Genomic DNA, 52,668 nt, shown 5'->3' with positions numbered 1-52,668 from the left:
CAATAACCTTTCGTTGAATATATATCTTGTTCTTTTTGAAGAACGTCCATTAAACTCAATTTTTTCAGATCGACATATCAAAATTTTCAGCTCCCGCTTCGCGCTCGCATCTTTTGTTCTTTTATATACCCATTTTAATCAGTACAAAAAAGTTTAGAATATCAGGCTTTCATGTCAGAATAAAAAGACATTTCAGCTCGCTTTCGGCACTCGCATTATCTGTGTAGTGCGATATGTATCTTCCACATGAGGTATCTCAAACAGTCCTAAACAGGTATCTTTTTCCTGTTTTCATGTCAATATAATACTAAAAAAATTCAGCTCGCGCTTCGCGTTCGCATAAATTTGTTGGTGAGATATGTATCTCCTCATGAGGCATATATATATATATATATATGGGTGTGTGTGTGTGTGTGTTGGGGGTGAGTTTGTTTGTTTTGTGTGATCGAGTGCCTTTGCAATCTTAATTCGTGATTTTGCCCCCCCCCCATCTGAAAAATGGATCGACGCCCCTGGCATGTAGAGGCTTAGCTGTTTGTTTTCCAAATCATAAACAATATGATAAGAAGAAAATAATACACAGAAAAACAAACATCAGCGAAAGTTATAATTAGAGTTGACACATACATCATGTACATAGTTGTAACAATGGCATGAATGGGGTTTATTGAAATGCCCCTGCGTAAACTAAAGAGCCATGGTATGACGTATTACTCAGAATATCAATAATGCTATTTCGTCACGTTTGGGGTTCGCATTGTCAAATTATCATGACGTTAAGTTTATGAATCATAACTAATCTACACAAAGCCAGAATTTTATTGATTACTTCTGTAAATACAAAATGGCTGTTATCGGACAGGTAAGTGTGATTTATGATCAGAAATATAAATATATTACGTCTTGTTATATTGATATAAGATTTGCTGACATAACATTTTCCATTACGGCCTCGGCTGTGATATTACTCGTTGTATGCCTATATGATATATCAAACTTGTTTAAAATATCGTCCACTTTGACTAAGCGCTATATGATCCTCAGGCACAACTTTGTCAGAAAATTGAAGGAAAATTTTAAGAAAGAAAATTGAAGGTACTAATAATCCATAACCAAGTGACCCTAAATAAATACTTTAGGATAAGATAGGAAATGAATATATCACCGTATTTTCCCTGCACAAGAGGGGCAATTTTAACCTTGACCAAACTAACTAGTATGACTTAAATGTAGAAAGAAATGTGGATAAACACTAAATTCGTTAAGTGTCTGAGGGCTATCCAATGTCAAATATTTACTCGGATTTTACACGGAGCGGGAAGCATACATTCTATCCATGTGTTATTTAACAAGTGCCAACTGGAAAATAGTGTGTTGTTCCGGGGGAAGTCGAATGAGTTTTTCATTGAAAAAAACATGTGATACAGGACCCGCGTTTCACAACTGGTCAATCACACACCTACACGATGTGGACACCCACCTATGAGCCCATATCACACAACAGGTCATGCGCGTAATTCCAGATTCCAGATTTGAACGTAAAATATTTAATTACCTTCATTTTCTAAATATTCATTACACGAAAATCTTTTTTAAAAAAATCCATATTCATTACAATTCAGCATAATCTATTAAAAAAAGTATGATTTGGAATAAAATTATACATAAAGAAGCAAGAACAAATCACAACATCGATGGAGTAATAAACAACAGAAGTAATAGCAAAATTAGAGTTTGTACATAGTCATGAAATCAAAAATAGGGATTGAAATAAATTAATGTAAATGACGACAAAAGGAGCACAGGATCAGGATGCCTTATTCGAACATTAAAGTAAATAATGACATTTCGTCACATTTGGGGTTCGCATTTATTATGCCGTTGACGGAGTTGATAAATACTACACACGAAGCAAAAATTTTATTGGTTACTTCGGTAAATTACAAAAGGTCACTATCAGGCAAATATGTGTGATTAATGACGACAAAATGAAGATATACGGCGTCTTGTAATATTGAGATAGGATATCCTGACACGTTTTTGCATTCAAGGGAGCCTTGGTTTTGATATTGCTTGTTATTCGCCTTACTAATATGAATTTTATATTTCAAGATTGATTGATTTAAAAAATTCACGTGCCCAACCATGACAAAGCACTTTATGATTCTCAGCCTGACCGTTAAAATTATGATACATTGTAGACATGGTAGATGTAAATATATCAGAGCCAAAGAATCCGAAAATGATCATTTAAATAAAGAGAGGAAATGGACATGTTGAAGTATTTTCACTGCATAAAATTGACATTAATAGATGATCTGAGGGTTTTCTTTGGCCAAATATTCGCTGGATTTCTACAAAAATTTATACATTTGCCCATGTAACATCAAGCAAGTGTTTCGAAAGCTGAAAAAGTTCTTCTGTGGAAAGGAATATACCACTATGTTTTGACAAAGTTTTCAGCTATAAATCAGCTTTCATTGGCTGCATTATTTTTAGCGTTACATTTTTTTTAAACCCATTAAAAATTATTTTAGAACATGGCCAAACGAGATGATTATTAAATAATTGCAATACTGTTCATGTATGCGTGCAGTAAAGAGATTTTATTCACTAAATTGATACTATGCGATGATAATAATAATAATAATAACACTAATAGTTGAATATAAAACTATCAGATCTATTCTACAAAGTTATTACCGCTGAAGTATTGCCTGTCAATTGATCTTCATGTAAACAAGCGTTTCAGTGAATATTCGGGTATGATGTTAAAACTACACGCAAATACATAAAAATTGGATATTCATTTTGGGTGTCTGGTGCACAACTAGTATAAGGAAATATCGTCAAGCACGGGTACACTGTAAAAACTGTTGTGTGAAAACTGACACCAATTGGTGTTAATAGAGGACCACACCCTGAGGTGTTAAAATTACACCCTAGAGATTGAACATATCACCAAAGAGTGTAAATGTAACAACCAAATGTGTTGTAATAACACCAATAGGTGTAAAACAACACCAGCAATTTAACACCGGTGTAACATAACTGGTGTGGTCCTCTATGTACACCGGTTAACACCACAGTTTTTGCTGTGTTATTTCTACCAATCCAATACGTTTGGTATGGGTTCCTCCAAGGAATGGATTTCATCTGGTACGTGTAGGATTGATGTTTGATCAAATGCCACCGCCAAATATGACAAAGGATCCTTCTTTGATGAATACAAACATTCAGAACTCATGGTAAGCGTGACTACCTAAAAAGAAAAGTGCATGTTAAGTTAAACATGGAAAAATAATGAGCAGGCACGGAATACTAAGACATAACAAATGAAGCAAGGAACACAAAGAAACTGTATTTCTCTGATATATAAATAGCAAAATTCAGCAAGACCAAAATTTAACTTCGAAAATAATGATGATATTTACTAAGAAACACACACACACACCCGCACAAACACACCAAAAACAAGCTTTAAAACATGTTGTAGGCCTTCAAATTTGTCTTACTGAGACACTGTTTACCTATTCAATGCAGTAGCCAAAACAAGAACATATGATGAAATCATTCATAGTGTATACTTCGCAAACTATTTTGAATACGAAAAGCTAATTCTGTGATAGATCTTGATTGTTACGATAATGCAACAAATAACAATAAAAATATTTAGATTTTGATTTCCTTTTTTTTCATTACAGGAAATACAAGTAGATTAACCAACAAAATTAAAACAAAATATATCACATCAATCCCTTGAAGTATCCGAAGTACAATCCAGGGTTATAATCCAAAGTTATAATCCCCCCCAAAAAATACAAGTTGGCTGGCTAAAATTCCTTAAATTAAAGTTCACAATGATGGCGATGATGAAACTGATATTGAAGCACGATGAATAGCAAGAGTCAGTGTAATGAGTTGAAATGTCCGTGAAGACGATGTCAATTTCAGCAATCCACGGGTTGAAAAGTGTTCATTAAAACAGGTTGATGATCTCGATGAGAACTGAGAATTCCTCTCTCAAAGTAACTGCAAACAGTTCATTGATGGCGGGTAAATAATTCCACAGAAGATAAATACTCCGGGTGGAAATAAAGTCTGCTCTGACATAAAGCCTGGCGTGAAACTCTTAGATCTGATCTGATGTGATGATGTGATCTGATCTGATATGACGAAGTCCTCGTTAAAACTGCAAGCTTATATACAAATTATTCACTATTATGGAAGGTTCTAGTATTGTCTTCATTAACAAAATTCTCCTACTTTCTGGAGCATTCAAATTCTAAAACATTCTTGAATGACCTCAGTGAAATTAACATGTCAACAACATAGCTAGTCCTACTGTTCATTTCCACTACCAATGGAATCCTATTGTTCTTTTCCACTGCCTGAGGAATCTATTGTGTAGCAATCTATGGTTTAGCAGTCTGTTCAGAAATAACGATATTCCTAGTTGGCCTTTAAACAGACACTCTGGAATGTTCTTTAACATTATATGCTATGAATATCCTTAAAAAGAAAATAACTAAATAAATGAATGGAATTGCTCTTACAATTCTACTTATATACAACATGACGATCTATTAAAACAATGATGTATCACTTTCCCCCTTCCCGTTTCCCTTGTGCAACAAAATTAAATATTATCATTTTATTATTGTCCAGCTTACGCAGACCTAAAAAGAGTAACAATATTTTCCGTGAGCTCACAATAATAATGATAATAAAAAAAAGAGTGTGAACAAAGAATAAATTTCATCATTTCACATTTTGATATACAGATATTAATTAAAACTAGATAACTTATAATGTACAGTTAAATCATGTGATCCTTACTTCTGCCTATCAGAAATGCATCGCGCACTGATAAATTACCCGTGTGTGCCCTATATACACGGAGGTGGCCAGTTGAATAACGCCATCTTCGACAACATGGATGCAGATTGGTATTAAAGTGAAAACCAAGTTAGATGGATCAGTTATGCATGTGATGTATCGTGATTATGATGACAATGATAGAAATGATGATCAGAATGATAATGTCGACAATTATGATACAAGTATTAAAGTGATTGTTTAACATTGGTGTGACTTTTAAAAAATCTGAGCTAGAAGGTTACACTTGTCACCTGTGTCTGTGATATGTTCCGAAAATGAAGCCTCGAAAAAATTGCGTTCGAAAATGATTATTTAGTGCTTCAAAAATTGAAATATAAAGTGACCGGAAATACCATCTTAATTTCATCCCATACACTTATGTGTACTATTTAGGTGTCTATAAGACGCCTATTTACAAAATAGTGGTTTGCCTTGTAGTTTTAGCTTTTCATTCTCAATAATGGTTGTTTTCAGGGTTTATTAGTTCTAATACATGCACTTGCACACATGTTTCATCTTGGTTTGAGAATTTTTTTAAATCGGCTGCTCACAAAGTTAAACAATACCTTTAATATTCATGATGACATATTATAATATTGACAATAGCAAAAATCATAGTAATGAAAATAATGAGAGCTTCACAAAAACGCAGCATAACCTCTGTTTCATAGAAATTTCCAAGAATTGAATCTAATTACTAAATTAGTAATTAGATTCGATTCTTGGAAATTTTTATGAAACAGAGGTAATTATGCTGCGTTTTTGTGGAGCTCTCATTATATATACCTTTCAGAAGACACCTATTCGAAAGGATTTTTTAGGTATGACCTTCAACTGTTTATGATAATGATTATAGTGCTCAATTGAAAATTTGCTGAAGTAGAAAACCTATATAACAGATACTTGAATACACGGCAATCTTGACGTTTTAAACTCCATTAATTCGTTGAAATCATCTCATCAACTAGCTTATCACAATTTGCGTGGATTTCATCTGCTCATTTTCAAACATCCGCTATTTTCTAATTTTCTGTCCAATTTAATTCCTTCAAACTTTTCGCAATCATACCTCATATATTAAATTATGAGGCCCAATACATCTTGGAGCTAAATCGGTATCATTGGCTTTCACACAAATAATTTCATGCCCAAAGCTGGACGTTCTTTACTTTAAAGAGTTGCCTCATGCGCCTATAGCTTCAAAAGGTATCATCCAGTTATATCTCGAGGTAAAGGTCGCTTACACCTCAATTCGAAACCCAAAGGAATATTGCAGATGACAAGAATAATGGGATATGCAAAATATTCCACGGGATGTTTTGAGAGAAACCAAATAACAGATGTACAAAAAGGGCATTTCATGAGAGAGTATACAGTTTCTCGAAAGGAAAGGATGATATCATATATCATCATTTCAACACCCTTTCATGACATCCCTCAAAAATGTTTGATACGGTTCATAACTTCAGCTATGGCTAAGAAATATCCCACCACTCGTACAACACGTAGCCTCTTCATGACACCCCAGATACATATTCCTTGCTCTTTTGTATTCTAAATTTGTTCTGTTATCCACTAAATCCTTTAACTCAGTCTGCGTTTTTGTCAATTACTTTCTTTTTTTTAACTTGACTGATAAGAATGCATAAATTGTTATCATATAGTAAGCAATCTTAGAACTGTGCAGTGCTTTAAAAATTATAACGCTTTAAAGAAAACCAAAACCTTAGAAGAGAAGTAATTTTACTGGAAAGATTAAAATGGGAGGAACAATTTAAAAAAAGTTTCATCAAAATCAGTTATGAAATAAGCAAGTTATGGACGATTAAAAAGTCTTGTTGTACTTACTATGTGGATCCTCAAATTGGCAAACGTGCTTTAAAATGGCTGATTTTGTGGACAACTCTCCATTTGTTTTGTACACAAATTTTCAGATTTTCCTCATCTTTCAAATTGCATCTTGCCTATTTCTGAGCACAACATATGTCATGGGAAAATATAATCCACACCATATATGTCAAGGTCAGGAGGAGATAATGTGAAATATGTAAAATAAAGGGGAAAATCTGAAAATATGTGTACAAAACAAATGGAGAATTGTCCACAAAATCAGGCATTTTGAAGCACGTTTGCTAATTTGAGGATCCACATAGTAAGTACAACAAGACTTTTTAATCGCCCATAACTTGCTTATTTCATAACCGATTTTGATGAAACTTTTTTTAAATTGTTCCTCTCATTTTACTCTTTCCAATAAGATTGTTTCTCTTCTTAGGTTTTGGTTTCCTTTAATGTGCCTTGATAATCCAAGCTGCATGGAGGAAGTTCCCGGTTAATGGAGAGGTTCGAGCCCTGGTCACGTATTTCGGATGGTGACGTTAAAGGTCGCCCCCATATTTATATGATCATATCTGATTGATACATGTACGTCTGCAAAACACCAACACTCACACATACACCCTCGCACACCCACCCTGACCGACGGCTTAAAGGGCCGGGAAGTTTTCTCTGACAAACAATTCATCAAAAGCCGAAAAAAAAAATGTTTGAGGATGTTGAAGGTTTGAGGAATGGACGCACACCACTAATAGGATCCGGCAATTTTGGGAATCCCCTTTAGACCCGTACCTAAAATGACGCAATGGTTGGAAAAATATTCATATAAAATCAACGGTGCATATCTCAGCAATTTTTTTCATATGGGCATAGAGAGGGATTACTACTGGATCTGTTCAGTCCCATGGGAGAGCAGTAATTTGTCAATGCTGGATTTTATGGGACCTTAATTAGTTGCCCAAGAAACCATGTGAGCACCGTGACTGCAACCAAGTTTGCATGTAGTCTTGGTTCGAGCCCATGCAGCGCGAAAAAATGTTGAAAAACACCTTTTCATATCTTTAGCGTTTGAAGGATATTGGATGAACTACCAAATGATGAAGGTGTGGATGATGTCGTTATCAAGACTGATTTTTGGCGATTTTTTCAAATCTCATTATTAACACATGAGTCTATGGGGAAATAGTTAGTGGTGTGTGCCCGAATATCCACCAAAGAAAAAAAAAGTTATTAGAATGTTTGATTTGTGACGTCATACTTGAGCAGCTTTCCTGCGTGTCGTATGAGAAAAAAAATGTTTAATTTTCTTAGATAATTGAATTTAAATAATTCTTAATATAGCTTCAGGATATCAATAAACAAATTATTTCACACCTGCTTCCACAATAAAAAAAATAAGTCATCATGAACCACAAAAAAGGAATAAATTTAAGCATTATATATTACATACCACATTGAGAAGCTGCTCGTTTAATTATGACGTTACACATGGATTTCCAATAACTTTCTTACTTTTAAAAGGGTTTTCTTCAACAGTGTAAATTCCACCAAACTACCCCTGAATATCTGAATTATTATTTTTTCCACCTATTTACGAGCCAAATCAGTGAATGAATATTAAAACTCTGACCCCCATTTTCCCAGAAAACAGTGCACCATAAAGCTACGAATCGCCGCAAAAGACACATTGTTTGGGCCCATTAATGTGAAGGATTAATATTAACGTCATATATCAACGACGGTCCTTCATTTTTATAGGGCTTAGTATAAATATTTCAAAGCGCACGTAGATATACCACAACCTTTGAACTAACCAGGGCAAGCTTTCACATAATTGACCACCTGACCATTATCACAATCGACAAACAATGGTTATTTTTCTGGTTAAAAATTCACTGGAAGAGTAACAAAACTGTTTCTCAATATTATCTTATCCGTTATTACCCCCCCCCCCCCCCGCATTTTCCGAGTTTAGAGGATAGAATCACATTCCTTGATTTATACCCAGTTTACCCCGCATCTGTCACGTAAATAGGAGCGCGTGATTGTTTCATGGGCAGTAGCAGTATAGTTCACATCAATGTTGTAATTGAAAATAAGCCCAGTGATTACGATGTACATGTATACACCAAAGAGATATCCTTGTTTCCTTAAACAGGAAGCTAGTTTACAGCATTTTTGTCTCTTAATGAACAAAAAAAAAAATCCTTTTTTTTTGGGGGGGGGGGCAAGATCTTTGGAAATACATTTCTTTCAACGCGAAGTTTTGTCCATAGTTGTGTCTTTATTTGATTTAACCGTACATAGGAATCCAAATATATTCAGACTTTCTATGATAATTGCTATGTTCAATCTCAGGAATTTGTAAGTTAAAATACTTTATATTGACAACATATTTTTATTAACAAACAACATATTGTTTTATAACAAAAGAATGCCAAACGAAGAAAGTAGTCTCACCAATTAACCTTCGTATGCAGTGAACATTTATATAAAAAGAACAGGAACAAAATTGGAGACAATATAAAACCCTGTGGTATAAGAAAACAACACTTCATATTCAAATATCTATTTATTCTTCGACCAGAAACATGTACCGGTAAGTATATCAGCAATCGTCATGATCTATTTGGTAAATTTTTATTTCACATTTATATGGCATAATTGATTAAAACTTCAATTTAAGATGATTTGCGGTTCGTCGTATGGAAATTCTTGATGACTATTTGGTTTGTGGATTGAAAAAGAAATGCAAAATGAAAAAGACAAGAGAGGTTTTCGTTTCGTCCTACAAACCCCGAATCCCAGTTCTGTCCAAATTTGGTGAACTCAAAACATTTTTCATCTTATCCGTTCCACAATAAGAGCTTTGAATATCATCCTTTAACTGAAGTCATAACCTTTTTGGGTATTTTCTTTGCATTCTTCGTATTTTTCAGACAACAGTTTTATCAAAACTAATGTATTACAGAATAACATGATCATAGAAAGATCAGAATTTAGTTTAGGTGTATAATATGGTAAAGTGCAAATTGAAATAGAAATGTACTTCGACAGGCATGGATTGAACACTCGTAATGCTAACTCCCTTAATGTCGTACCACCACAACCTAACATTCAACTCTTTTGTCAATCCTTTAAGTATGCCGGTGCCAAAGTATGGAATAAATTACCCACAAATTTCGTAAATGCTCAATCCTTAGATGTGTTTAAGTCTCTATACAAAAAATGTAAATCTAATACATGTATGTCATGATAATTCCCATCCCTGAACTTATATATTTTCAGTAATTTATATCACAATCTTATTCTGTCTATCATTATTCACCTTCAGCCCCTGCTTTTTTTGCAATTGTTTATATACTGTAGTTGATAAGGTTATACGTATACCTACCCTTGTTATTCATATAAGCCTATCTATTTTTTACCATTGATAATAAGATGATCAGTAATGATTTCATGTTAAATTTATATTGCGCTGATATTTTTATGTCTTACCCTGTTCTTTGATATAGGCCTATTATTGTAATTACTATTTTATCATGTTTTTTATACAACAGGACCAGATGCAAAATAGTAATTTTATCTCTGATCTTGTGAACCTGTTTAAATATGTGTGAATGAATAAAAAAAATTGAATTACAATATATTGACAGAGGATAGGCAGCACAGTTAAGTGGGGCACAGAAAATCCATGATTAATTCTTTAAAAAAAATCATAACATCATTAAAATAATCATCAGGCCTCTACTGTCGTAATGGTATTGATTACCCCCACCCACCCCCCCCCCAAAAAAAAAGAGACAGAGAGAGAGAGAAAGAGAATGTATCAATGACAACAGTATACATTATAAATATCCAAATTTTTAAGATTAATTTGCATGATCGTATCTCTTGCAATAGCTCGTTATTTTATTTAAATGCTTTGCTTTTGTGTACAAAAAGTCCCCTTTTCAATCAGTTTACTTGGTATACGGATCTGTATCATTATCTGTGATATGACCTCTTTAAGAATTGTATACCTTTTCTGCAGATCACAATCCGTGAATCCTGTCAGGTACCTAATTTAAATTTCATAAGTTCGTAAAGAGATTCATCTGATTTATATTTCATAAAGGTCACTGTTAGTTATAGTCATGTTTTCTCTCGCCGTATTACGTTTAACTCAGGCAACTTGTAATGTGACGTAATTCCGTTTTGTTTTGCACTGATCATGACCTCGGGAGATCAGACAGATGGTAATTGGCTCACTTTTCTTACCGTCGGAAAAATTAGCAACAAACATGAAAAAAAAGCAATCGTTCCCCGTGAAACAAAAAACACACCTAATTTCATCTTGACATGGTTTTATCAACCAAACTTACATTCAATACAGTTGTAAACGAATGTCACTGGCATTGGCGGCGGAAGCCAACAATTTTAGGAGGGGAAATTTTTGACAAGCAAAAAAAAAAAAATTTGGGGGGGGGACACGTCCCCCCCCCCCCCCGTCCCCCCCCCCCCGCTTCCGCCGCCTATGGTCACTGGATTTAAATTCCTCTCTGTCTGTATGTTAAAGTGCCTACACATGTAGTTGGAAATGACCCAAAGTACATGGCAGCACTGACTGTTTTCCATACAGGCATTTTGAGCAATGTTGGAAACAAAGAGGTGTGACGTCATTCACATTCGTGTTGCTTCGGCACTGAAAGGAATTCGTGGATTTCAATGAACTGAAATCCTGAAACCAGTAAATATTTAAATTTTCTGTTCGAATATGCAAGATAGAAAATGCTATTTCTGTTACATTAATTTAAAATTTGTAATGCTATTTTTCATAATTCACATCCCAGTAAAGATTTGATAAATGATATAGGCCCTATAGGCCTACTTCTTTTGAATAGGAGAGTGCAAATTCCGATTTTATCTGAAATTTTTAATTAAGTTATTGTTACTGTCAGAACAATTTGAACACAATTTTCATTTTAAACCGTTCTTAAACGTTATGCATGAAAACGAACATCTCTTATTTTTTTTCCTCTATTATTATCGCACATTTCATTTTCTATTCACTTGTAAACGAATGTGAATAAAAATAAGTTATCTTTTAAAATGACCGTAGCTCTATGATATAGCAGCATTTTTTTTCAGTCATAAATTTTGAGAGAATTGTCAACATGTCTGTTTAAAAAATCCCCTAAATTTTGAAACATAGAAAAAGTTATTTCACAGTATTGGAACATCTTTCATGTCTTTGATACCCGTACAGTAATACTGATATGACAAATTTATTCTGATTATCTAAAGAAATATGCATGTAGGCCAATCTAGGAATTAGATATCTTTATCCAGAATGCCTCTTGCTTAAAGTGCTAATTTTCAAAGATTTCATGCGAGAGTGATATTATTTCTTTAAAACTGAAATGTGTATCGAACTTGAAGAAAGTTCAAGTGACGGTTTTCCCCCATTTCATTCCCATCCTCCCTGAACTACCACCTGTAAAACGACCCCACACCTGTCATTGACACAATGACATCTTAATCCTTCCAGAGATTCATCGTTGATGTATTCTCGCCTAATATCAAAACAAACATGAAGGAATTATTGTCAACATATGATCTACCGGGGGGTCGGCCAGAAGACTCTCTCCCATGGAGGTGCTTCTCTCGGCTTCTCTGCTATTGACATTTCCCTGAGGTGCAGGAAAAGAAGACATGCTGAAGATCATCCCCCTTCTTCTGTCGGAAGGCAAAGCAAGTGACAGATAGCACGTAGGCAATGGAAGAGGGGATGTATGTGAAGGACTTTTGCGAAATGGATGCTTCGTCGAAACTTGAATTTCTAAACTACGTTAGGCAATGATATCGTGTTAATGATATTACTGATATTGCCGCGTCATTGTTTCCGAAATAAAACCTGAAAAAATATCCAAAGTAAATTTGTGGCAGGCCGCTAAGATGTGATGGGGCCCCAAATTTCCAAACGGCTTTACCGTTATTTTGAAGGAATCCGTTACATGAATGAGGCATTGATAATCAATATTTTCAATGAAAAATTACCTAAAATGTCTGATTTCTTAATATCAAAACAATCAATGTTTTCCATGATCCCAGGTTTAGAATGAATTTACCACATCAGGACTTAGGCCTAGCCCTTTTTGGTCATTATGGATTTCGACGTTTGGTCATCAGACAAATATGTCTTGGTGGTATACCAAAAAAAAAAAAAACAGGTTGAAGGCGGATTGGAAATGTTTTGTTGACAGTAAAAGGAATCATGAGTAAAACGCGGAAATGGGAATCCTCACACACTCAGATCCTTCTAGATACGTGCATTCGTGAAACAGGACCTATTTGTCACCCAAACGAAAGAGAGAGAAAGAGGGAGAGAGTGAGGAGAGGAAAAGTGAATATAGACAAACATTGGCTCAGTTATCCACAGTGAAAGCTATAAAAGTGATTGGTCCTTCATACATCCAATCAGTGTGAGGAACGGGACTTGCGTTACAAAAGCGAGCGAAGAGGATCGCTTATACTTATAACCCAAATTACATTTTGAGTCTACGATTTTTTAAGAGGTTTTAAGTAAATTAAAACCTGGGATATATTTGAAACAGATCTGATGTTCAGTTGATTGGTTTGATTATCTACTTTGACTTTGAATTCTTATTTTGTCGTCATTACTTCTTGTGAATTACTGTGGATATCACAACTCAGGAATTCAGACGTTTATTGACTGCTGGACAGTGAAGAAGTAAGTTTTATTGGTTGCAGATATTGACTGTAGTGATCTTTTAGACAAGAAAATAGAGAAAAAAGAAGTAAATAGTTACAGTTACCTGCTTTGCTATATAGATAGTGGTTACAATCTCTGATTGATTTCGCTTTTATCAAAACAATTTTATTCTTCGCCCTGCCCATGACTTTAGCAATAACTTGGCTATAAGCCTTTATATTTTACATAATTATTTGATGCTCATTTTCAAATACCCTAAACACCATTAATCTAATTAAAAAAGACTAACAGCTAAGAACATGTGTGCCGATCTATCTTTATGACTATCTATCTTATCATTGATCTATTTTCTATCCATCCTGATAATTATTAAAGGTCATATTCACCCCAGAAAAATGTTGATTTTAATTTATGTAGAGAAATATCAAACTAGCAAAATGTTGAAAATTTCATGAAAATTGTAATATAACAAATTTATGACACTTAAGAGTTTTGCTTATTTTTCACAAAATATTCTTATTTTTCACAAGACAATGATATCCAGAACTCAAATGAGAAAGTCGATGATGTCCCTTATTCATTACGTGTATTTATTTTGTTCTTTCTTGTTTGAATCATAGATTTTACAATACGGACCAACTTGACTGAATTACATACTATCAAACAATTCTCATTCCACATATTCAGAAAGGAACAAATCATTGTTTCACTTGACAATGAGGAGAAAAATTGAATATTATCTATTTCATATAACAAAATACAGAAGAAATAGTGAGTGGATGACGTCATCAGTCTCCTCTTTGCATACCAGCTTGTATATGACCATGATGACTGTTTTGTGAAATTAAGCAAATCTTTAAAATGTCATAACTTTCTTACTTCATTTCCGATTGTGATGATATTTTCAGTGTTATGCTAGTTTGATTTTTCTCTGCCTTATTCAAATAAACTTTTCGTTGGGGTGGACTTGTCCTTTGATAAGAATATGTTGTATCATTGCAGGAAGGAGTGAAAATGGACGGGGAGCAGTTTAAACAGAACTCGGAAGAGATGACTTCCTACATTGTCAAATATTTGGACAATATCTCGGACTACCGTGTGTTTCCTGACGTAGCGCCAGGATACCTGAGGAAGATGCTACCAGAAGAAGCTCCAGTGAAGGGAGAAGAATGGCAGGACATTATGTCAGATGTTAATACCAAGATCATGCCAGGGGTAAGCATAATGGGTGTGGTCTCTGAAGAGGTACAAGTTATATCCCCTTTTTGACTTCAGTAACAGGAAGCCATACACTTTTAAAAACACGTACTGAGTAAAATTTTTATCCAATGTTGGGTAGAAAGGGAACATGCATGTTTGCTTTTTTTTTTACCCCATAATGGGCAAAATGCATGTTTTAATGGGATATTTCAACGCAGCATTGCGTAAAACTTATGTTTGGTACACAGCAAAAAATGTGGTGTTAACCGGTGTACACAAAGGACCACACCAGTTATTTTACACCGGTGTTAAATTGGTGGTGTTAGTTTTACACCTATAGGTGTTATAACAACACCTATGGTTGCTACATTTACACTCTTTGGTGTTATGTTCAATCTCTAGGGTGTTATTTTAACACCTCAGGATATGGTCCTCTATTAACACCAATTGGTGTCAGTTTTAACACCACAGTTTTTACCCAACCAACATACATGTTCACATTTTACCAAATATTGGGTAAACCTTTTTTAAGAGTGTGTTTAATATTTAATTGTATTCGTCTGTGAATTCATATTGTTATATTTCTACATGTAACAAAATGGTATGATTTGAACTGAATGAATTTGATAAATATTATTTATAAAACAGAAAATAAACGTTTGATGAGGCAAGAATGTGCGACCGGGGGAATCTTATATGGTCTCGGCAAAAGGGCAATTCAAAATAAAGAGATAATGAAACCGGCAAAGAATTGTTTTAAAATCTCCTATGGCCATTTATTCGTCAATTGTCAGGAATCAGAATATCACAATAAAGATAATCTATTTATTGAACTGTTGGACGATTATTATTTCAGGAACGTGTTTGTTCCTTGGTGTTCTCCTCTTTTCAATCTTAGCCTCCCTGTAATAAAAGGTCAAGGCGGCACAACAAAAAATAAAGAGGAAAAATATAGAAAAGCATGAAAACTCCCTTGCGTCGCCTTGCCACCTTGTAAGAAAATACAAAGTGGAAATATGTTTTCATACGGGATAATCTTGTCGCAGTTTGCAAAAGCAGGCTATAAATTTTCAGGCCCCGTCAAATTGTGGCAAAGTGCAATCGGCCAGAGGTATATATTGCAGAAGAGGGTCCTTATCCCTGGATCGAATGGGTCGAAGGACGATAATTTAGGCTTCTTTACAGCATGCTGACTCAATTGGGAAATTACGCTTTAAACATGTCAAGTGTCCCCAACTCAAACATCACATGAACAGTACTAGGAACATTATCAGAAGGAATTACAATGTGTAAATGGATAAATAATGTAATCTAACAGGAAAGACTATAAAGCAGAGCTTATTTGTTGAAATAACTCGATTAATGATAACCCACAATTTCAATAAAACTAAGTTGGACGAAATCATTCCTTTCAAACATTTTCAAGTCATGTGAAGCAATTCGCATTGTATTTTAAGGGGGGGGGGGGGGGGGACGCGTCTTTCTTTGAAGGGATGCTCCGTGCTGAAAATGTTCGTACTAAATAAATAAAGTAAAATTCACAGAGAAAAATGCTAAAAAATTTCATCAAAATCTGATAACAAAATAGCGAAGTTGTTGATTTTCTAAGTTTAGAAATATATTGTGAAAACAATTAAATGCAATAAACAGGGCTGATGATATCACATCCCCATTTTCCTTGTTCTTACTTTATTACACGGAATTATCATTGTTTCATTTTTTCATACATGTCAGAATGATATGTGTCCCTTATAATGAAATAATTTTCTACAATAAATATCTAAAGTACTTAAATCTCCTGTTATTCTAATATTTTGGTTCTTGAAGGAAAAATTTGAATAAACCTAATTCCAAATAATAAAATACAAGAGCAAGTGGGATATGACATCATCAGTTTGCTCATTGAATATTCACGAATAAATGCCTCGAACTGTTTCACCATTTTCACTGGAATAATGTAAATCTTTAAAATGCCATAACGATAACGTTGTTATTCATTGTCCGATTGTGATAAAATTTTCAGTGTTTTGTTTTTTTGTCTGAATTTACCCCTTTAAAGGTGAAAACATGATTTTTTTTATTCATGTGAACCTGTAATCGCCTCAGACTGAGCCATCTTAAACATATTAAAAGCAATGTTTTTATACCACCATCATAGAAGACATAAAATATGTTCAATTGTTTGCTTTGCCAAGTAAATTCCATGGAGGTCGATTTATGGGCAAAATGTCCCAAATTTGACATAAAACACGAGCAAAACATGTTTTTCTTGGCTTTGATAGACTCCAAAGGGACCCCAAGAGGACTCAGATTTTAGCTATCAATGGTCATCGGCTCCTCAAATGCGAGGGGAAAGGAAGATATGTGTCTTTGTAGTGACTAAACAAATGTTAGCCGGTGCGGGCGCGTGGGGCTCTACATAAGCCATTTAAGCCATTAAAATTTGATGAGAAACGAGTAAAAAAGAAGAGTAAGACAATCAGAAGAAAATAATGAGGAGAAGAGAAGGGTAGAAGAAGGTGGAGTAGGAAGACGGGAATTAGAATTAGAAGAAGAAGAACAGAAGAACAAAAATAATAATAAGAGGAAGAAGCAGCAGCGGGAGGAGAAGTATCAGAAGTTGACGAAGTAAACAAGGAGGAGGAGGAAAATGATAAGAAGAAGAAATAAAAAGTAAAGAGAGAAAATCATGCAATAAGAATTCCAGTTAGTCTGAATAAATTGAACGATTCAGTTAAAAGATGATAATAAGGCCCACATGATCAAGGAAGAACGTTTGGAATTTTAGAGGCAGACATGTTATAGAATTGTAACCTTGACTTCGATTATGCAGGTAGGTTTCGATTATCGCATTTACACATCATTTTCCCCCTTACAGGTAACTCATTGGCAGCACCCGCGATTCCACGCCTACTTTCCGGCGGGAAATTCATACCCAAGTATTCTCGCAGATATGCTTTCAGATGCAATAGGCTGCATAGGATTTTCGTGGGTAAGGCGTTCAAATTTCAGTATTAATTGTTAAATTGATTTGACAAGGAATTTGAATAATTAGGTTGGATATTCCATATCAGGACCCTATCATGAAAGTTACATGGATTGACTTTACCGTAGCCAGATTCATAGTCATTATAATCTAACGTATTAATAGCTCATTTGAGAAAAAGAAAACAGTATAACATATACGTTAGGATGATCAAAAACATCTCCGTGATAAGAAAATCATTTTTTTTGTATTGTAGTATCTCGATTTTATCGTTTAACCAATCCATCATTATCATCAACGTCATGGTGATGATTACGAGCGACGTTAAAATATAGGAATGACATGATTTTTTACCCCCCCCCCTCCCCCCGTCTCCCTCTTCTACTGCTCCTACTCCTCCATCTTTGTCTTCCTATTAACTCTCCTATTCAACATCGTTATTTGTTATGTATTTTTCTTCTTGTCCCTCTACCTCTCATTCCTTTTTTTTCCTTTCTGCACATTTTCTTCGCATTCTATCTCCTCTCCCTCCTCCTTCTTCCACTTTTTGACTTTCTCAGTTCCTTCTCTTCTCCGTTCGTATTTTTCATCTTCCTCTTTACTGCACCCCCTTCTGCTTCCCATCACCTTCGTCATTTCTTACTTTTCCTGTTCTCACCTTTTTTTTCTTTCGTTTGTTTATTTATGATGAACAGGCAGCGAGTCCTGTATGCACGGAACTTGAAACAATAATGATCGACTGGTTAGGTCGAATGTTAAACCTTCCCAAACACCTTCTTCCATTTGCCGACAACTGCAGAGGTGGAGGAGTTATCCAGGTATGCCAACATATTTCTTTCGTATCTTTACCAAATTTGTTCATTTGCCACCGCCGACATAATTTGCGACAAATAGGTTCTGGTGTGGTATTCGGGCCCCCCCCCCTCCCTCCCTTTTGGTGCACAGTCAATCATCCCAAGCTCATCCCTGATAGCAAAAACTGGGTAAAAAGACGTCATAAAGACGTCATTTTACGACGAGTATCACGTCATTTTGACGTCGTAAAAAGACGTCTTAAAGTCAACTATTTGCACCAACGCACGTCGTCATATCAACGTCTTAAAATGACGTGATTATGACGTCTTAATAAGTCGAATACGACGTCTTTATGACGTTTTTACGCCATATTCTTGACCAGTATTACACGTCTTTATGACTTGATTATGACGTCATTAATGGTTACGTACAACGTCTTTATGACGTCTTTATAACGTATTCATTACCAGTATTATATGTCAGATTGACGTCGTATATTGACGTGATTATGATGACATTAATGGTCACTTATGACATCTTTATGACGTAATTAATAGTCACTTTATAACATATTTATGACCAGTATTAGACGTCATCTGGACATGATTTTAAGGTCTTTAATAGTCGACTACGATGTCATAATGACGGAATTTCGACTTATTTTGACGTGATGATTTACATATGAAATTGTACATGAAAACACAACTCGAACGTACAGTTAACCTAGCTTAGTTCAAAATATTAAAGAAATCAAATCATGGGTTGATCAGTTCCAATATTTTTACGATTGCAAGATTGACTGTAGGTCCAAGATTTGTCAAGAACAGACAAAACACAAACACCCATACACACAGTCACACACATTAAACGATAAATCAAATACACATTTCAATTATGAACTCAGTTACAAATATTTTATTAATAAATTCAAGAAATCGCGTAACAAAACTTTTTTTCCTTTAAGAATACAGTGTGTGGTGTATTCTTGTAAATACAACATACAACAAGTTGGATTTTACTCTTACAGGGTGCGGATTGCTTTCCCAAAAGTTTGACAAGCTAAAAAAAGGTAATTTGGCTTTCAGAATTGGTGCACCCCCCATTCCGTGTCTGGTCAAAGAACTATGAAACCAGTTACAATGTCTGTTAACAAATACAGAGATACAATTTGGATAAATTGCCTATTCATCTATTGCCAACTCGTCCACTGTGATCATGGCCTACCTCATTTAGTCAAATGACAATTGGTCCATCAACGAAATATCTAACAACCATTTGGTCCAATAATCTTCTAATCAACAGCTTGTCTATGACCATTTCATCTCATAACCAGTTGGTCTAATACCAATTTTCTTTTCCTTCATTTTGTCCGATTAACACTTATTAAACTTAGTCCAATTAGACCAAATGGTATGGCAATTAAACCAATTGGTTATTCAGAAAAAATGGTGGGTGGACGAACTGATGGTAAACCAAATGATAGTGTTAGACTGGTAAACCCGTGTAGAGTCTGAGATATTAAGGTAAATACAATACTGATGTCCAAGAAATATGGCTTCCAAGTACCTTATTTTAAACAAGAAATGGCTTACCCTGAACAATATGTCTGTGAAAATAACACCAGATTTGCAGCGATACTCAAATGGAAGCTCATATTTATTTGGATGTAAGCAACAGGTATTCATTTTAACTAAGTATGGTTTGTGATTGTCGCTTAAAAGTTTCACCTTGGTAACAGCAGTTTTCCATATATACATAATAATGAAAAACACCCAAGTTTAAGGTGAATACTTCACTTGCATACATGAGTGAAATTCCTGACACCAGAGCCTGACCCAGTTAAAATATTTCTCGATATTGTGTAGCATGAGTTGTACTGCGTGAATATAATGCTGATATATAAGAAATAATTGCTTACAAGTATCAAAAATTTAACTAAAATGAGTAAATCAAATACCACATAAAATAAATTTTCTCTTTTAAAGGGGAATGAAACCTTTGGAACAAATAGGCTTGTGTAGAATAAGAATAAAGAAAGTTTGAGAAAAATCGGACAAATAATGAGAAAGTTATGAGCATTTAAATATTGCAATCACTAATGCTATGGAGATCCTCCCATTGGCAATGCGACAAGGATGTGTGATGTCACTGATGAACAACTTTCCCTTTGGTGGACTATAAAATACCCTCAAAATGTCTCTTTTTGCTTTTTCTTATGATACAAACTCTTTATCCATGATGTATTCTTAAAAAATATGTATTACATGCCCTCATGTAGAAAGAACACATGATCTATGGATAGATGTGATAAAAGAGGCAATTCAAGTGAAATATATACTAAAGTAATGGGGAGAGTTGTGCACAAGTGACATCACACATCTTTGTCGCATTGCCAATTTGCTATCTCCATAGCATTAGTGATCGCAATACTCAAATGCTCATAACTTTCTCATTATTTGTCCTATTTTTCTCAAACTTTTGTTGATCTGTTTCTTTGATTTTTCTGTTTTCACACAAGCTATCTTGTTCCAATAGTTTCATTCTCCTTTCAGTGAAATCAACTTTTTGTTGGCGTGGACTTCTCCTTTAAAGTATGTAACAATGTAAGGATCAGTGCAAACGACCCATCATTTCTCGCGCTACAACCCGCCCTTTTCTCTTGTTTTGACAAAAATGGGCGTGACCTTACTTTCAAACGGCCATTGCGCCATACGAGTTGACCAATTGAATTAAATATGAAAAAAGTTGTATCATTTTGACCTTCACTTTGACCTCCGGGCGAATAGTTGTCAAACTTGACATTGATATACGTTAATTATCAATCTAATTTTTACAATTTTTCATCTTCTAAATCTTCTCCAATCATACCAATGATCTACGTTATCTTTATTATTTTGTTTTAGTAAAGTTTGTAAAAGCCTCACAATGAACATGACGAATTCCCCCAACTGAGATTATAGTAGAAATAGATCAAAAGAAATCGACCTTTTTCAGATGAATGAAATGAAACATTAAACTCATGTTCTAGGGGGAAGTTAAAGGTCAAGTCCAATTCATTCCAATGCCTGAAAATTAATTTTCATATTATGAAAATAAGTAATGAAAATAAGTAATTAAAAATAGAAAATAAGGAAAATAATCCAAAGATTATAAATTAAATGTCAAAAGTAATTTGAACAAAAGTTCATGATGAATATGTAAGTACAATGTTTTTATTTAAAGGTCAAGTCCACCTCAGAAAAAATGTTGATTTGAATCAATAGAGAAAAATCAGACAAGCACAATGCTGAAAATTTCATCAAAATCGGATGTAAAATAAGAAAGTTATGACATTTCAAAGTTTCGCTTATTGTTAACAAAACAGTTATATGAACGAGCCAGTTACATCCAAATGAGAGAGTTGATGATGTCACTCACTCACTATTTCTTTTGTCTGAATTAGACAATATTTCAATTTTTACGAATTTGATGATTAGGACCTCCTTGCCTGAAGCACAAAATGTTAAAATAATGGAAATCCACGTGTTCAGGGAGGAATGAAACTTCATTTCACATGACAATGTCGAGAAAATCAAAACATTTCATATTTCATATAATAAAATACAAAAGAAGGGTGAGTGATGTCATCGGTCTCATTTGCATACTGACCGAGATATGCATATAAATGTTTTGTGAAATGAAGTGAAACTTTAGAACATCATAACTTTCTTATTTAACATTAGATTTTGATGAAACTTTCAGTGTTAAGCTTGTTCAATTTTTCTCGTTTTATTCAATTCAAGTTTTTGTCAGGTTGGACTTGTACTTTAAATTAGGCAGGGGCTGCGGAGGCTGAGGGGCTTCCCCACTTTCTTCTAAAACCATGTACAAAAAAATTAAAATTTATGATTGTGTTTATTAGCATGGTCAGCCCCCCCCCTTGAAAAACCGGTCCGTGGCCCGTGCTTGGTCAACTTTGACGGGAATCAAATTTTGCCAATTGAATTGCCGGAAGACCTGGGGGACGTTTCATTAAGCTGTTCGTAAGTTACGAGCGACTTAACCCTAAAAAGACTGGGGGGCTGATTCAGCCCCCCCTCAACATTTTTTCCCGATAAACCCGCCGCTTGAAATCTTTTGACCGCGTCGCTCGCTGACTTTTTACTTTCAAGTCTCACGCAACATTTGAGACCAAAATTGTGACTCCCGGTTATGCGGATTCGAAATTACGCAACATTTCGCAAGTGCATGCAGACCCAAAATAACTCAAAAACGTGAATTTGTGTACAAATCCAATGCAAATAGTGTTTTTAGTCAAAATTCATAAATTGTATCATTTTTCCATTTACTGCTTAAAATCAATTAAATTTTTCTTTTTTATGGTCAAAATGAAGTCCCTGACAATTTCCATTGAAAAAACAATAAAAAACAAAAAGTCGAAAAACAGAGAAATACATAAGAAATTTAGAAAACAATAGAATACTTAAGAAAATAAATGTGATGTTGAAATTTTTTAAAAATAAATTTGATCAGATGCCTATCTAGATTATGTGAAACAAAAAGTAGCATTTTAGGGGCATTATTTTATTAATTAGAGCAAACTTATGATTTTACGCATAAATTGGCAAATTAATGAGCAATGAGATTTTTCACAGAATTATATATATTAAAATTTTGTAGATAATACCATGGGTAACGCGCGTGCCAATTTCCGTTGCGATCGCGCGATGGACGACCGAGATCATAAGGGGGGGCTGAATCAGGCCCCCACCAGTCTTCTTAGGTGTTGAAATAGCCCAGTCTATTTAGGGTTAATAATCAATTAGCACAAAGGAAATGTTCACTAGTCTTTCTTAAAATCAATCTTAACTTACTAACAGATTTATGAATCAGCCCACTGTACTCTAATGATGAGCAGACCAAGTTGCTCCTGAAAAATGTATTGTACTACATAATTATTTATTCCTATGTAAAGCATCTCTTAAATTATTACCCCCCTAAGTATAAGATTACCGGTAGACCAATTACTCTCTGCCAAAGACAATGGATCTGTTCTATGTTTCATATGATAAAATACAAAAGAACGTCTTTGATCCTCATTTGACCTGTGTTTTGCATATTAATGTTTTTTGAAACTCAAAATTTCATAACCTTCTTATCTTAGTCAGATTTTGATGAAATTATCAGTGCTTCTATGGTTTTTCTCTATTTTAATATTCAAATTACGTTTTGGTGGACTCTACCTTTTCTTTGATAGGCTCCATTGTAATTTGGCAATGTAATTGGTCTAATGTTATATATTGGGGATAGCACAGATACCGTTTATGATATGTGCAAGCTTTATGCACTCTCATTGGCGTATGAAGGATACCTGCAGGGTTGCTAGAAACCATATTCTATGTTTGATTGATCATCCATCTCTGAACTCATCAAGGAAGTACTTTATCTTGTGACACCTGTAAAAAATAAAAGGGGTGTATTGAGAAACTTATAATAAACATAGCCAAACTATTTCATCTGCATGCAAAACTGAATGGTTTCAATTATCAATTCTTTTTATCGCATATTGCCAAAAGTCAGTGATCTACATTATCACTATCGATATCAATATCCATTGATATGAATATCAACATCAGGTGAGGGAGGACATTTGCTTATTCAGTTTATTTTATTCCATTCGCTCAGCTGAAAACTTTTATATTCTGTAATATGAAATATGTAAAAATGAAAGGGTGCTAATTGCATTCACCTTTGTTTACCAGTCTAAACATTTAGAAGTAGAAAAAAATAAATGAGGGCATAAATGGGCACTTAATATGAGGTGAAAGAGGGGACACTGCAGAAGAGATATTTCACTATAAAAAAAGGAGCGCAAGAGTGCAATAAAGACAATTTGAATCAATATTCAATTAAAGGAAAAACTCATAGAAGGGAACAGGGGTAGTATTTTGAGATCCATTTCATCTCTGAAAAAAGAATCCCTTAAAATCCCTTTGAATTGATATTCTTCTAAGAACAATTTCATCTTCATTTTATTATCTCTCTAAGACACACCCATTTGTGAAGCAACATCCAATGAGAAAGGCTGTAAATAAAATGCAGCAGTCTCATCTCATTCATCCAATGAAAATCTTTTACGCCAGATGTGGATTTAATCTTTTAATTAGTTACATATGTAAAATTGCATAATTGATGTGTAATGTTGTTTTGATAGTGTCCCTAATCCCCGAAAGAGTGTAACATGGGTCCAATAAAATCATTGTCATTGTCTTTGCAAAAGCAAACAATACTCTTATTCTTATCATTGTTTAGATCTCTATTTCGCATCATAAAAATTGTCTAAGTTGCAAAAACAAACATTACTCTTATTTTTGTTAAGATGTCACTTTTGCATCATTTTATGCATAATTTCAGAGAAAAATTTATTAAACTACAGTGTTTTGAATTTTTTCATTAACCCTAATTCTGCCAGGGGAGGGGGAGGGCCATAATGCCCCCCCCCCCCCCCCCCGTCCCCAATTTTTGCAATATCTGCTGCGCAAAATTTTTTGACTTCGCCACTCACTGACTTTTTTCTTTTAAGTCTCGCATAAATTTTGAGACCAAATTTGTGACATCCGGGTGCGCGGTTACGACATTACACGTCAAAATGTAAGTGTATTTTTCATGTACAAATCCAATGCAAATAGTGTACCGGGTATTTAGCCAAAATTCAGAAACGTATCATTATTTCTACTTTTACTGATTAAACATTATTCATTTTGCCTTGTTTATGATCAGAATTCACTCTGGAACGATTTTTATCGAAAAAAAGTAAAAAAAAAGAAATACATAAGAAATTAAAAAAGCAATAAAATACATAAGAAATCGGTCTTGGCACCAGGATTTTTTCATGCACAATTGTTAGGAATGCTATAAAGAATATTTCACCAAAAATAGCATTCTATGAGCTTTATTTAGTGAATCAGAGCAAAAAGTATGATTTCATGAATAAAATACATAAGTTTCATGAATAAATTAGAAAATTAATTCCTACAAATATAAAAATATATGAATTCAGTGAAATTTACCAATGCAACTGCGTAGATTATGTCACTCTCTACCATAATGCAAATTTTCATTGTGATAGTGCAATCCGTGGCTGAGATCTTAAGGGGGGCCCTAATGCCCCCAAGAATCAAAATACCCCAGGAGATTTAGGGTAAATCTACAGGAATAATGTTGGAGTTTCAGTCACTATCAATGATTACATAACTTTCCTTCATTCTCATTTTAACTTTGGAACAAATAAACTGAATCAAACATGGAGCTCATGTTCATGTAAAAAAAATCCCTTCCAAAAGTGATAATTGTACTCACCACTACACAAAACAGCATATTTGCATGACTTTTGTTCCATCAGTCCATGTTGATGAAATCAGGATTGACACTGAATTAAATGTGGAGCGTAGAGTTGTTCCAACTGTCCCAGATGATGTCACTGAAATTGAAATGATTATTTATTTAGTCTATCGAGGTATACATGTCCTAAAGCTTCAGGTACTCACCACTCATTGCACATGCAATTTCAATGGCAAAAGCACAATCTTCGTGACTGTAGTGTGACAAACGACTCCTTTAGTATTAATATTTTGTACATAAAATTGCAAATTGTAGAGAAAACAAAAAATGCAGTTTTTTAGTTGTATGCACCTTCATTTATTTTTATTTATTTATTTAGCACTTGTGGGATGGAACACCCTATCAGCACATGCTGTTTTTCATAGGGGTCCATATTTATATATTATATTTTTCCAACAATAGAACATGTTTTTAAAAACTGAGAACTGAGGAACAAGAAAAAAAAATTGCATGATAAATCGAGTGTGTAGTAGCTATAAGGACACCTTCAAAATCGGGCGGCAAAATTTAAAGGTGTTTGGAAAAGATGGAAGCGATATTTTGGTTTGAGATATTTTCTAATCATAGTAAATTAATATATGATTTGCCACTTTTGGTTAGTGTCCATCACTACCAATTTTCAGACAGGGATTTTTTTTTTAGAAAAAACACATCTCTTCTGAATAGGGTCTATGTACAATTACATTTATAAGCAAGGCCAAGCCTACCTCAAGTGATGTTCGAGCAGGCTTTTCTCCTCTTCATTACCGCTCCACTTCCCCGAACTTCAAGGCGGTGAACTCGTTCAGATACTCTGAGTGGCAAAGGTGGGGAAAAATGCATATTTATTGTAAAAAATATCCCCCAAAAGACATCAACAATAAATAAAAGCTAGATTTCTTGCTCTAATCCTCCGGTTACCTCAATAAGACAAAATGCTATGCCTTGGAATGGAAATTTGAGTGTAAAAAAGGGGGTCCCCACTGCGGCACATACCCACCACACATTATGTACTAAGTACCTTGGCTCTAAGACCAAGTCTAAGTCAAGAGTAAGAAATTAAACTTGGCGCTAATGCAGTTTCGCACCGGTTGGTTACCAGCATACCTCATCACCAATATTTGTTCCCAAATGTCATGACAAGTCTCTCAGTCACATTTCGATGTCAATATATCCACCACTTTTCAAAATATCGTGATCGGGAATGGCTGTATTTCGGCTTCGATCTCAACGTCGTTGATCGACACGGCGTAGACATCGCTTCGCAGATCGCTTGGATTCACCATGCACCGTAATGATATGAACTGAAGTTAGCAACCAAATCATGCGAAAATGTGGCGAACAAACTGCCAGCATGCCGCATGCGAATGTATGTTCGCATGATTTGGTTGCTAACTTCCGTTCATATCAACATTACGGTGCATGGTGAATCCAAGCGATCCGTGAAGCGACACGGCGTAGACATCGCTTCGCAGATTGCTTGGATTCACAGTGCACCGTAATGTTGATATAAACTGAAGTTAGCAACCAAATCATGCAAAAATGTGGTGAACAAACTGCCAGCATGCCGCATGCGAATCTATGTTCGCATGATTTGGTTGCTAACTTCAGTTCATATCAACATTACGGTGCACAGTGAATCCAAGCGATCCGCGAAGCGATGTCGATCAACGACGTTGAGATCAAAAAGACGAAATACAGCCATTCCCGATCACAATATTTTGAAAAGTGGTGGATATATTGACATCGAAATGTGACTGAGAGACTTGTCATGACATTTGGTAACAAGTATTGGTGATTAGGTGTGCTGGTAATCGACCGGTGCGAAACTGCATTAGTGCCTTAAACTTTAATGTATTATTGGTTGGGGGGTAATTTTTACAATAAATAGGGCCTATTCATTTTATTTTTCCCACCTTTGAAACTCGGAGTATCCGAATTACGAGTTCACCGAGTTGAGGTTCGGGTAGGTGGAGCGCAGTGTAGCGGTGGTGAAGTGGAGCCTGCACGAACATCACTTGAATTGAAGGTACATGTAATGTAGGCCAAGCCAAAGCCTTAGGCCTGATAAAAAGGCGAGGAAAGGGCACTGTGCAGTGCAGAGCACCAGATGCCAGACAACGTCCACACACACCATACAAATTAGAGAATAGGGTCTAAAATTATTTTTTGAGATCAAATTTAAGAAGTCATAAGAATGTATTTCAACGTTTGATGATTGGTTTTAAAGATGAAAGCAAAGAAAACGTTTTCACATGTTCACAGTCCAAACAGCAAACGCCACGGCTCGAGAGCCGTTGTCATCGCCACAACTCTAGGGTTCGACTTCACGTACCGGTACCGTACCGTACGGTACTTACGCCGGCACGCACAATACCGCAGGTTGAAATAACTTCATCAGCGATAGGTTATTCTGATTTCTACTGATACTCCAGCTAATTTAGACATATATAGAATATTAGTATACATGTAAATGCTTACCCTGAAGTGTCTTGACATGTCAAAAAAGGGCAGGCAGTCAATTGAGAACAAGTTATTACGGACGTCGATTGCACGATCCAGCACTTTGACTCGACTTCGTTCAATAACGGTTGCATTTTCAAATACACGAATCACGTGCGCGCTCTGCTGACGATCGGACTTGGCATCTAGTCTTCATTCGAAACATGTTTTATGGTTGAAGTGTCAAATGAAATGTCAAATTTCGACGACCTACGCGGGCGACCTACAGAACCTTTAAACATTTAGGCTAAAGAAAACACCGGGAGAAAAATAAAGGGAACATTTTGAAAACGTATTTGTTGTATGCATTGGCGGCGGAAGCCAACAAGATATAGGGGGGGGGGTCCATCTGAAATTTTGGGATGCATGGTCCATCTGAAATTTAGGGATGGACGCAGGCAAAAAAATTGACATTTGAATTTAGGGGAGTGGATTACCAAAAATATTTGACAAGCAAAAAAAGGGGGGTTATCAACCTAAATTTTAGGGAGGGGGGGACACAAACATAATTTCAGGGAGGGGTGGGGGCCCACGTGAATTAAGGGGGATGCATGCAGGAAACAAAGTAGACAAGCAAAAAAAATGTTATTATATCAACAAACAATTTAGAAGGGGGGAACGTCCCCCCTCTTCTGTCCCCCCCGCGCTTTCGCTGCCTATGGTTGTATATATAAATTTTTTCATAATGACGTCATATAAAATTGTAAATGCACTCGTCGTGAAGGTGTTGTGGCTCAGTGGATAAGTCTGCGGACTGTGAACCACAAGGACCGGGGTTCAAATCCCACTGCAGCACGTCCTTTGGCAAGGCGTTTATCTACAATTGCCACTCTCGACCCAGGTGTAGTAGGTACCCGGTAGGAAGAAATTCCTTGGAATGCTCGATGCGCCCGATCAGGGTAGCCGTGCTAAAGCCGGGGTAATGGTATGCAGCACGTAGAAACATTTGTATTAAGCGCTATATAAATGTTGCATATTATTATTATAATCACGTTGTATTTTTTGGTCATGCAGAATTGTAAATGTACTTGTGACTGGTTGATGACGTCAAAATCACATCATTATCTGGTCATATAAAATTGTGATATATTCGTCTTTGATTCGTCAATATATGACGTCATATTTAGGTCATATTCTGGTCATGCAAAACTGTAAATTTTACTTGTCATTGAATGGTCAATTAATGACGTCAGAATCACGTCAAAATCTGGTCATGTAAAATTGTGGATAGACTCGTCGTTGATTTGTCAATAAATGACGTCATAATCACGTCATATTCTGGTCATGCAAAATTTTAAATTTACTCGTCATTGACTGGTGAATTAATGACGACATAATCACGTCATAATCTGGTCAAATACAAATGCAAGATAAACTCGCCGTTAAAAGTGGTCGTAATTACGTCATAAAGACGTCATATTTATTGTCTACGACCAGTATGCCGAGAATACGACGTAATTATCACGTGATTATGACCATGTCTGCTATCAGGGATTGAAATACCGCGTAATCATATTCATTATGGTAGCATAAAGATGCAAAAATTAATTGAAAGTGCGGTGTACCCACACATCCCACGACCACACCCACCTACTCACACCCTTAACCTACACACACACACCCTTACACAACACACATTCTAACCCATACACAGCACACACCCAGTCGCATCCATTAACCCCCACTCCCCATTCCGTACAAACACCTTTGTCGTCACTCACAAATACCTAATAATTATAAACACACCTGTGTTAAGCAAAACGTTAGGCGCTGTAACTTTTCACCATATTTTCACGATTATGATGAAAGACTAGTAAAACGAACCTATGATATAACGGTTGTTTGATTTTACACTTTACAGTCTCATCATTTTTTTTGTTGAGGCAGACTTCCTTTATAAATCAATCTAATGACGTGGACAGTCATTTTCTCCCCGAATTGCTTTCACATACAATTCCAGCGTGCAATTTGTCTCAACTTACGAATTATTACTCAACCCATCATGTAAAAGATTTGCAGACGTGCAGAATGCCATTGACCTAAGACATAAATCGAAGAATGGGTAGGTCGCGTGTTAAACGTGTACGTCAGATGTCTAGACTTGATGGGGATATCATTTCAATGTGATCCATCTTCTTAATTATGTTCTTTGTGTTCTATTTATTGCTATGTATTAGGGTTCAGCAAGTGAATGCACTCTCGTTACCATGTTAGCAGCGAGAACGATGGCACTGCGCAGGTACAAAGAAAAGTATCCAGATATAGAGGATGGCGTCCTGCTCACAAAGTTGGTAGCATACTGCTCAAACTTGGTAAGAAAGTAAAAAACTACTTTAACCAAAGTATTTTTTGTTGTTAATTTGTTCATCTTCAGAATGAATAATTCATTACAAAATAATTATTTAGCCCTAATTTTTCATTTCAATTCAATTCAGTTCGTTTTAGTCAATCATTTAAAATCAATGAGCATTAATGAATATGAATAGACAGATAATGAACTGTAATCATATAATTATTTTTAAGGTACAATAAGTATCAAATAAAAATGGTACGTATTCTTGATTCTTCCAAACCCGCTGTTCTTTCATCATGGTTGTTGTATCTAAATGATTTGACGTTGCGTAAAAAATAAACAAAGTTGAAAGATGGATACCTTGTAAGCCGCATAATAGTCGAAGGATATTTCACCAATGCATGAATATAAATCTGAAAAGTTATATTGTGGACAGTGACACATAGACCCGTATTCTGAAGTTGGGTTTAACTGAAACTCAGGTTTAGGTATGGATAGCCAATTTTTACATCATTTTTATCATATTTCAGCTCTGTTGGCTCTCAAAATATTCATAATTGTCTATGAATTATAAATAGATGATTGTCTTCACCATTGAAGAATCAGAAAAGAGCACAGTAAACGTACGAAACATACAACTTAATAAACAGTTTGACACTTTTGGCTTCCCATAATGTTTGCACAGAGTTAGACCATGGTCTAAGTTATACCTGATTTCAGAATACGGGCCATACGGTTTAACATGAGGAACGCAATGTCCTCACAAGCAGGGCATTTAATTTTCAATGTGTAAAGAGCACGCTACCGTTGTCATGGTTGTCATTCATTTTTAAATAATCCCCAATGCCACCAAAGTTAAGGCTCTTGCGCTTAATGTGTTCAAATTTAATTTTCAATCACCAATAACACCTATTTTACAAAGGCACATTCATCAGTTGAAAAGGCGGGAATTATTGCATTTGTCAAAACACATCAGCTCCCAACAGACGATCAGTACTCTCTTCGGGGGACCACACTCCTAGAAGCAATTCAGGTTCGTATATGGAAATTGATTTGCTTAAAATTAATAATAATATCCTTGTAAAAAAAGTCCAAATCTGTTGGTGATTCCCAACTTTTTGAATAAAATTTCATGTAGGCCTATTATATTTTTAGCTGATCTCAAGTAGATAAAACTTCAACCATTGATGATACTTTTATGTGAAATACGGACACAACGGTTGCCCGTGATATACACATTGTCATTTTTTGTCATCCTTCTTTTTTTAGATAACAAAATAAGTATGCAGTACACGGTAATTAACACATTCGTTTCGAATGATTGATTCGATATAAAGTTAATGTATTTTGTAGCAAATATCATCTGAATCACCCTACTTTTTGTTTAAGGATCATGGTTTTTCCAATCAATAATATTATGTTTATTTCACACAAGTTATTTTATTTTTGTACTGATAGCTCGACGAGGAAAGAGGACTTATACCATTTTATGTGAGTATGTCAAAAGGTTCTTTTCTTCTTTCTTTTAACTGTCTACATAAATAGACGGCCTTATGCGTTTCGTTGTCGTTTTCTGATAGTGATACTTAGCAGAGAGAATCCACTCTTTTCAATTTTATATCAGGGGATATCTTTTTGATATATACAATCCTTATATCCATGTCATATATAAATGATGTTTCTTGTCATGTCAATAAATGAATACACTTTCATTTAAAGAATGTGTTTTTGTTATACAACACAATTAGGGCCAACAAACAAATGTAATTCCATTGTATGTGTTGACCACATTTAATCTCATTAGTTTTAACACCTTTGGTTTCTTCTTTTCTTGATTGAAACGTATCTTTTCCTTGCTGATTGTATATTTAGTTTGAATATGTCATCTGATTGAAAATTAAGATTATTCGTCATAATTATTGCTTACTTGTTCCTTAAACTAAGAGGCATACATGACTTGTAGTCTTATCTCTATTCGTCTCTACTGCATTTCGTGTATGATTAACCATATCAACAGGTGTGTGGAACGCTCGGAACGACTGGATGCTGTGCGTCTGATGCTATTGACGAATTGGGTGAGATCTGTCAGGAGAGGGGTCTATGGTTTCACGTAGACGGTGCGTATGGGGGCAACGCCCTTATCTGCCCAGAGTTCAGTTACCTCCTTACTGGTTTCGAGGTAAGATTGATGGCTTATTTTGACGAATTTGAAATAAAGAACAACAAAGAAGTTGGAGCATTTTGTTTTCTTCGAGGACCTCGGGTTGATTAAATCATCATGACTTTAGTATTATAAAACAAGTTGGAGTATCATGTTTCTACATTATTGAAGGGATTCTTTTAATAGACCATGTAGACAGTAGGCCTATTTTGTATCGACATCTGTGTTGTTGTTGGTATTGTATCAGCAAGAACGACATCTAGTGTTGTTCAGTTCTTCAATGTTTTAAGCAAAATACACCTGGTCGCAGGAAATATTTCCGAAACAACGTCTTCAAAGTCAAAGTGAAAAGTCGTCCTTATCGTGATTATGAAACTATACGTATTTAAATGGGTAACACACAATTAAGTAGTTGAAATCAGCTACAAACATCCCTTGAATCTACTAAAAAAAAAATTCTTACCGAATGATTTGTTTCGAGTACTTCATTCCGACCAGAAAGTTTTGATACATGATTGAACTACATTATTCTCCAAAAAATCATTTTCTGGTCGTGACATCATCGCGGATTTTCCCCACGTAATCTTTTACCTCGTTCTTGTTTTTGTTTGGCCAGTATGTAGACTCGTTCAACTTCAACCCAAACAAGTGGATGCTCGTGAACTTCGATTGTTCCGTAATGTGGTAAGTAACACCCCTGTCACACCAACACCATTTTCCTGACGAGGGTCGTGTTTCACAAAGTTATTTGTTAGAAGCATTTGACTTTACGCACGACAGCGAAACATGTTCTGAGGTGCTGGATCAGATATGATTTATCTTAAGAACAGTTCACATGGGGTCCGTTGCAGAAAGAGTTGCGTTTAAACGTAAGTCAAAAAATCAATCGCAAGTCCCAATTGCGCGCTGTTGATTGGTTGAAAATCAAGTTGCGCATGATTATTAGAGTTGCGATTGATTCAACTCTTTCTGCAACGGGCCCCAGTTGGTGTGAAGCCTTGCGTAACTTACGAACAGCTTTACAAAACGGTCTCTTGTTCATATTAGATAAAATAATACTTAAGTAAATAGAGATCGGTTCAGGCTTTCATTTGTTTTTGCTTACACCAACGAGCATAGAAAGCAGCAAATTCCTTTTACACAGTCCTTCATTGTGGGTAAGTAATAGAGTTTTTTGTTATCGATGATCTCTATTCTAATGAGATTTTTATATTCTTGTTAATGTTTTTATTGTTTCAACATTGAAGACGTATATTTGACATGTATAAATTTTTTTTTATGCAAATTTTATTTAATTCAAATTTTAGTTAGAAGTATATGTTAATTTTCGAAATCCAAGTTTGGACTATCGAGTATCAAGAGTCGAGTGTTGGTCGGGTCGAGTCTGTGTGACTGCCGCATCCGTGACGGCACTTCTCAGTTTGTTTTTGCAAACCCCTTAAGAGAACAAACAAAAACCCTGTCAGGGGCATCGGGAATACCTGTAAATAAGGAAAGGGGTGACCCTCGACTACCCTGGGTGACTGAGGATAGGGTGATTTATGGCACCCTATTTCGCAACCGATGTTTCCTTCACACATTGACTTACGTGTGGCAACGTCTTGTCCCGTGATCTGATGCTGATGAGGAAACTGCAGTGCATCCACAGTTACCTGTCAGCCTACATTCAGTTGGGACGATAAAAACGTTTTATGATGGTAGATGATTCCCGTGGACGCTGTTTTCCTGTTAAAACGCGGAATTCCGAATAATGCCGAAGGTGGAATCGGGAACCTTCGGTTTATTACAGACCAGAAAGCTGAAGGGAAAAAGACTGTGCCATGGTACATCTTTGGAATTCCTCGATGACACTGTAAACTGGATACGCATTTGAAGTCAAGAGAATACATTCGAAAAAAATGCATATTCTTCATTTAACTACCCAATGAATGAATAAACACATGTTTAACAAAATTAAGCATGTCTGCTTTTTTTTCTAAATTATTTTTTTTTGCTTTACACTTTACTGACACTTTTCGAATCTGGAACAACCTTCACATTACAACATCCAAAAACAATTGACAAAAGAGTGTATACGGAATGAAAAAAATTGGCAGGAAAGGATTTCACACCTCATAGTTTCATACATCTCATCTATTTCATCTATCATTTCGTTTAATTCGACTCTGTTTTGTCATGGATTTAATTATATTTTATTCCATTTTATCTTATGCTAAAAATATGAACAGGATACGGGATAAGACAGTTCTTACCAGTACTTTCAATGTCAACCCTCTATATCTTCAACATGAAAATGACGGTAATAATCCTTATGAAGTTATTACTTACCACAAAAAAATTGATAAACATACTTTTCAGTTATAAGAATGTCATTTTAACTGCTGGGTTATCTTTAACATCGGAGAACACGCCTCCTTCTGAGGACAATAATAAACCAATACTTATTTCAATCTTTAAAGTTCATCAAATGTACATGGAATGTGAAGTATGATTGGGGAATACATTGGACGAAAAGTGTTTACTTGATTTGAAGTCAAAGTTTCATAATTCGATATTTAAACAAATTTTGAGTTATTATTTAAATCTTTGAAAAAGAGGAGAGAATAATATAGCAATGAAGTTGTATATATATATATTTATTATATGTATGTATGTATATACGACATCGAACTTCGTCTTTCATCAGTTCAGGGCAAATTCCATGTTTTCATTTATTCATTCAAACTTTTTAAAACGTAATTTTCTACATTTCTTTTTCTTTCTGGTGCAGATGCTGCAATAGACTATAGGGTAAGTTTGTTCATCATGTTCACTAGCAAAGAATTCTATAAAAAAAAATAGCCTGTACCTCTGTATAATAGGATATTCAAATTTGGGTGTTTTAAAACTTTACGTCTTGTATATCTTATGTTATTTGTGTTTTTATTGTTTTCGAAATATCCCTGCCGGCTAGGAACTACAAATTGCCTCAATGAGCCGTATTGAATTCAACTTTTTTTTAATTAATCTGATCAATTCTTATGTACTGTATATTAATTCTATTAATTCAGCACTGGACAATTCCCCTAAGTAGAAGATTTCGAGCACTAAAGCTATGGTTCGTGATCAGGTCGTACGGGGTAGAAGGACTTCAGAAATACATCAGGAATGTAAGTTGACGATTTATTTTAGCATCGTGGAAGTAAGTTGTTACAAAGTGACGCCTACTATACCATGTGTATTTAATTGTTACTCATTTCTGCCAAACTAAAATGGCCACTGCCATTTCAAGCATTTTTGTCGATTTTAAAATAAAAGTCAGCTGTATGAAAATAAATGAAAACAAAACAAATGTAATGATCTTAATTGACTTTGAATACTGTCAGTTAGTTCGGTTTTCAATCGATTTAAACCATAATTACTATATCCCCTTCCCCACTAACTAAATCATACCCTGCATGAATGTTTGGGTCAAGAAAACAATAATGTAAAGAAAAAAAAATGACACAAAAGAGGTGCCTATTCTGTCCTCGATTTTCGGTTTTGAACCCCAAACATAAAAAATTATATTTTACCACTTCCTAAAACATGCATTTTTGATATCGATAGGCTGCATGGTTGTGTCATGTTTGTTGGGTGGTGGATTGTATGGTAGTTTCTGTTTCTGGATTGTAGGTGGGTTTAAGAAAACAACGACCACACTTGGGATAGAAACTAATAACAGATACGAATTCTGAAATCACAACATACATGTATATCCATCCTCCTCCTGGGCCGGGCTTATCTATGAAAATTAGATTCAAATCAAAATAACTGCTCCTCATTTCTGTTTCAATAAACATACAACTTGGGTAGCTTTCGCAATGCATTGTAAAATCACTCTTTGACATTTTGTATCGAAAAAAGTTTTTTGTTAGATCTCTGGTGTCGATTTTCTCTTGCTTTTAAGTAAACTTGTCATTCCTTTTTAAGTCTCACTTTAAGTTTAGAATGTATTAAAGTATAATTAGCATTGCAAAGTAGTTGTAAAGGGGGATTAGTCTGCAAGCAGACTCATATTTTACACTTCAACCAATATCAGGTATAGAATGAAAACTTCGTGCGTCTTACAAGGTCTTCATTTTATCAGGGACCTACTAGTAGGTCCATGATTTTATACACAAACAATATTCGGTAGAAAGCTAAACTCTTTGGCAGATTTATTGATCAATATTGCTCTCAAATGGGTCCAAGGGGAATGCCAAACGAATAAATCATTTCTCCTAATAGTAGAAGACGCTGCAAAGCCTCCAGTCATTCGCCAGATTGACGAAGAAACTAGGCCCTACAATTTCTGTGCCATTTGGTGACTTCGAGTAGCTTGAGCCCACATGCGCACTGAGTTGATAATTCTAAAAAAATAATTGAAACTATACGAGGGCTTAGGCGGGGGGGGGGGGTGCACGTGCATCCTCTCGCTGAGGAAGAGGGGTTCCGACACTGGCAAGCAAGACAAAATTTATACCTCTTCTGCTTTCAACGGCTGATTTTCCAAACTTAATTTCCGCCTCCCCAAGATGTGCACCCCTATCTGCCTATACCACTGTAGTCCCATCTCTCCAGGGTGTGCATTTCCCCATGCTCAAACCATCCTAGGCCCTTGATATACATGTAGTAGAAGGCCTCTATGTACGTAAGGTTTTGTATGGACTTATTTTCATTCATACATTTAGGTCTGAGTCCTGTGTTTTTTTTTCATTACAGCATGTCAAACAGGCAAAGGCATTTGAGGAACTTGTGTGGAACGATAACCGCTTCGAAGTCTTAGGCGAAGTCACAATGGGTCTTGTATGCTTTCGGCTAAAGGTTAGTGACATTGATTATCATCCTACATGTCCTAGTAGGGTACCTTTGTTGCATTTCCTTTTCTTTTCAATTTCGAATGTGTTCTGATTTTCACATATGAGACTTTTCAGAATCATACCAAAAGTTTTCGCGCGGCCGTAGCACGTCTAGTGCGCACAACGCACCCCTGCCAAATAAGAAAAAAAAAACCACTGAAATGACTTTTCAGAATACCAAAATTCTATTCGCTATAGAGGGTATTCATTTGTCTCGCAATCTACTATGGTCAACAAGGAAATTCGTGATCACTCTCGCAAAAAAGTGTTCACTAGCTTACAAGTTCACGAGCTTTCGAGTGCCGCTGCAACTCTTTATCAAGTGACGAAAATTGTCTGATATCATACTCTATTTATACTAAACTCCAGGACCGTACGCACGAACGCGAGAACAATAGGTGGGCACTGATCCGTTGTGTGATTGGTCAGGAAATTCTAATTGAGTTCTTTCAAATTCTAATTGAGTTCTTTCAAAATACCGACCCTGGACTACTCGACAAACTACATATTTGCAATTTTTTCGTCCGGTCCGAATGTTCGGACGATCTGCTGTGTGCCGGTGCACCAAATTTCGAGAAAAGCCTCTCAGCTGTCCATTATGATTTAACTTGCACTTTCATAGGAAAGAAAAGCGTTTGCGTAGTGATTCGAAAATGCCATAACATTGCAGTCACAAAACAACCGATGTTACGCCAGTCGAATTATTCACTCTTAAAGTAGTTGGGCAATAAAATGCCCCCACTTTTAGCAAACATTTGGCAACATTATGTCCACACAACTATTGGTTACAATCTGCACAAATTGGGTAATAAAGCTTAATACATATTTGGGTAGTAAATTTGTTCAATTCAAAAATAATTGCCGAGAATATGTATACATTTTTTTAAACTGATATGTTGTTATGTGTATAAAGCAATCGGTTTTATTGACCTGGAGTCGGTTTGGCAGGTGTGACTAGTAATGTATCTAGGGAAGTCATCGTATATTTAAAACAGAACTATCATCATTAATTTTTCGCTTCCACCTATATGCCTCGTAGAAACACGTTTTTAACACAATGTTAGATCCGTGCGCGTTACCTTAATCGACATTTATCTCACATTGGTCATAACAGATTAAGTATTGAATTGATAGGATATTAACAGATTTCAAAGAATCTAAAGATAACGAGGAACTGTCGTGAAAAAGGCAAATAATGACATAAATCATTAATACTCGCTTATTATTTGAGTTGAGCTAATCAACCAAAAACTATTCTTCATGTATTGTGTTAATTATTTTATTCGTCAATTTTCGTTTTCATTTACTTCCGATAGGGTGAAAACAGTTTGACAGAAAGACTGCTGAAGAACATTAACGACTCTGGGAAGCTACACATGATACCCTCCTCACTCAACGGCAAGTACGTCATCAGATTCGCGATCTGCCATCAATACGCCAGCGGGGACGACGTCACCTATGCTTGGGATGTTATCAAGATAATGGCCGACGAGGTAGGGATTCCACCGATGTATATTTCGAGTGTGAATCGGAAAATACAATGTAACTATCTCAAACAAAGTAGAAGTGTGGAAAATGAACTATTCAGAAAACGATTTTCAGGAAACTACCGTCAGTGGACATAACTTTCATGATTAGGATTTGATTATTTCGGCACAAAGCTCACACGAGTATTCTTGCCCCCCCCCCCCCCGAAAGATATCTGTGTCTAAAGCTGTTGTTCGACTGTGGTCAAAACTTATATTTAGGAGCTTATTTGCATTGTATGATACAATGCCATGCAAATGAAAACCATTTTATATACAGTTTGAACGCAAATGCTACAGCTCCGAAAATGCATTTATTTGAGCCTCAATATTATATTATATAGGGACTTTATGCTTATGTCTACCATGCCGGATTACAATATGTCTGTATCGATATGTGACTTTTTTTGTTCGAAATGAAATTTAAATGATGCCACTTTACCTCATTGCAATTTTGACGGACACCAACCTGATTAGTTCCTGTCGAATAATGAAAGAAAAATGAGAATTACGAAATCACGATGGAAGCAACAATCCAACGCCAGAAGAGTTACGATCTGTGTGAACGCGGTAGGTAAGGATTTGTAAGCAAATCATGTTTCTCGTTACTCACTCTTTCTTAGGTATGCCGACCACCAGGCCGTCTTCTTCGCCAACGTCGGCCATCTGTTCTCGACAACAGAATCACTGCCTTTATGCACACCACGAGCTCCCAGTACGCAGAGATGCTCCGGGAGACACCCGAATCGCCATCGACATCGGAGTCCAGCAGCGCCAGCGAGGACGACAATGAGGTCAAGGGCGAGCAGGAGGACGAGAAGTCATTGAAGGCCAGCTTGGCCATTCTGGAAACGCGCTTCAGTGATGCCATCAACATCCCCAACGCACGAGGCAATCGGGAGGATATCAACAACGCGCGTAGTCCGCGAGGTGCTGGCAGCCATCGCGGTGTCCGTACTGTGAGCGATTCGACAGTGCATTCCCGTCGTCGGAAGCAAAGCGTCTTTCAGCGTCCTGTCGCTTACGAGATAGACGCGTTCGGGACTCTTAAGGAAAGCTTTCGTGTCCAAAGGCTGAGTTTCGACAACGGAGAGCAGAAAATCAAGAGCAGACTTAACAACAGAAGGATGACTATATTTTGAGGATGTACTGTCATCTAATCGTCTTCCTTTTTACACAATTCCATTCCCTCGTAATCCAAAATCATGCGTCTTTATGAAGGATACACGTTCGTCGGGCCTACCTGCAGATCGACTGTTCAATACCACTCAATAAGTTGTATTAATTGACGTCTGTAAGAGGACGTTAGATAGACGTAGAATCTGTTGAGCCAAGGTTGACAGTACACGATCCGTTTGCAATTTTTAGGATCTGATTACGGCAAAAAAAAATGTGTAAGAGGATGCGAATTGAGAATTCAATCCTGTACCATACTGACGATCAGATCTTCAAATTATGGTCGGTCTGAACATGGACCTATTAATAGGTCCATGGTCTGAATAAGAAATCGATTTTTCAGTCAGAGCAGTCATTGCCATCGGCTGTGATTTGAAATGCATCTTGGACTTTATCCCGACCGGAAAGCTTGTAGCTTAGCATTTTATTCAGTATTTTTGGCATTATTCGGAACATTTAATTCCACATTTAATCCATTTGTAAAGATAATAGAAGAAAAAAAACGGATCGTAGCCGGCGAATCGCGGCGTATTGATCTGTCCCGCTGTCTGGAGTCGGATTTGTCCCTGTGACTTAAACATTACATTGAACGTTATAAATCTGTTTTTAAATAATATAATCGTCCATAATGCCATCGGTCCTTGGCGCCAATCAGTTACCCATTTGTGACCCCATTTTGTATTGTTTATGACACATGTATAATGAAGTCGTAAGATAAAGTTCAGTCACAGATGTATAAATATACAGATCTCATATAGGGAACGTTTGTATTCTTCCTTCATAAGTAACATTTCCCTTTGTGTTTATCTATTCATGCCTAAAGTTGAAGGTTATAACTTGTTTATGTTATTAATGCTATCAGAACTGAATTACCCAAAGAAATACAACGTGTACCACTCTTGTCCCAAAGTATGTCAGGCTCCTTTTATGACATTGACATTCAAAATAATTTTATTCGCCCGTTTCTATATGACGTTCTACATGAATATGAGGATCATTAAGCCTTTTATTTCCACGATCATCATGATAATGACAACTTGCGGAGTATCAAATGCAGTAATTGCTATTACCATTCACGTAGTCGGCCACTTTCCATGCAAACAAGCCTTTCAAGGTGTCTATAATAGCATGATTAGGGTCAAGTACCTGAGCAATGTGCATAATGTGTGAAAACATTTTGATTTGATTTTATTGATTTCCGTTTCACAACATGATGATAAATATAACATGACAAGGTCGAAAATACTGCAAAACATAATAAAATATATATAACATAATCTTAGACTTAAGGAACACAATTCAACAAATAAAAAAACCTAATATGACATTTGTATTTGAAAGTAAAACGGAGGGTCTTGCCGAAAAAAGCAAAGCTTGTACAAAAGGCAAGACCCTGAATAAACTTAGTTTCATTTCACACAAAAAAAACACTGGGTCGTAATGATATATAGAGCTCTTGTTTACAAATAAATACAAACAATTTTGGTGCACTTTACGAAAAAAAAGTAACAGGTGGATCATACAAAAAATATTTTGTTTTATAGCATTAGGGTGGGAGGGGGAGGTTAGGGGAAGAAGAAGGGAGGGATAGAGAAGTGCAGTGTACATGACGTAGAAAGAAAGCGGGCAGCAGGAGCAGGTACTTTGGCTAATTGCGATTTTAAAAAAGAAAAAAGTAATAACAAATTATACATGTATATAATATGAGAGCATACAATACACATATACATACACGCCGAGAATATAAAGATAGAAAAAAAATAGTTATTCGGCATGACCTGCTTGCAACGAGTATTGTAAAATGAACATTTTTTCAGTTTGCTTTTAAAAATATGTATATTAGGGGATTCTTTAAAATCTTGAGGCAGAGAGTTCCAGTAGGCAGGCCCGGAGAAGACAAATGAATTCTTTGCAAATAAAGTTCTTGTCAAAGGAAGGTGGTAATATTGTTAGGTAGCAGTGTACTGATGCATTTATATGGAACATATTTGAGAAAGTAGTGGGGAGATCCTCCTTGCTTAATTTGAACATAAATTGGCTAAGTTCAAAGAGATATATGTCACTTACTTTGAGAATGTTATTTTCAAAAAATAAGATATCAGTATGTGATCTAAAGTGTTTTTGAAAAATTATTCTTAGAGCTTTTTTCTGGAGAAGTAGTATTCTATTTAGTTGTGTTTGTATTGCACATCCCCAGGCAATTATTCCGTAATTAATATATGGTAGAATAAGGGTGTAGTATAATGTTAACAAAGTTCGAGAAGGGAGAAAAAAATTGAGTTTATTAATTCCAATGTTTCTAGAAATTGTTTTACATATACTATCAATATGAGGCTTCCAAGATAATTTGTTGTCAATAAGGACACCCAAGAATCTGGTAGTGGAAAGGAAAAATAAGAAAGGAAATATGCATGAGTCATGATAACTACTACAATGGAATGAACTACTTTCTTTTTAGAAATCACGTGTTAGCATGAGAAGATCCCGTCTTAAAGTAATATTTTTCATCTTGAAAACATATTTCCCGGAGACAGTTGTCGTCCCATATGCATGGTGGCAATATAGCATTATTCATACTTTTAGTAATATGTGCCGTTCATCATGGGCAGAAATCTGTCCCCAAAGGTAGGAAGGCCAGGGGCTGTAAGGTCATTTAGTCCAAAATACATGCACTTTTTTATTGTGAATGATTTTGTTTCTCCATCATAAAAAGACCAAAAATAGTATAGGGGTCATCTGATATTGTGTCCTGCCCTAGTATTTTTGCTAGGTGGGACACGCCCCCTCCCCCTGAAATTTCAGCCCATGCCGTCCACCCGAGAGTGTCCTTTTCGAGATTTATAAAGTTAAAAGAGTGAAATGAAACGAGTTAAATACAGGCTTATTATCCGTTGAATTCTTAAAAAAAGACACGCTGGGTTTGTTTATTATCACTGGCGCAATAACCTTTCTTAGTCCATGTTATCTGCTCACAAGTACCAACTTTCAGCCAGAAATGTGTATTCATGCTTTTGACACCGTTTACAATGTAGTTAGTTCTTTAATGTCGTAATTATCTGAGTTTATACCCGAGCAGTTATACAGATACCAACAAAATGGCAAAAATATTTGTGGCTTCTTCATGAAGATTTATATTTTAGTCGTTGAGTCATAGTGCTCAAGCAGATCATGTACTTGATGTATTTATTTAGTAACCCAGAATCTTTCAAGATGAACAATTGCGAAAAAGGTACATGCATACAATTTCACTAGTGCCATGATTGTATATATTCACTACTTATTTGTGTTCATTTCAGATGTTTTCAGATGTTTTTTTATCGATTCATTAATAATAGGAGGGGTTTGTTGTGTTTTTTTTCCGTAGATGGGATTCTTATTCCTTGCTCCACCCGAGTTGCTCATTTCTCTGGCACAGAGCAGCGACCTCGGGGGGGGCAGTAAAATATATTGCTGTACACATGCGTGACCCCCCCCAAAAAAAAAAAAAAAAAAAAAAAAAACGCGTTCAAAGGGATGTTTTTATTGGTTTTGGACGCGGACCGAGCGTGCACTCATTAAGGGTATTAAGGGTATCTAAAACATCTATTTAAAAAAAAGGGTGATGTTGAAACACTGGTCAATGGTTAATCGCGGGATCAAATGTATTTAGAGTATTTTTCCCAAAGCTTTTTCCTCCTCGTTTCTGAAAATTGTTCGGGTTCTTCCTGATTGTGGTGTTTTAACCAAACTGCACCGGGGGGGGGGGGGGGGCTTGCACTGCCCATGAATGTGAGCTTTGCCTATTATTAGCAAGTAGACAAAACTTGTTTAGGGGTCATATTCTGGCGACAACTTGTTCAGGGGCTAAAATGTGTAAATGAAACCCGCGAAAAACTTGTTTAGGGGGTTATTTTGCATACAGAGAAAAACTCGTTTAGGGGATGTTTGGAAATAATTTGGTCACTCATTGTGTACAGCCATACATTTGTCTAAAGATTATACTGACCGTAAATATGTTTTTGGTCAAGAAACTAAAATGTCTATTTCGCAACCCTCTCTCTTTTATAAGGATTTATGGCGTATAGATTTTTTTTGTGAGGGGGGGTCTTAGGGGCACTGGACCCCAACAGTTCCACGGAAAAAAGGGATGAGAATTTGGAAAAGGGAAGCGTCGTGGTGTAGCGGTTCTGACTCTCGCCTCTTAATCAGAGGGTCGTGTGTTCGAATCCCACCATGGCTTACTGTCATTTTGCAAGGCGTTAATCCACACTTTGCCACTCTCACCCAGGTGTTCATTTGGGTACCTCTAGGAAACAACCGTCATTTTAGTTGGTTTAGAAAGTGTGCGCCTAGTAGGCGGCTAAAAAGCTATGAATCCAATGATTGGTCAATCATAATTGTGAAGCGCTTTTAGCAGTCATAGATTGATATCGCGCTCACTAAAGACAATTTATTATTGATAATTATCATTTTTAAACGAACAGTATGAACTCAAAACTGGATAGTACCAAATCTGTCACAAAATTAGATTTTGGAGCTCATAAGGCCACTATATGGAATATAGGAAACATTTGATAATCTACTAGATTTCAGATCTACATTCATCTATCCAGGTGAGGTGAATGGGCACCCGGCAGGAGTAATTCCTTGCATGCACTGAGCGTCGATGATGGTAGCTCAAGTTTAAGCCGGAGTATTGATAATAGTGCTTTGTATCCTCAAGCAAAAAGTGTTTTTAAATCCAGCTTTTATTAATATTATTACTATTATCACAGCGTGGTTAGCTTCGTTTGAATTGTACTCATCATGTATTATGCAGGGTTTCTTGTGCTATGCCTGCCATACATAGCAACATTTGCCACGGGAGCTCAAAGTATGTTTCCCAGTTATTCTTATCAATGGCTCTGCGAGATATATCTTTCATACGATTGTTTGTGTTGTAGAGTGGTGTTGTTGTATTTTCAGGGTTTGAGGGAAAAAAATATATTGACTGTACATTTTGATTTCATCATGTCCATTTGGTACATTTTTACCAAGTCTTAATTCTTTCATATTTTGTATTAGACTCACGATATTGAGAATAATATTTACTTGATACCTTGAGAATATTGTTAAGGGTTGGAATTATTTAATATCGTATTGATCAGGACTGGTATATTTCGTACATGAAAATCGATGTAAATGGCATGTAATTAGCTACCATTAAATGATGTATTCCACTGAAGTATTTATCCTTTTTTATCTAAACTATTTTTAAAACCTTGAGATTAATAAGAAACATATAATGATCATAATAAAGTTTTGCAAATTTGTCATGTAATCTTTTTCCAATGTGTGAATCTCGTCTTATTTTGGAGATCATTGTTGTCTATTACAAAATATTCTGACAAATAGAACATGAACATAAATGCTAAAAGCGGGGGGGGGGGGGGGGGGGAGTGTGCAGTCGCCTCCCTAATCAGTCATATGTAGAGTGGGGGCAGAAATCTATTCTCCCCCAAAAGTGCTACCTTGGGAAGGAGAAAAATAATTACAATGCAATGTACAATAATTACAAATTTGAAACACAAACTATTAGTGGAAAACCTACGCACTTCGAGACAGGCACGTTTGAATTTTCCGAGTTGTTACTTTCAAACTCGGGATTGAAACGGTTTCAAACCGCATCGATCAAAAGAATCCCCGTTAAATTACGAGAACTGTTTTAGGCAAAAAAAAATACCCATTAATTATTCCTGCATTCACACCGCCCCGAAAAATACCCTTCGGGATAAGTTCCTGAAGTTACGAGCATGCCCAGTATGGTCTGATAAGCAGGCGAGGCGCGAGATTAAAAATCACCAGCCCGGCAGCCACGCGGGCGCCCGCGCCCAACGACACGCTGGGCTAAAAGTTCCCGTAATTTGCTTCACATTGCCAAAATACCTGCGACCTTGGAAAAAATCCCCGCGAAAGTTCTCGTAATTTCGCCAGGTACCTACTATTTAGCAGGTATTTTCTATCGGGGAAATTACGCGTAGTTTGATTTCACATTACCAGATACCTGGTATTTTTTGATCGGAGTAAATTTCCCGATCAGAGAATACCTGGAACTGACGAATTTCGAGGCGGTCGATCTGGAAAATGTGGCCGAAAAAATTCCAATCCCCCCGCCCCCCTATTGGCGAAGGCTGGATCCGCCCCCTGCTTGTAGGGTGCAGCCTCCTGTTAGGCCTATTTATATCATTTATTTTTATTATTAATATAATGATCATCGTTGCTGACAAACAACACTGCTCGGACCGTTTTTTTTTATTTATTGTTTATTTTCCCCCTTCATTAGAACGACATATTACAATAACAAATCTATGTTACAGTTGCCAAAAAAATATATAATTTTCCCTTATAAAAGGAACGTTTTTTTTTACATAAAGAGAATACATGAATAAACTATTTTAAGTTGATTCCAGGTGGGTGTTTCATGAATAGATAATCGTGAAGAACGAATTCAAGAATGACTGTTACACCTATGTGGTGGTACTGAATGTTATTAACCAACATTCTCATTGGCAATGGTTTAGCGCTAACGAAACGTTCACCAGTCGTTCCATAGTCGCTCTTAACTTATGAACAGCTTTATGAACGGCCCCTGGTAGAAATGCAACTCATTATATATAATATAAGATTATGTTCAATACAACGCTCTACAGTGCGTATCAAAAAAGTTTACACTTTACACTATGACACTATTCTCCTTCGCCAATGAAACCTTCAGAAGTTGCAAGATAGGTATTGTTTTAACCATGGACCTATTAATATGTCCATGCTTTAACCATTATGAGATCATTCAGGATGTTGTTGAAACTAGTGGATTTTTCTTAAAGAAAGGGGAACGTCCTTAGACTTTGTCTTCATGGACACTTTAGTTCAATACAGTCGCATTTTCAACATCACTTTCAACATAACCAGCATTGCGGACTATAATTTATTAAGGGCCCGACGCGTATTCTGATACTGGCAGGTTTAAAGTTGTGGTTCAAGCACGGATAGCCAATTGTTACATAAATCACTATTAAACAGTAGAGATACCATACTCAAATCATTCATAATTGTCTAGGAAGTATAAATAGATGATTGTCTTCACCATCGATGAATCAGGAAAGAGCACAGCAAATGTAAGAAATATACAACTTAATAAAAAATTTTGATACTTTTGGCTTCCCATACTTAACCCTATACAGTGCGTATAAAAAAAACGGGACAGATTTGAAAAGTCTATAAAATTTTTGTTTCAAATAATGATGTCTATATTTTGGTGTGAATAGATGCTCTAAGGTCTTCTCTTTGAAATGCAATTTAAAACAATAAATTTTATTCATGCTTGAGTGAACACGTGACGTTTTTGTTGGGGGCTCAAAAAGAGGCTTGCGCCAGAATTGCAGAATATGTGTAATTATGGCAAAGATAATGAAAAGGTTGAGAGGAAGTCTGCTAATTAGCAAGAAGTCCGAACATCATATTACTCATATTCTGCAATTCTGGCGCAAGCCTCTTTTTGAACCCCAACAAAAACGTCCCGTGTTCGCTCAAGCATGAACGAAACTAAATTTTTTAATAGCATTTGAAAGACAAGACCTTAGAGCACCTATTAACACCAAAATATAGACATAATAATTTGAAACTAAAATTTTATAGACTTTTCAAATCTGTCCCGTTTTTTTTTTGATACGCACTGTATACGCGGCCGGGGGGGGGGGCCTAAAAGACATTTTTCGCGATAATTTCTAAATGCAAAAAAAAAAATATACGCTGAAATTTCATGACTTTTTTCTTTCACATCTCCCGCACATTTTGAGACCCTGTTTGCGAAAATCGGTGGTACACTTGCAGAGATATAGCACATATTCGTGACCAATGTCACAAAAAAATGGCTATTTCCATCGACTTTTGTGTGTACAATGTATGGGTTTTACAAGAAGTGTGGTCAGATGAATGTTTTTTTCTGTTTTTCCTCACATAACTTTCTTTTGGGCTATCACCAACTATTCTAGATTTAAAAAACAATAAAAAATAGAGATTTCAAAACAAAAGAAATCATAATAAATTAAAAACAAAGAAATACAAAAGAATTTGGAAACATGGAAGGAAACATGATTATCCAACAAATAGCCTAAAAGGTGTCAGTTGAAAAATAATTTCACATTTTTATCGAGGATTGTGATGACACTTTATGAAATACTATGTGATGATTTGCATACATTATGATTTGTTATCAGTAGAGTTACAAAAACCAGATATACATGCCATTCATGATTTCTCTTGAGTTTGCTGAATCATAAGTCACATCTAACATGTCTAATAAATTACCTTGAAACATTCAACTTTCTGGCTGCTAATGAATATTCATTTATCTCTAATTTGCATAAGTATTTTCACTTTTTGATGATATAATGTCAAAATATAAAGTAAATATCACCTTTCTTCAGTACACAACTAGAGAACAAATTATGCCCAGACGTGGTAATCAATATGTGAAATTCAGAATTTCGAGAAAAATTAGCATATGCGCATAATTAATTACTATTATAATCTAATAATTATACAATTTCAATACAGTTGAGTGAGCTGTCTTTTATTTTACATGACTGGCTACTAACATGCTTGATTCCATTGCATTTTCTCAAAAAATGGGGGGAAAACTACAAAAAAATGAAAATTCCTTGAAAAAAATGGAATATTTGCATAATTAATTAGATAAATAAAAAATGATAATAAACATCACAAATTTGACAACGCATTCTTGTAAAATATATGAGACACCCACACACCAAATTTGGTCGCAATCGGTCGATAAACGGCCGAGATCTGAGGGGAGGGGGCCTAGCCTCCCCCCCCCCCCGGCTATGGAATTTCAAAATAGCCCGGGCTATACAGTGCGTATCAAAAAACGTTTACACTTTGAAAAAGCCCTGGGATTAAAAATATACAACATGTGGGTAATATTTTCACATATATTCTTTGGTTTGGGTCTCATTTATCCAATGAAAGTAAAAATTTTGACAGAATGTTACACTTGAGTGAGCACTGTCTGTTTTTGTAAAGCTCGTAGAAATCTGTTTGCGCAGAAATGCTCGTTTTCATGCTGTGTCAAGGTGAAAAGGTGAAATCAAACTTAACCTGCGAAACATTTCTCACACATTTCCCTTGCATTTTTAGTCAATTGAAATAAAACGGATACATTCAAGCATTTTGTAACCATTTTGCCATCCAACTTAAAATTTTTAACACTTAGTAAGTACATCCTTTACCCTTTTTGTGCCAGCTGGATCTTAGGACATAAAACAAAAGCTTAAATCAGACATCTCCAACATTTTTCACTAAGTTTTTATAATTTTAAGTTGGTTTACATTTCATTTTTCATTTAATACTTGTTTCTCCACACTTTTCCCAAGCTTGACGATGATTAACAAAATGAAAATCAGGTCTAAGCCATTTCATGTAAATCACAACTCAGTGTCAAGCAAATATCGTCACGATGGCCTCAGTGTGCGGGGGAGTGGGGTGGGGTGCAATGGCACTTTTCGAAGTGTTTTGGGCAAAGAAACAAGTTAAAAAAGATATGATATCTTCAAATCAATTTTAATTGGTAAATTCCATGTGTTCTTCATGAATAAGGTCTACTTTTATTCGCATAACTATTTCAAAGTTCTGCGCAATCATTTTTCACGAACTTTTCAAAAGTAAGTGGTGCTCACTCAAGCGGAAATATTTTTCGACAGTTATATCGAAATTTGCTTGAATAGATCTGTAACAATGTTAAAATGTGGAAAAATCTTCAGGATATTACAAATGTATTATTTTACAGGACTTTTTCTAAGTGTAAACTTTTTTTTGATACGCACTGTATAGGGTTAAACCACAACTTTAAACCTAATTTTAAGTTACACCGGGCCAAGGAGTTTCTACCAGCGCAGTGGTTCTCTTGTTTAACCATGGACCTACTAGCATGTAGGTCCATGGTTGAACTATGACCAAACTGTCTACCTTCCGACGGTCGTTTATGTAATACTATTTTGATAACTTTTTAATTTGTTATTGTGATAAAAGTTTCATTATTATATCCAATGATTGTTTGCAATACCAGTTTTGTATCTTAAAAGTTCAAAAGTTCTATAAGTGATTCTAGCATGATATTTGCGGGAAAACAAACTTCAGTTTTCTTGAAATAAATGCCATGGGCGTTAGCGAAGAGATTATCTTTTTGGGGGGAGGGGTCTATTGTTGCGTCTTCCCTCCAAAAGGAAAAAAAAACAATCCTCGCTGACGCCAATTATGAATGCATGACTTTTTCGTCAATCTTTTTTTTATTTTCAACTAGTAATTATATGTCTTCTTAAATACATTTTCGTCAAATGAACATAGAATCGAAGCGGGACGGACTAAATATACACTACATATAAATAAAATACAGTATTTATACATATAAACAGAATTCGTGTAAAGGAAAAACAAATGATTAGCACTCCTTCCCAGAAATTTCAAGCCAGCGGGGTTTTTCGCAGTCACGGCCGCTCTGTACAACGCATTAATTCCTTCGAAAATGCAAGTCAAATTACAATGGAGAGATATTAGAGTTTTTGTCGAAAGTTGTTTGACCGGGACAGCAGATACTATCCGAATATTTGGACCGGACGAACAATTGCAAATATGTCGTTGCCCAGCATCAAGAGACGACGGTGCTAATAGGCATGGGATAAAATAATCAAGCGATAATCAAGTGAATATTGAGGTCTAATGTTTGCTAGCTCGCTGCACGCTTGAATTTCTCTAGGGGCACTTACAGGCCTAGAATGAAAAGTTTGTTTTCAAAAAACGTAGATCGCAGAAAGGAGAGAAAATACAATAGCCGCTACTGAAGGAATTATTGTAGCTGCATCTCCATCCCCGCCGGCGACTACGTACGCACTCGCATCACAACCGAACCACGTAAACGCTGTCTCCATCGGATAACCCACGTCTACCCGGACGTCGTAATCGTTAAACCGGTAATGATCGGTTCCTTTGAAGAAATACGTGTAGCCGTCGTAGTCTTGGAAAGCCGCGTCGACGCCCTCACTCGGTAATCCCCTCCATTGACTCAGCGGCTGTGGATAGTTCGGGTGTACACCGTATCCCAAATAAAACAGATAGTACTCATCGCCTGTTTTAAGTCAGAAACGCAATATGAAAAGCAAATTAGAATTCAGTTGGGAGAAACAACATAACTTATATAATGTTATTCACGTATCTTGACTTCAAGTAAATGAAATTTGAAATATCTTTACCAAGGAAGATGAGGAAATGACGCCAGTGTGCCCTTTATTCTCAATTTTGACACCCCTATTACGTTACGTACGTAACCTATCATTCTTTTTTTGCGCAACAAGTTGGTCGTACTAGGTGAGCGGCGAGAGGCCAAAATTTGGGACTTTAATCCCCCCGACTGGATCAAAGCAAAAACATGCATAATTTTGAAGGAAATTTTCTGAATTTTTCAGAACTGAGAGTTAAAAGTGTCGCAGAGTGTAGCTTCACCATGGAAACCAGCCTTGAATAGGCCACGCCCATTTTTGTGATAAATGCAAAGCAGCACCTTAATATTTAGATCTGTTAATTAATTATACTAATTTAAATATAAATATAGAATTTTCAAGGATAAATTTTTTACAGATTGAATGATATGATAATGCCTAGCAACCAAATATATATTGCATACATATTTGATTTCAAAATCGTTGCCTAGCAACATTATTTTCCCTAGCAACCATATTCACTTTTCAATATTCTTTAATTTTTTTACCAGATTAATTCATTTTATAATTTTTTTAAGTTTTTAATTTGTAAAAACTAATGAAAAAGGTAAATTTTGATGAAAAAGTGATAAAAGAGGAAGACTAGGATGTATAATGCATATATGATCATGAAAAGTTACCTTATTGCCGTGTTTGATTAACCCCTGCATGTGACGGATTTCACTCAATATATATATTTGTGTGTATTTACGACTATATGCATCATTTAATGGATATTGTAATAGTGTTATAAATCAAATAGATACCCTACTATGTCATGTTATCTGTTCTAATCTAAATATTTGAGTATTCACAGATTTTTCTGTTACCTATGGAAACCATTTTATGTTGCCTAGCAACAGTATTTTCCCTAGCAACCATCACTTTTTGGCGATATTTCAAGCCTGTAACCTCCCCAAAATCCCTGTTTTTGGTCCTCAAAATGCATCTTATACTATTCTAAGCATTTATTGTGGTGATGACAATTAATTTCAGCCATCTGGCCAGGCAGTCAGCATATTGAGAGAGGGCATGGCTGTATACAGAAAACTTTTCCTTGGGGGTGGCAAGAAAGTCTCCAAGAAACAAAG

The 52,668-nt window shown here is 35.8% G+C and overlaps 2 protein-coding genes and 1 long non-coding RNA gene across 4 annotated transcripts in view; 1 reads left to right on the top strand and 2 right to left on the bottom strand.

Moving 5' to 3' along the window:
• The first annotated feature begins 13,144 nt into the window (after window positions 1–13,144).
• Window positions 13,145–41,480, top strand: LOC121427456 (aromatic-L-amino-acid decarboxylase-like). Its single transcript, XM_041623855.1, has 15 exons — window positions 13,145–13,450; window positions 14,435–14,647; window positions 17,511–17,624; window positions 18,314–18,436; window positions 30,452–30,586; window positions 31,490–31,600; window positions 32,026–32,058; window positions 32,585–32,746; window positions 33,345–33,412; window positions 34,957–35,027; window positions 35,499–35,518; window positions 35,779–35,877; window positions 37,451–37,552; window positions 38,904–39,080; window positions 39,737–41,480. The coding sequence occupies exons 2-15, from the start codon at window positions 14,447–14,449 to the stop codon at window positions 40,253–40,255; spliced, it is 1,935 nt and encodes a 644-aa protein (XP_041479789.1). The 5' UTR covers window positions 13,145–13,450; window positions 14,435–14,446; the 3' UTR covers window positions 40,256–41,480.
• Window positions 23,533–28,389, bottom strand: LOC121427457. Of its 2 annotated transcripts, XR_005971695.1 has the most exons (4): window positions 28,254–28,389; window positions 26,501–26,586; window positions 25,752–25,872; window positions 23,533–23,848 (listed from the first exon to the last, which is right to left on the bottom strand). It is a non-coding gene; the product is annotated as an uncharacterized LOC121427457 (long non-coding RNA). The 2 variants fall into 2 exon arrangements; XR_005971696.1 differs by lacking the exon at window positions 26,501–26,586 and having other exon boundaries at window positions 28,254–28,380.
• Window positions 41,481–50,619: 9,139 nt separating the features above from the next.
• Window positions 50,620–52,668, bottom strand: part of LOC121427699 (matrix metalloproteinase-16-like) — a 25,002-nt gene continuing 22,953 nt past the window's right edge. The window contains exon 9 of the mRNA XM_041624222.1: window positions 50,620–51,447. Within this exon, the coding sequence (XP_041480156.1) occupies window positions 51,113–51,447 (335 nt within the window). The 3' untranslated portion in view covers window positions 50,620–51,112. The remainder of the gene's footprint in view (window positions 51,448–52,668) is intronic.

The sequence above is a fragment of the Lytechinus variegatus genome, chromosome 14 (assembly GCF_018143015.1).
Source record: "Lytechinus variegatus isolate NC3 chromosome 14, Lvar_3.0, whole genome shotgun sequence".
NCBI classification, from domain to species: domain Eukaryota; kingdom Metazoa; phylum Echinodermata; class Echinoidea; order Temnopleuroida; family Toxopneustidae; genus Lytechinus; species Lytechinus variegatus.
The sequence above is the reverse complement of the archived record's forward strand: the minus strand, read 5'-3'. Positions and strand labels throughout refer to the sequence as shown.

Coding starts and splice junctions, on each gene's coding strand:
- LOC121427456 (XM_041623855.1), top strand. CDS start 14,447: ATGGACGGGGAGCAGTTTAAACAGAACTCGGAAGAGATGACTTCCTAC. Junction 30,587..31,489: donor TAGCATACTGCTCAAACTTG/GTAAGAAAGTAA, acceptor TATTTTACAAAG/GCACATTCATCAGTTGAAAA. Junction 31,601..32,025: donor CACTCCTAGAAGCAATTCAG/GTTCGTATATGG, acceptor TTGTACTGATAG/CTCGACGAGGAAAGAGGACT.